This window comes from Nuphar pumila, chromosome 2 (assembly GCF_984573655.1).
Source record: "Nuphar pumila chromosome 2, dmNupPumi1.hap1.1, whole genome shotgun sequence".
NCBI classification, from domain to species: Eukaryota; Viridiplantae; Streptophyta; class Magnoliopsida; order Nymphaeales; family Nymphaeaceae; genus Nuphar; species Nuphar pumila.
In genome coordinates, this window is record NC_143250.1 from 29,027,029 (window position 1) to 29,099,117 (window position 72,089).

Genomic DNA, 72,089 nt, shown 5'->3' on the forward strand with positions numbered 1-72,089 from the left:
TACACTGACAATTCAAGGTTTCAGAATGGCATTTTGAAACACTGTCCGACAATGTCAAAAGAGAGAAAATCGTCATCATTTTATCTCTAGGTTCAGGACTTATCTTCCATAAAACAGACACAAAGGTAGAATTGATAATATGATTATAAAAACAATTCACATTCCCCACAGACAATATGTATACCTTAAGAATTCAATGACGATTTGTGACACCCACTTGGCGGCATCTTTTTGTCACTGAACAACATAAGTAACATGAGTCATGACCTAGAAGCAGCAAAGTTATCTAAATCCAAAACAGGAATACAAGGGAAAAAAATAACAAAAAGATGAAACCCCACTAACCGCTCAGCTAAAATTCCATTGCAAGAATTGTGAGCATATCCACTGGCAAAAAAACATCACAAGTATGCCAAGAGTATCATCAACTATGGTTCACACACGAATCTGTTGCATATACGCCAAAATGAAAGTTTTGCATTACATAGAAGCAGAACACAAACACAGACAAATCTGAATTAATAGAAGTAATAAATCATTAACCAAGATTTGGTCATCAGTCATGGCACTATGTCATGATTAAGTTACCCTAGGTGACAAAACCATATTGGTATGCAATGCCTCGGGAAACTCAGCACTCTGATGATGTTGGCCAAGTCCATGAGATGCATCATCAGCTTGACTTGGTCATAATCAGATAAATGAAACCCAGATTTGGACATCAGTTTTGATATTATGTTACGACCAAGTCACCCAAGGTGGAATACAGCAATCTTTCCATGAAATTCAATACAATGAAAGTGTTGTCTGAGTCCATGAGACACATTGACACCATCACAACCACAATCAGATTGAAGAGTACTGAGATATCATCAAGATTTAAATCACACACACACACACTTTAAAGCTGTCACAGACACCTCACTTAGCATGTGTATCCTGTATCAAGACGATACGACACTCGGACACTTCATCTAGATGATACAACACTTCATCGTCACAGTCAAACCAGTTTCACACAGCCAACAGTGTCATTGACCTTATCTATTTTCTTTAATAATCTTCTTTACTTGTTTCAGATTCACTTGAATTCCATTTCTTTTAAAATGTCATCAATTACATTACACTTCAATTTACTTTCATTATTTGATGACCCTAATTATAGCAATTTAGAATTGTTGTTTTATGTGTATATAGAGGTGTCCCCTTTTCCTCATTATTGAAAATTATCAAATCGCACCAAGCAAATCCTCATTTTGTCCTGCATCCGTATCCATGCGACATAGCTTAAAAGATTTCTTCTGCCAGTAGAGAAAGGTATAATAAATTCAAGACAACCAGGAAAATTATCAGCCTCTCAAATTGCCCATCATCATACTGGCAAGCTCCAATTTCTACAGCAAAGTTTCTGACTCCTAACAAGTAGCATTTGCACACTATATAGCAAGGACATAACATCATCAAAAACATGAGGAAAGATGCTGAGTTTGACATTTTTTTTCCATTCTTTTGACTTTGATATTAACAAATACTCACCTTAAGCAGCCTTCACAATGGGGTGGCCCTCCTCTGTGTCATATCTGGCCATGGAGCTTTGCCCATCCAGATTTTGTACCTCCAAAGAAAATAATCTCTTGAAAAACTCATAGGACACGAAAAATATTGCGCCTTGTGACATGTACATAATCATTCTTGGTGTCAAACCTCTGGAATGAAAGATGACACAGTTAACCAATAATCCAAACCACAGGCCTAGTAATCACAGCACACATACAAGAACCAAGATACAGTGGCAAAAACCTTAAAACTTAAAAGCCTTTACTGACCTTTTTCAAATTTGAACGAACACACATATGCACATGGACACCCTCCCCCCAACCTAAACACATATAAATGTACACACATGCACATGCACATGCACACAGACAACCACCCCACTCTTCACACACATGAACATGGAGACACACACGCCACACCCAACCCCCCCACCACACACAGCATCTTCGTGTATGAACGCATACATAAAGTATAACAATCCTATATGCTTGAGTACATCCCTCTTGCATATTTTGGCTCCATCTCACACTCTCCTGGAGAAGAACCAAACTAAGTGAGACTAAGTGATGCATAGCCGAATGAACTGTGACAAAATATGTAGTGTGAGAGACAAAGCAATGGTAAGTATTTCGTCCTTAGATCACTTGTTCAACTGGCTTGTATATATTTTCCATACAAAGTGTACATTTAAAAGGATTATTGTCTTAACATATCATTTATGGTAAACACTTTGGCACATTTGCAACTGCAAACACCTTTAACTTAAGATCATTAGATCCAACTCCAGGTTTTGAAGAATTTGATTTTTGTTTCTTTTACTTTTTTTGCAAAGACTAGCTTAACTGTTTAATTCTAGCCCTTTTAATTATTTGTTTAAACCACAGTTGTTTCATGCTAATTTGCACCATAATTTCTTAGACTTTAGATGTGACCTATGACTTTGAATTAATGGAACCATGATTTGCTACAGTTTTACAATTGTAACACTTCATTCTGAATTATTTATTTTTGAAGAATAAAAAAATTGAAGAACACCTCATTTTGAATTATGTGAAGCCAGTTGCAATTGATCATTTATTTAATTTATCTTTTGTGTTTATTTTCTTTTTATCAGCAAAAATCTAGTCTTTTTCACTATTTTGTGTTGAAATTTTTCAAGTAATTTATTTTGGATCCTTTTTCACTTTTAGTAACAACTTTTTACATAAATAAGAATTTCATAAAGACTTATTCATATATTTAATACTTAGAAATGACATATTACTTTTTTTTTACTTTCTAATGTTTAATTTTTTTTAATATATGTAATGGATACATTGTTATAACATCATAATTACAGCTTTTATATTTGATAATTATTACATATTTATTCATCCTCAAATTTCATAATTAAGTTTACTTAGTATTGTAGTTTGACCACTTAAATGTGTTTTAATTCTCTTTATGGTCATATTTTTAATTTTTTATAGATATTTTAAATTTTATTTTAGTTTTGTATTATGTAATTGTTATAATTTGTTTACTCAGTACTTTTTCTTTTGTTTGTCATCTAATGTGACTCTTTAATAGTAAACCTTTTGTTTTGTTGGTTGTTAGATTATTACAATATCATTTCACATGTTATAGTAGTACATGTGTTACATGTATATGTTTAATTGTTCATACTGCTTAAATTTGATTTTTTCTACTTTATTCTATGATTTTTTTCTGATTTTTTTTTATGTTTTGTGATTTTTAAAATGAGGATTTTTTGTATCTTACGATACGGTGCGATACACCCGTCTCACCATCCCTTCTGATATGGGTTCTGATACGATGGTTACAACATTGATAGCCATGGCAAGGGTGTAAACCAATTCATCTTTTGTTAAGGCACCAAGCATGACTAGAGTGTGGTGGCGCGTTTTGGTTATCCTCGACACCAAAATGTGCACTCATGCATGTGCGGTTGTTGTTGAGCCACAATGTGGACTGGATCCAAGATCCATGGATTCATTTAAATCTGTTCCAGGACCATGTTGTGTACATTGTATTTCAGTTTACTTTCATGTTTCCTATTCTGTCCCTTATTAATAAATTTGCTTTTATATAGACATCAAGGGAAATATTAACATTTTCCAGCCCCATCAAGCATTGTAATTAAAGCTGAATATAAATAGGAATAAATATCCTCACGTCCCACATTAGGAATAATCATGATTCTTCAGCCCAAACTTCTTCTCATGTTCTCCTTACCTGTGGGTGCTTTGACACATTTGAGATACCAAAAATCTACGATGGTACCAAAGCACAGGCTCAAGAGTCGATCAGCCCCAGGTATACAAACTAGGGTTAGCATGCACAAGAAGCAAGAGAAAGGGAGAAGAACTCGACTTTCATTAAGAGAAAACAAAAGCAATACAACAATAAAGAGTGAAAACCCTAATGGCACTACAGGACAAAATCCTTTGACCATGCCCCCTATCCTTATGTTACAGAAATAGCCTTAAGAATAGATGCATTTACATAAAAAGGGGTTAGCACCAATAGATGCACAACAACCATACTCTCAACACTTCCCCTCAAGCTTGAGATGATGAGAACACAATCATCCCAAGCTTGGAAAGGAATGTCTGAAATGCTTTAAAAGGCAAACTCTTTGTGAAACAATTTGTGACTTGTTGAGTTGTCCCAATATACTTCAAAGAGATAACTCCATCTTGATAGTTTCTCCGAGTAAAGTGACAATCTCAATATGTTTCAGCCTTTTATAAAATTCTGGATTTTTGCCTATCTGGATTGCACTCGGATTGTCACAATGAATTGGGATTCCCTTGTCAACTCTGACCCCCATATCCTCACGTAACCACCTTAACCACATCACCTCTATAGTAACCTGGGTCATAGCCGTATAGTCAGCCTTAGAAGTAGAGACAGCAACTCCTTGTTGCTTTTTTATTTTCCATGATATCAAAGAGTTTATAAGAAAAACACAGAATTTTGTAGTGAAATGACGGTCTCGAGATGCTCCTCCAAAGTCTGCATCACAATAAACTCTCAACTCAAACTCTAATGATGAAGAGAAAAATAATGCATGGCTCATGGTACATCTAACATATCTAATGATTTGCAATGTTGCCACAAAATGAGTGGACCATGGAGCACTTATAAACTGACTCACCACACGAATCGCAAAGGTGATATCAGGTCTGCATATAGTCAAGTAGATCAAACTCCCAACCAATTGTTGATATATAGTAGGATCTTTAGAAGTTCACCATCTGAATGCTTCAATTTACAATTAGCCTCCATAGGAGTATCTACCTGCTTTTTATCTTAACCCAATCTGGCTTTGCTGATCAACTCAGCTGCATACATCAGAATGTATTAATTCAAGTGGCTTAGAAGTGAAGAAGGTTCTTTCTTGAAAGGTAGTGGCCTTCATTTTACCAAAAATACAATCACTACAGTCCTATGTCACATAGGTGCGGGTGCGGGTGCGGGTGCGGGTGCGGGTGCGGGTGCGGGTGCGGGTGCGGATGCGGGTGCGGGTACAGGTACAGATGCGACGATGCGGCACTTTAAAAAAACTTGGGTGCGGGGGTGCGGGGAGCATATATATATAATTTTTAACAGTTTTAAGTTAACACTGTGTATTTGTATGCATTTATGTATTTATATATATAATATAGATAAAAATGGACTTGATTAGGGTTAAATGAATATACTTTTGGATAGAAATGGACCTCAATGTGGTTGACTTTACCTAACACAAAGGAAGTTGTGTCCAAGTGTCGCACCCGCCTGGGTGCAGGTGCGACGCGGGTGCGGTGCCCTGTTAGAAGAGTCCGTGTGACATAGGTACAATCAAAATTTTCATTATAATTTTTTTTAAATGTGGTACATTGGATAATTTAGATATGCTAGGATGACCTAGCCTTTCATGCCACAAAACAATATTCAAATCTTGTACATTGCAACAAAAAGTATTTTGAGGAATGATCAACTGGTCTATGTAGTAAAGATCTTCTCTATGACCTTCACAAATCTGCAACACGGACGGGATATCTTGCACCAAATAATGGTTTGATGAGGAGATTTTACAACCATGATTGGCTATTTGAGAAACAAAAAAAATATTTAAATTGTATTTTAGAATAAATCTAATTTTGGGTATAGAAAACTTTGAAGAATTTTGCAAATTGCCAATTTCTTTAATATCAAGGGAATAACCATCCGCACTAAAGACATTACACCCACTTGAATTATTTTTATATTCGAAAAGCAAAGAGATATTCAAAGTCACGTGAAACGAAGCACCAAAATCCAAAATCCAAGAAACCTTACTTGGAGGAGAAGAAAAGGAAACCACGACACCCGAGATGAAAGAGGACGAACCCTTGAAAAGACATTGTAAGGTCTCCATTAGTTGGATCAAAGACATTTTTTCAACAGATTTTGAATCCCCATTGGTTTCATTCTTTTTCCCTTGATAAGCTTCCACTCTTCGCTCATCATTTCCTTTGAATTCAGGGCAATAAGGCTTAATTTGCCCCGACTTTCCACAATTGCGACAAATAATATTTTTTTCTCCCCTTGAGTTCCTTAGGCTCCGACGTAGCTTTCAATCTAGTTTCCTCCATGCAAACTCCATCTAATACTTCATGAAGGGGTGAAGGTTCATCCTTCTCACGATGGTTAATGTTGACCCTTACATTTTTTAATTTGGGTCAAAGTCCTTACATAAATTGGAAGAATTGCTCTTCTAAGACTTGTTTTTTTTTCTTTGGTAAGCATCATTATTGGTATCACAAATGGGCCCAAATTTGCCCATTTGGTCCCAAAGTCTCTTTAAAGCACTATAATATTCTTGCACACTTTTGTCACCTTTAGTACATTTGTGGATTTTGTTACAGATTTCCCATTTGTGAGCGGCATTATTTTGGGTATAGGTTTGCTTGATAAAAACCAAACTTCATCCACACATGCTCCCCATGAAAAGAGATAGAACTTTAGTATGGCATACTTCCCATGCTTCATAGGCTTTTTTGTACTCCAAGAGAGCATTTTCCCACTTTTTTCCTTTAAGAGTCTCCTCTTTAGTCGCACTATCCTCTCCCATGACAATTTTAGTAAAAATGGGTTGAGATTCCAAAGTAGAACCATCAACCAAGTGTCAAAACTCCTTCCCTACTAAGATTTTTTGATGAGAACAACACTAACAACTTCCTTGTCGGCATCCCATGTCTTCTAATAATTGTCTACCACGCAATCTTCAAACTCAAAAAACAAGAGATCACCAAGGCTCTAATACCACGTAATGAAATACAAGAAATTCAAAGAAATGCCTCTTAGGGGCTTGCAAAATACACAAGTAGGAACACCACCGAGGACCACTATGTTAAGATGATGTATTCTTTGGTGTATATATATATATATACTTATGTATATATTAATATAATATATATCTTCATGTAGCATGTATATATATAAATATTTATATATGTATATATATATATATTTTTTATTTATATATATATAATATATAGTTATATATATATAATATATAGTTATATATATTATATACTCAACCTAGGTTGACTAAGTTCTAGCCATTGGACTAGCTCCAACGGCTAGAAGACTTCTCCTTCTCTCCTTTAAACTCTCTCTCTCTCTTCTCCCTTGTGCCTATATATATGGTGAGTGTGTGTTCCTTTGTAAAGTGAGAGAGTGATAGGTAGTTTTTAGGGTTTTGAGTGATTGTAGTAAGGTTGTTTGTAATTTTGCATTTCTTTTTGTATTAATTAAATTTCATACCTAATAAAATTATTCATTTTAGAATTTTTGTGTTCCATTGTTACTTTTATAGTGAGTATATATTCAAATACATTGTATTTTTTGTTATTGGTATCCATTCCAGAGTGTATCGGGATTCGTGTCATTTTCATGACATGGTATTAGAGCAGGGCATCATGGTCTTGAAAAAAATTTGCATGGTATGGATTCAAGGTCCTCGCATTCTGGTATGTATCTTTGGCCATTTTGGTTTCATATGTAATGGTAGGTAATTTTAAAATATTATATTAAAATATCTTTTTTGAAATTAGGATTTGTTGTCTTTTGATATATAAAGTATATGTTTTAGATTATGGATATGTACGTTGAAAAATTATATTTTACAAAAGTATGCCCTTTTTTATATTCCTATAAGTGTCATGTTTTTCAAAATACTAAATTTTTATGTTGTATTTCTCCCTTGAATATCTCTTAACGCATGCATATGCTTGTTCTTATGCTCATATATGTGTATATATGGCTTATCTTTGAGATTTTTAGTATATCATGATGTTTCCTTAATAATTTTAATTATGTGACCAAGCATGAAGTTTTTTTTGTGAACTTAAGATTATGAATCTTAGAATGTTTTTGCATAGTAGTATCTTTAGAGATAACATGGATATTTTTCATGCGTTTATAAGGTTCTTCTATTATTATGTGAATGTATTATTCCATGTATATTTAAGTGATATTGCCTTCTTTTTTTAAATGTCTTATTGAGTAAAAATTATTCTCAAAGTTGATTGCCTATGTATAATTCTTGTATTATATTCCTAGGTATATACCACAAAGTAGTCTATATGATTACTATTGGATGGAATAATTATGATTTGTCATCATGCATGCATAAAATAATTTTTTAACGTATTATGCATTTTTGTGTGCATTCGTTAGTGAATAAAGATTATATATTTTTCATGTTGTGAGTGTTCTTATAAGCCCCTAAGTGGCTATTATGCTTATGCCCTATTTGTGGGTTTGTTTTTACCTCTTGTTTGAGGTGTGTGAGTGCTTGTTCACTTTTGCAACTCTTAGAAGATTCTTGTGCATTATGGTATTGTATTACATGCTCCTTATAAATATTATATTTGTTGCATTGTGATAAAATTTCTTGTGTGACATGTGTGGGTTCATGATTGGTGATAGTTATGAATGCTATTGAATCTCTAAATATATGGTGATTTATTTGTTCTTTGAGAATATCTATATATGTTTTGGCCCTCTTTAATGTTATATGCCTTTGTTGTATCATAAGTAGACTTGCTTGTATAGACCATGCATATGATTGTATCAATTCATATCTTGTTGTGCAAATGATTGCATCAATTTCATTTTAATTTACCTTTATTGGATTTGATTTGAATTTTTTTTTTTAAATTGGTTCCTATATATGAACTCACTTTTTGAAAATTGATTTTCGTGAGTATATTGCCTTTTTATGGCATTTGAATTGTTCTATCACTGAATTTTATATAATGCATCATTTGTTTCTTGCCTTATTTTATTGGATCGGTGTTAGCCATTGAGGTGAGTTATGCATAGTTGGCAAACCCAGTGAGTCGACTCGGGAATCGCTCCCAGATCCGACCCCAACTAGGTCACGATTCAGGACTGTCGATCCAACCCATTAAATAAATTTTTTTATCATGAATTTTATTATTCTAAGGCATAATTCTTATATAAAGTCACTTGTTATGAAGAATCTAATATTGTTCAATGAAAAAAGTTAATAATCATGTATAATTATATGCTTTTGCAACTTATCTATTGACATATTAGTTTAAAGTTTAGTTATTTTCATGTCTTATTTGTGTGCTTACACTATAAAATTAGAGTCTTGACTTGTCTGAGTCACAAGTTTGCCAACTGGGTTATGTGTGCACCTCAAATCATCTTATCAATCTAGATTCTCAAGTTTTTGACTGACGTGTTGTCATTTACCTTAGGTATGATTGATGGTTGATTGGCCTCTGAACTCATTATTGTTGGAAATCTAAGTTGGTCGTCGGGGTGAATTGTGTGTACACCTCATGTCATCTTGTCAGTATAAGTATGTGACTAACTGGTAGGTGATTGACCTCGGTTTCTATGAATGTGTTTTACCACTTATTTGTTTGTGTGGCCATTGCTATAGTATCAGATGCTTGATTGTTAAATTATGTAATCTAATCATGCAATGTAATATATATATATATATATATATATATATTTTATATATATAAGGTAATACATATACATATATTGATATATATGTATATGTATCTACTTATTATATATATAAAATATATATTTTTAACTGTTTAGCCGTAGGGGTAGTTTAGTCTTTTTACAACATATTCTTTTTAGAATATGTTTTTGTAATTTCCTTTTATTCTTTTTCTTTTGTCTCTTGGGTATGGGACGTGTGGGACGACTTAGAAGTGATTCACGATCCGTCTCGGAAGCGACCTAGGAAGCGAGGGGAAAGCGAAAAAAGAGAAAAATAAATTAAAATAAATTAAAAAAAATGAAAAAAGGGAGAAGTGTGGGGGAAGTGTGCTTCCCATAAAAGGGAAACGCTTCCCTGCATGTTTCAGAAGCGCGACGTTTCGCGCTTTCGAAACGCGATTCGGGGAAGCGCGCTTCCCCATACGCCTAGGCGCTTTCGGTAACTCTGGTTGATACACTTGATTTTTTTAGGATTGGAGATCTAGCGATGTGATTGATTGTGGTGATCAAACTAGTGTTAAGATTTGCAAATATCATTCATTGTGTTATATAGGATTTTAAAAGCTCTTTGTAATTTTTCTAAACTCATTTGCTCTTGTATGAATAATAGTTATTGAAATATTTTCATACATTTTGCATTAAATATGCTTTAGTTGCATGAACAAGGATATTTTAAAATTTGTTGCATCATCAAACTAGTATTAAGATTGTCTTCCATGTTTTGCATAAGTTGAATTAATGTTTTCTAAGCATTTGTTAATAAAAGATTATATTATTTTTACCTTGTGAGTTGTTATGTGTTTTCATTGTGTGCATTCCCGTGGTCCATAAGTAACCAATATCGCATTGATATCTCATTGTATCCTTTGTGGCATTTCTTTGAGATATTGTTGGTTTTATTAATTAGCTTTTTAAGCATGTGTTCTTGAAAGATTTTCATTGTTATTTCTTAAAATTGATCCATGAGTGACCTTTTTTAATTGTATGGCTAATATTGCTTCTAAAATAAAATTGATCTGTGTATTTGACTTTTCTTAAATCTTCATTGAGTGATTGAAATCATTTCTTATCTTCCATTGTGTAAAAATGATTTATTAGACTCCTTTGTGAGTTATTTCTTCATGGTATTGATAATGTTGAAAATTCATACTTGTTATGCATTAATGTGGCTTTTGTGATAGATATATGTGTGCATGATTTTCATGAATGATTAAAGTGATTAATGACTATCGTGTTTGAAATTAATGGTTTTTTAAAATTAATTCTGACTTTAAATAATTTTAAAAAATATTAAATTGACTTATTAAATATTTTCTATGTATTGTATGTTTGTATGCTTGGCCATCCTCTCTCCATAATATATAACTAATATAGTTATCCTTTGAAATCTTCTTATGATATATATGTGTATGGTTGGGATGTTTTATTAACTCTATTTACAAGTTTTCAAGAATTGATGATATTGAAGATCCTCTTAGTAACGGAGCACATGATTGAGCACCCCTCTAAAGAAGCACCAAATAGAAGAACTTGATAAAGTCTATGGAGACATTTTATGTAAGGAGTTTCTTCTTTTGTAATTTCAAACTTACGATGAGTCATTGTAAGTTTGAGGGGGGGGGGGGGGGGGGGGGGTATTAATATGAATGTATTCTTTGGTGTGTGTGTGTGTGTATATATATATATATATATTTATTTATAGTCAACCTAGGTTGACTAAGTTATTGCCATTAGAGGCTATTCCCACAGTTAGAATTCTAGTTGTTGGACTACCTCCAACGACTAGAAGGCTTCTCCTCCTCTCCTTTAAACTCTCTTCTCCTTTCTTGTGCCTATATTTAGGGGTGAGTGTGTACCAGTGTTGTGAAAAGCGTTGAGGCGTAGCGAGGCTCTCCACCAAAATCTGAGGCGAGGCATAAGCCTCGAGGCGCAAAGCGTAAGCCTCAAAAAAAAATTTAACTTAAAAAAAACTATAAAAATTATCTAAAATTATAAATAAATAAGAAATGCTTTATTGATGAAGCGCCAACCAACACGAAATAAAAAATCTCAAATAAATACGAAAAAAATATGAGATTAACATGTAAAAGTAACATTAATGCAACAACTTGATCTATATAAGTATCTAATTGCATAAATATGAGCATTCATTCAATAAAAAAACATTAACAACAAAATGCATATTTGCACTAATACATCATGTCATAATTAAAAAATGCAGGTTAACATTAGCAACCAAATGTTAATGTATTTGTCCAGAATTCTTCAAAATGAGAGTGTTAACATTCACAATTACAACTGAAAGTCCCAAAAAACATATAAATGGCCAATAGCTCTATGATATGAATTAGGGCCTAGGCTCTTATTGTGTCTCGTCATCATCAATATTTAAGTCTACAATATCATCATCTGAAGAATCCATATAAATAGGTTCTTCTTTATCTTCATTCTCAGACTCTTCATCATCTATGCTTTCTTCATTCACGTCCTCAATTACTTCTTTTGCTTTTCTTTTTCCTTCAATAAAAAATCATGTATTAAATATTTATGTTATGTAATTAAAAAAATACATTTATATTCATAGCTAGGTAAAAGGAATATAACTTTACCTCAATCTCTTGAAGACATGTCTTGCCTAGAACCACTTTGTGAAACATGAGGTGAAGTGACTTTTTCAATAGGCACATGCTCAATGGCATTTATGTCGAAGTTCGGATCCAACCATGAATCCTCCAACCAATTGGGATCACTTGGCAACACTGGATCTTCCTTCTCCACAATCCACTCATCATCAGAGTCTATATGATCAAGACATATAGGGTCTTTGGTAGCCCTCCTCTTCATATTTCTCTCTCTTAATTTCATATTGTACATTAAAAAAACCAATGCATTTATCTTCTCTTGTTCAAGTTTATTCCTTCGTTTTGTATGCACCTATAATTTCAAATCATTGATAATCAAATATAAGATAATTAAACTTATAAAAATGTATTTCAAAAATAAAATACAAAGTCACAAACTAATGAGAAAGTACTTCAATTCCTCTCACAGCCCGATGCACTGCATGTCAAACTTAAAATTCGAATTGCAAAATTCATCAACTCAGGATTTTCGTGCCCAAATGAACTCCACCAATCAGCTGCATTCAAATAAAATAATAAAAATTTGATAAAAACATTAAGAATGTCATAATTAACAAAAACATACAAAAAATATTGACAAATAACAACATAATTGCAAACTTACCAGGACTTTTTAATTTTCTTGTTGTAACAGTTGCCTCTCTGCCAAACAAGCCCTTTGAGAATACAAAGTCACAAACCAATGAGAAAGTACTTCAATTCCTCTCACAGCCCGATGCACTGCATGTCAAAATACAAAGTCACAAACCAATGAGAAAGTACTTCAATTCCTCTCACAGCCCGATGCACTGCATGTCAAACTTAAAATTCGAATTGCAAAATTCATCAACTCAGGATTTTCGTGCCCAAATGAACTCCACCAATCAGCTGCATTCAAATAAAATAATAAAAATTTGATAAAAACATTAAGAATGTCATAATTAACAAAAACATACAAAAAATATTGACAAATAACAACATAATTGCAAACTTACCAGGACTTTTTAATTTTCTTGTTGTAACAGTTGTCTCTCTGCCAAACAAGCCCTTTGCCTTTTTAAATGCATCGAATTGTGTTGTAATTTTCAATCGAATATTTGCATCAGAAACTAATTTTTCAATACAATCATAAAAGTCACTCATAACTTTTCTACCAGGGTTGAATTTGTCAGCATAATGAAAATGTGGATTTAAATAATAGGCAGTTGCATGCAAAGGCTTATGAAATTGCAAGTCCCATCGTCTATCAATGATATCCCAAATAGGTTTATATTTTCTTTCGACATTGTCAAGGTTTGAAGCAATTTCCTCCTTCGCTCTATACATTGCCTCATATAAAAATCCCATAGCAGGTTCGTCTGCATCAACAAGTCGCAACACTTTCACGAGAGGTAGTGTAGCTTTAATTGCATATGATATGGCAGCCCAAAACTTATGATCATTAAGAACAATATAAGAAATGTTCTTAGCATCAGATTTCTTATAGTAATTAGATGTTCTAAAATTTGAAGATAAGAACATCGACTTTAACTCTCTCTTGTAACATCCAATACTATGAAGTGTAAGATATGTTGTGGCAAAACGAGTGACGGTTGGACGCAGAAGTTCCTTTTTCTTTATGAATTTTCTCATTAAATTTAATACCCATGCATGACTATAAATGTATCTTGTAAATTTTTTTGCCTTTTCCACTGTATCTTTAAAAAATGATATTTTTCCAATATCTTCTAACATAAGATCCAAGCAGTGCGTTGCACATGGTGTCCAAAAACATGTTTTTCCTGTTATTAACATATTTTCAGCTGCCACATAATTTGGTGCATTATCCGTAATGAATTGCACCATATTACTTTCACCAACTTCTTTAACAACTTCTTCAAACAACTTACACAAATTTACACCAGTTTTTTCCATGTTGCTGATGTCAACGGACTTCAAAAATACTGTCCCAGATGAGTTGTTCATAAGAAAATTAATTAAGTTTTTTCCTTTTTCATCTGTCCAACCATCTGCCATAATACTACAATCAACCTTTGGCCATTCTTTTTTGAACTCTTTCAAAATTTCATGAGTACAATCTACCTCGTGATTTAAAATCCACGTTCTGATCTCATGATAAGAAGGCGGTTTGAACCCTCGCCCATAATTTGCAATAGCTTCTACCATTGCACCAAAATATAGACTGTTGCAAAGATTAAATGATAAGGCATTTGCATAAAAAAATCTACCAATGGCACGACATACATTTTTTCTTTCATCCCTTTTGAAAACAGTGTTTATTGTTGTTTATCGTGCTTCTTTGTTCACAAAAAGGTCCATAGGACCACCTGTACTTGTTTTTGCATCACTACATGATCCACTAGTTTCTTTATTCACATTATCGTTTGTTGATGATCCAAAATAGACACTTCTCCCGATATCCAACTTGTTTTGTTCTAACTCTTCTTTCTTTTGTTTTTGATCTTTTAGATGATTCTGAAAAAATCTTTTCAAATCAGGTGGAACCGCTTCGCACATGCTTACACCATGCTTTGTGCCAGCTAAGTGATGTTTTAGCCTGTAGATGCCTCTTGTAGTCTCTTTATGACAGTAATTGCAAATTACATGTCCTACGAGTTTGGAATCTTTAGTAGGATTTGGAACTTTAACTCCATGATCCCATCCTACATCTTTGGCCATTGTTCAACTGCAAAAATACATAACACAAAATATATATTAACATCATGCATTCTGTTGACCACATTACATGAAAACAAATGCAAAATAGACAATCCTGGTGTATAAGCTATATAGGAATCCTAGAAAAAAACATAATTGAGCAACAGGAGCTACGTTGCTCATGTGTGCCAAAGTAATAGAAACAAAACAATGACGGCATACATAACTCTTCTGTAATGTAACAGACTAATATGCAACATGCTAACGGAAGGCATAATAGTCAAGAAGTTGCAAATCTATCAAAATATAATGTGAGTTGAAAGGTCCTTTAAGTAATTTGTTCATCTTAACCAGGTTTGGTTCGTTGCAGGTTTTGTAAACCAAACCCATGATTGTGATCTCTTTAGTTCTTTTAGTTGAAAAAGTTATATGACGGTGAATTATGAGGGTGGGGTGTGTTACACGCACACAAGGGCTCTCAAAAGAAAAAAAAAAGACCAACCTTTCATCAGGATCCAAACCCAACCATGGAGGCCACAATGGCAAGGGTGAGGTATGAAACAGAGCCATTTCTCATGCACCCGACCATGGAGGCCACAATGACAATGACAAAAGCTCCAAAACAGAGCCATTTAGCCTATCAGCGCAGTTTGGGAAAAAGATCCCAAACAGTCACTCTCTGTAAATCCCCCGAGAGAATCCGATCAAGTTTCTCTAGCCGGTCATTCTGGCCAATGCAGAGAAGCAGCGAACATGTTCATCCCGGGCCTGCAATGCTTCCTTCTTGTTTAACCAACACTGGATATATACGTAGTATGTTTGGTTTTCATAAATAGGAAAGGATTGACTTTCATAAATTTACCTGAAGCATGCAGCATTTTTCATGGAATGCAAATGCTTCAACTCGCAAGCAAAATTCCCAACTTCACAAAGATCACACTTATCATAACTTGGAACAAGCTAACAGTCGAACAAAGATAATTTAAAACCAACCACAAATATTAAAAATACACCCCTATGCAATTTTTGCCGAACAATGTCAAAGCCTAACATGTGATGCTCACCGCAAGCACGCATCGATGGCTGATTGAACCAGGAGATGAGGTTTAACTACTACAAATCACAGGCAGGAGCACAGGTGGGCCAGTCACAACTTGTGGCAATCATACACGAATTCTAGGAATGACAAGCAAACGGGCATCTCGATCACGATTAAGCGGGAATATTGTGAATCATGTTAAGCAGAAGAATGAACAAGCAAGCAGGGGGTAACCCCCTGCCGAAGAGAGGTGACGATAGGGGGCTCTGCCCCCCTGTCGGTCGACCCCTCAAAAGAAAGGCAGGGGGTAACCCCCTGCCTGACGACAAGGTGAGCGACAGGGAGCGGAGCCCCCTACCGAAAAAGAAAGAGACAGGGGGCTTCGACCCCCTGTCGGTCGACCAAGAGAGAAAAGCAAAGGGGGGGAACCCCCTGCCCACGAAAGGCGATGACAGGGGCTCCGCCCCCCTGTCGGTCGACCAAGAGAGAAAAGCAGAGGGGGGGGGGGGGACCCCTGCCCACGAGAGGCGACGACAGGGGGCCCCGCCCCCTTGTCAGTCGACCCCAAAAGAAAGGCAGGGGGTAATCCCCTGCCAAAGAGAGGCGATGACAGGGGGCTCTGCCCCCCTGTCGGTCGACCCATCACGGAGAAGAAGAAGCAAAGAAGGTTTACCTGTCACCGGAAAACGCAAAGGAAAGGCGGCGTCGGGGATGTCGGTCGAGGTCGTCGGAACGAACGGCGGTGGCGGTGAGTCGCCGGCGCCAACGCAACAGAGAAAAGACGGTGGTGGCCGGCGGGTCGCCGATGCCTTCTCAGCATAGGAAAGAAGAAGGTGGAAGAGGCGATGACCGGCGGCAGGTGGTGGCCGGCGACAGCGGTCGCGGGGGACGAGAGGGGATGGACTCGAGAGAGAAGGGGCGAGGGCTTTTTCCCCTCGCCCTAAGGCGCCTGTATCTTTTTTAAATACACAGGTTCTTGATCCTTCGAGAATACGAGCCCGAGTTCGGGTCAGACTCGGGTCCGGGCCATCGGATTTTTTAATGCGCGCCTCACAGTGAGGCGCGCCTCGCCTCAAGGCATACGCCTCAAGGCGCTTGAGGCGTACGCTTTTACGGTATTGCGCTTTTTAAGTGCGCCTCAAGGCAAAATGCCCTCGCCTCAAGGCGAGGCGCGCTTTTTGCGCCTTGAGGCGCGTTTTTAACAACATTGGTGTGTACCTTTGTAAAGTGAGAGAGTGATGGGTAGTTTTTAGGGTTTTGAGTGTTTGAGTAACTGTAGTGAGTTTGTTTGTAATTTTGTATTTCTTTTTATATTATTTAAATTTTATATTTAGTAAAATTATTCATTTTATAATTGTTGTGTTTCATTGTTACTTCTATGGTGAGTCTGTATTCAAATACATTGGATTTTTGGTTCTTCGTATCCATTCTGGGTGCATCGAGATTTGTGCCATTTTCACGACACACTTAAGATACAAACACAAGCACAATGCCAATAATAGGCAACACAAGAGCATATAAAATATGTATTTGTATTCCAAAGAGTGATTGAAACAAGCATACAGCAAGAAGGGGATTACTCCCTTTTATATAGAGAAGAGAGGCCATATAGAGCCTTTGGGAATCACCCCAGTAGCTATAAATATAGTTGTTGGGGAGGTCCCAACAGCTCTAATGGCTAAGGACCATTATGTCCTTAGCTAAAAATAAAAAGACAAATAGAAAAAGAAAAAAGAGAAAAAAATAAAATACTAAAGTTTCCCTAATGGGCAAAGCCTATTACACAGTAAAATGACAACAGTATCCCTAATGGGTATTACCTATTACCAGCACAAGAAAAATATATATACATATTTATATGTATATATGCATATACAACCATATTATACACCTATATATGTACAATTTATGCTCTATAGCTTTAAGGCCTTTTGAATTAATTTAATTTGATGTATGGAGCCCAATTCCTAATGATTCTCCTTCTAGCAGAAAGTATTATGTCATGTTTATTGATGGCTACTCATGTTATTCTTATATTTTTTCATGAAATATAAATCTGGAGTCTTTAAAGTCTTCCGCAAATTCTACGTTACGATAAAAATGCAATTTTCTGCTTCTATTCTTACTTTCAAAGCAATAGTGGTGGCAAGTACATGTCAAAGGAATCTACTAACTTGGACAAGAGAATAAGATTAATCATAGATTATCTTGCCCATGAACACTTCAATTAAATGGAGTTGCTGAAACAAAGGCCTTTCTATGATATATATAAATGTGGGATCCATATTTCTTTGTGGACAAAAGCTTTTCATACAGCAATCTATGCCATAGATTATACGAAATGCATCTTGAATATAGTATTTTGAAGGACAACAAATACACTTTGTACGTACATGTTGAAAAAGCATTAGAAATAAGTTTGGTGATAATGTTGTGAGATGTAGGTTTGTTGGACATGCAGATAATTGTAACGACTATCACTGTTGTGATCCTGCAAATCATTGCATTCATATACCAAGTATTGCTTTTGATGAGTATTCCTTTTCATAATGTGCATTCAGATTTGATCCAGGAAAATGAAGTGACGGATGTTGTAGTACATCAGCCATGGTTAAATGCGAAATTATTTTATAGCATATCACACTCCTTGCCAAAATAAGAGGAAATGCCCGTTGATAGTAACCAATGTGATGAGAATGAACAGAAGCATAATGAAGATGTACACGAGAAGACTCAAGGAAGCTCTAGGTGGTCAGGTATATGTGAGGCATGACAGAAGACTATTGGTTGAAGCAGGTGTCTAATTAATCATCAGTATGAGTGGGTGGTCGAGTGAGGTAGCTGAGACAAGGTTTATGGGAATCAAGATTCTGAGATCTATATTGTTTTGTGAAAATCAAAGTTGTATTAAGATCTCATTAAATCCTATACATCCTGATTCTATTGATATAGGAATTCAGTTTCCCTCAGGCATCCTAATTCTTATGTTCACACGATCTCACATATTGCTTCCTACATGATCCCATATACTACTTCCTACTCGCTTCCTGCTTCAAATCCTCTAAAAGATTGAAATAACCTCTTTCTAATTTTGATTCTCGTATTGCTTCCCACTATGGCAACTATGGAATGACTATTTAAAATATTACTATAATGTATCACAACATTATCATGATAGTTTTATTTTTTTTGTTCTTTAATAATTTAAATATGCCTTTTATTATTCCATAGTTTTTTATTTTTCTAACCTTTTGTACACTTTTGCAATAAAATATATGAACAAAATCTATTCTTTCCTACCTTTTCTGTTATTTTTATATTTTTCAAAAATGCCAACATTTTTCTGATATTTCTGAGATTTATAGAAAATCCTTTATTATCCCAAAACATTGCCTTAAAATATTGCAAGACCAATTTTGTGGCTATGTTCCGAAGGTATTTAAACTCTGGAAAATACAGATACCACCACCCCTTTCACGAGCCCCAAAGGGGTTTGGCGCAATGGGATGGGGCCTAGGTCGCTAGGCAGGTGGTCTAGGTTCAAATCCCATGGGCATCACCCCTTGCACAAGCCGAAGTGTGGCAACTCCCTGGGGGCAACGGGTAAGCCCACGGAATTTTACGCTGCCAGGACAGTGATCGCAAGAACGGCAGGCAGAGCCAGCACGGTTAAGTCCCTGATCCTGGGGGCAGTTTTTTCGTGTAAATATAAAAAAAAAACACCCCTTTTCACCGGGCAGACTCCCAAAAGGACATAAGCATTTCCACTTCCAGATCCTATCAATAAAGCCCCATAAAACCCATGGAATCCCATTCCGACCAAATTTATACAACCTAAGCATTATACATTGATCTGACTCAGCCTATGACCCGTTCATAATGGGCCAAGCAACCATTATCATTTTAGGAAAGCAAATGCAAGCCTATAAAAATGCACCTGTAAAGGCCTCTAAGACCTTCTTGATTTGATATTTCTCTGAAGGCATGGAAAACACCATCATAAACTTTGAGCGACCCAGGCGTCTGCTTAATTACAAATTTGTTAGGAGCATAAATAGGAACCATGAATAAGAATTGGCATTGCAATCAATGCACCAAAGATAATTCATGCATCATTGCTAAACAATACTATGTCAAAGTGTGGAACAAAGAAGCATGTTCAGTCGTTGTCACATCATCAACAAAGCTTTCACAGAAATGCATTAGTACCATCAAGGAAAAAATTGGAGACTTGAATCGCTGGATCTTTAAGAGCTACATGGTACTCAAATCAAAAAACAATCTTTTAATACTTTTATTTGTTGAACATAGCATAACAAATATGGTAATCCCATGATCAGGTGACAATTCAAAGACCATCTCCATGATGTAACAATGGAGACAAATTTCCAATACAACAGAAACAACCAGTAGGTCACACAAATATCAATTTATCAGGCATTTTAAGAGGTTAAAAGTTGGACAACCTTCTGAATTCTTTTAATACTACATATGGCTTGGAATACAGTTCAGTTTTTAGTATTCAATTACAGTTGCAATGCTGACAGAAGATGAACATTAGGTTGAGGTCTAGACCTTCTAACCAACATGGTTGTAGCATGCATAGTTTTTTGACTCAGTATCCTGATCCTGATCCTTCTATCCATTTCCAACATGTGCATCACCTATGCCCACACTCCACAGGCAGAATCACCATTAGCACAGACTTGCATGTTCTAATTCCAACATAAGTGAGACTTGCAGGGACACTCCCTTCAGACAAGAGTTGGGATCTATCACGATAAACTTCAGGATGGCAAAGTGCACTAAATCTAAAATCCTATTGGAGAAACTTGAATTAAAATTTAAACTCACAGATAAGTATCCAGAAATTTAAGAGATCTACTTAGCTTAAAACGTATACATATTTTATTTAAAAAAAAAAAAACAGACTTTCAATCATGGCAACTTGACTTCAAAGTGATAGCATGGATGACAAGGTTTTATATTTATGATGGTTTTAGGTGGAAAAGAGAAGGGCATTGAAGATTATAATCATGCAAATTTGTATACACAATTGCAATTTTGGGCTTGTAGGTGGTTATATTCAAATTTAAACATATTACAGGACATTTTGATCAAATGTTTCTATAGGGCACATAATCATATCATATATCTTAACTCTGTCACTAGTGTGGTTTGTTCTACTAATCCAATCCCATGCCTAGATGAAGGAGAAAGGTTGTGTCAGTGGCAAAGGCCGTGAAACAACCTCAATGAGTTTTTGACATAACAAAAAAATTAGATATCATACCATTATATGATTTTAAAAAGATATGCATTGTCAGTAATGTGCAAAGGTACCTAACTTGAAATTTGTTAGTACCTTCCCCCTACACTTTACAAACAAATAACAAATCTTGGGCATGAAGGACGAATTGGTTTAACTAAATTTATTCCTTAAATGATAGAGATCTTATGCAATGTGGTTTCAAAGATCATAACACTCATAGAAATTATATGATACATTGAAATCAAGGCATACTAACCTGAGTTTGCAATCTTGTTTTAATAACATCAAAAGGAGTGGTAAATAATGCTGCAGTAGAACCAGCTAGGCCCCCAAAAATAAGCTGAAAGAGGACCAGTTCAAGTCACAATGACAATCATATGAAAGACGGATGAATATTAAAAATATTTTGTTGGAGAAGCCCGTGCATATTTATATTTTAATTGCCAAAGTTGCATACTTGATTAATCAGTTCAAGAATATCTAATGCAGTCATTGTCTTATAAAAAGGATCTAGAATCAACAAAGAATCACTTTCCAAGTAAATTCACAGGACAAGAGAAAGCTGCAAGAGGATCACTTCAAGTCACAAATCTAACCAGATGAAATATGAATATTGAAAAACCTCATAGAGGAATGTATTTTAAATTATGAAAGCAATCACGTTTTAAAAAGATCTAAGTCGTACATTCAGCTATAAGCAAAATGTAGAATTAGCATATCAATCAAGCTCTAGTAATTAGTTGAAATTGATAGGTAGGGGCTGAAACTTAACAAAGCAAGGTGGTATAAGGGTGCATAAGTCATCCTTATTTAAGTTGAAATTAACTATAAAAGATTGCCACCAACCCAAAAGCTTAAGAGAAAACAAAAGCAGACACAACTATAATTTGACAAGCATTGAGCTGCTTGTTTATGAAAAATATAATATATAAACATCACCAAGATTTTGTCTTTGTTATGCAAACTATGAACAGGGAGATAAAGAAGAAGACATAAGATTTTATGTGGTTCAGCACTCGGGCCTATGTCCATGGGCGAGGGAGGAGCGAAAATACACTTGCAAAATGTATGAGATACAATGGCAATACAAGAGAACTCTCAAAACCCTAATCCCCAATACTACCAAAACTCTCTCTATCTCAAAAAAAATAGAGGTGGCTCCTCATAAAAGAAAGAAATCCCAAAGTAACATATGAGAAAATCATGAAAATAGGTCAAGTACAGGATTCTCATTGTACAGTCTTCAAAATATTATTCGGATCAGGTCATGGAACGATAGGTCCAGAATTCAAGACATTCACAACAAATCTCCCCCTTTGATGCAGCGGCAATGCGTAAACAAGAACAAAAAGCCGGAAAAACACAATCGCGCAAAGAAAACTTTAAAGTGAATGAAACTCAGAATCTCACTTAGGGCAAAAAAACAGAAAGCCTCAAAGAAATTGGTTTCTCCTCTCCAAAAACAAAACCCCCCCTCACGTAACCCTATTCTACTATATTTATAGAAGTTTTTGGATACGGACCCGGATCCATTACAATTGATCCAAAAGGATCCAAATGATAATACGTAAAAAGAAACAAATAACCACACGGAATAAGTATCCAACTGGACTTAAGTACTATGCCACTGCCATCCACAATCCGAATGTAATCTCGCCTCTATCGAACCTTCGCCCGTCCTCTTGTCTCGGGACCGTTCTCGACGTTGCATCCATCGCATCCATCTGCTCGTCTACCCCGGAGGGGCGTGGGACCCGCAGTGCCAACCCTGGGTGCGGTATAGTCTGGGCTTCCTGCACTGCATCATTCTCCCCGGGTTGGGAAGAAGTCGCCTCTGACGACTTATTGTCACCACAGTAGGCGTATAGATCAGACACATTGAAGATAGGCGAGATGTGTCAATCTTCCGGCAAGTCAAGCAAATATGCATTCGTACCCAAACGCTGGAGGATCTTAAAAGGACCATGCTTCTTGGGACTCAACTTATTGTAGGTTCCAACTGGGAAATGCTCAGGACGAAGGTAAACCCACACTAATTGACCGACTTCAAACTGGACATCACGACGACCTTGGTCTACAAAGGCCTTGTAAGCTTCGTAACTTTCAGTCAGTTAGTTTGAACCTGCTGGTGAATATCACGCATATATTCAACATCAATGGCATCAGGGGTTGGGTCAAGAACATTCGACACAGGGGCTAGGTCTACCACATGAGTAGGGGAACAACCATACACTACTTGAAAAGGGGTTTTGCCCATCGACCTGTTAATAGAGCTATTATATGCAAACTTAGCTTGGGGCAATACCAAGTCCCAAGTTTTGATGTTTTCCTCGACAACACTCTTAAGCAAATTCCCTAAAGTACGATTCACAATTTCAGTTTGACCATCAGTTTGTGGGTGATATGCACTATTGAATTGAAGCTTGGTTTTCAATAAAGCCCATAGGGATTTCCAAAAGTGACTCAGAAAACGCGTATCACGATCTGACGTGATAGAATGTGGTAACCCATGGAAACGTGCAATATCCTTAAAATAGTAAGAAACTACAAGAGAGGCATCTGTGGTACGCTTGCAAGAGACAAAAATAGCCATTTTGGAAAACCGGTCAACCCTAACTAAAATAGTCAAACCCACACACGGTTTTAGGAAGACCCAAAATGAAATCCGTAGAGACATGCTCCCAAGGACGCTCAGGAATAGGCAACGGTGTGTACAAACCACTATTCTGGCGATGACCTTTAGACACTTGACACACACGACAACACTGAACAAATTTAACATCCTTACGCATTTTGGGCCAAAAATAGCGCTCATCCAACAATGCAAAAGTCTTGTCATGTCCAAAATGCCCAGCTAATCCTCCTTCATGCAATTCTGAAATCAACTGTAGCCTAAGAGAGAATGCCGGAATACACAACTTATTGCCACGAAAAAGGTAACCATCATGTATCGAAAATTGCGAATTTGATAATCCTTTTGAAGAGAGGCATTCTTCCCAGACTTGTTGAAAATCAGGATCAGTCGGATACAATTCTTTACATTGTTCAAAACCAATCACTTGCACCGACATAGTCATCAAAAGACTGCTTTTCTGACTAAGGGCGTTAGCTACCTTGTTGAGAGTACCAGACTGATGACGAAGAGTAAAAGTGTACTCTTGCAAGAAACTGACCCACTTAGCATGTCTAGCACTTAACTTCTTTTGATTGTTTAAATATTTTAGTGCCTCGTGATCCGTGTACAAAACAAATTCTTTATAAATAAAATAATGCCTCAAGTAACGAAGGGCTTGTACAACGGCATAAAATTCAACATCATAAGTAGAATATTGTTGATTTGCCAGAGTCAATTTTTCACTAAAAAAAACAACAGGCTTACAATTTTGACTCAGGACCACGGCTGTCACGGGCCTATTTCCTTCAATGGGCCAGCGCGGCGCGACGGTCCTTCCTTACCGCCGCAAGCCTACTCGTCAGCTCGCTTGCCGGTCAAGAAAGCTTGTAATCAGAGTGCAAGAGAGCAAGAGAGAATAGAGGGAGAGAAATTGCAATCACAAGAAGCAATCACAACGAGGGTGAACAAAAGAAAGCTCAACGCATTTACTTCATTCACAATTTTGCCCGCAGGCTATTACAGTTCAAGTATACGGGCTACCCCTTCGGGGTATTGATTCACCTGAACCGGGCAGCTTACATCAGACTCAACAAAAGCAAAACAGACTCTAAGCGCAACTGTACACTGTAAGTCGCAAGGGAACATGCTCCCCCCTTCAAATCATGCGCCGTCCTCGGCGCCATCTGTTTCGTGGTAAGCCCTGACTTCTGCCGGGTAGCGGCTGTTCATTCGAAATGCAGGCTCCCACGTTGGTTCCGTTGTTTCCTCCCACTGCACCAAGTATTTCTTCGCTTGCCCCAAGTAGTTGACCTTGTGGCGAAGGATCTGACTGAGGTGCTTCTCGGCCCGTTGTGCTGCCGGGGCCCTCTGCATGATGGGAGCGCGTTGCGGCACATTGCGTTCCGGGTCTCCATCATCTGGATGGAACTGCTTGAGGTTGCACACGTGGAACACCGGGTGCACCTTGAAGTCTGGGGGCAACTCCAGCTTGTATGCCAGCTTGCCCACCTTCCTTGTGATGGTGAAGGGTCCCTCATACTTTCTGAGTAGTCCGCGGTGCCGCCCGCGGAAGATGCCTGTGCGACCAGGATATAACTTCACCAATACTTGGTCCCCAACTTGGAACCCTGCGGGCCGACGGTGCTTGTCCGCCCACTTCTTCATTCTCTTGGCCGCTTTGTGTAAGAATGCCTTCGCCAACTCATTTTGCTCGTGCCAGTCACGAACAAACTGATAGGCGAATGATGGCCTTTTCTTTTCTTGTGTAGCAAGAGTGTGCGGGGTCAGTGGCTGCTGCCCCGTGGCTATCTCGAACGGACTGTGGCCTGAAGACTCGCTCTTCTGCAGATTATAACAAAACTGTGCCACATCAAGGAGCTTCACCCAATTTTTCTGATTGGCACTAACAAAATGCCTCAGGTACTGCTCCAGTATCCCGTTGATACGTTCTGTCTGCCCATCTGTCTGCGGATGGAAGCTAGTTGAAAACAGCAACTCTGAGCCAAGTAGCTGAAATACTTCACACCAGAACTTGCCCGTGAAGCGAGCATCGCGATCACTCACAATGCTCTTTGGTATGCCCCAGTGCTTCACCACATGCTTTACGAACAACTCTGCAGTCTTCTCTGCAGGGCACTCCTTAGAAGCTGGGATGAAGGTGGCATACTTTGAGAAACGATCCACCACAACCAAAATAGAACTGAGGCCCTCTACCTTCGGCAGACTAACAATAAAGTCCATGGAGATGCTATCCCAAGGACGTTCTGGAATTGGTAGAGGCTCAAGGAGACCGACAGCCTTCTGGTTTGTCCCCTTATCTTGCTGGCAGATGAGGCATGTCCGCACATACCCCTCAACGTCGTCTCTCATTTGCGGCCAATAGTAGCCGCGCTCAAGGAGTGCTAAGGTCCGCTCCTGGCCAGGATGGCCGGCCCATAGTGTATCATGGCACTCCTTGAGTAGCTCTCGGCGAAGGCTTCCCCACCGTGGTACAAAGATGCGTCCCTCTTTTGTTACGAGGAGGCCATCCTGTAGCCAAAATCGCCGAGTCTTCCCTGCCTGCGCCAGAGAAACAAGGTGTTGTGCGGTCGGATTCTGCTGCGTACCCTCGCGGATGCGGCTCAGCAATGCGCCCTCCAAATGCACTTCAGAAGGCTCTGCGCGCGCAGCAGCTAATTCAGCCCTACGGCTCAGGGCATCCGCTACAACATTGGTTTTTCCAACCTTGTACTCTAAGGCAAAGTCGAACTCAGCCAAAAACATCTGCCATCGAGCTTGCTTGGGCGTCAACTTCTTTTGCGTCTGAAAATAGCTCGTGGCCACATTGTCCGTCTTGACGACGAACTCGGTACCCAAAAGGTAGTGCCGCCAGGTCCTGAGGCAATACACAATGGCGGTCATCTCACGTTCGTGCACTGTGTAACGCCTCTCTGCATCCTTCAGCTTGCGACTCTCATATGCGATCGGATGACCATCTTGCATAATAACTCCGCCAATGGCAAAGTCTGAGGCATCAGTGTGGACTTCGAAGGGTCTCGAATGATCAGGCAGTCGCAGCACTGACTCCCTCACTAGGGCTTTCTTCAAGCCATCGAAGGCATCTTGGCACGCTCCTGTCCAGAGCCATACCCGATTCTTCTTTAACAAATCTGTGAGGGGCGCAGCAATGAGGGAATAACCTTCGATGAAACGCCGATAATAGTTTGCCAAACCAAGGAATGACCGCAATTCTGGCACTTTGCTTGGCGGAACCCATTCCTGGATGGCCCTTATCTTTTGCCCATCCATACGCAGCACACCACGCCCCACAACGTGGCCAAGGAAGCTGATCTCCTCCTGCCCGAAGAGACACTTCTCTCGTTTGACACAGAGGTCATTATCCTTCAGCACCTGAAACACTGTTCGCAGGTGCCCGACATGTTCCTCCATGTTGCTGTTGTAGATCACGATATCATCCAGGTAGACTACCACAAACTTGTCTAAGTAAGGGTAGAAGATCTGGTTCATTAAAGTCGTGAAAGTGGCTGGAGCATTTGTCAACCCGAATGGCATTACTAGAAATTCGTAAGCACCATAGCGGGTGACGCAAGTTGTTTTCGGCTCATCACCTTCGGCAATCCTCACCTGCCAGTAACCCGATCGCAGATCTAGCTTGGAAAAGATACGGGCACTGCCTAGCTGATCGAACAAGTCTGCTATCAATGGCAATGGGTACTTGTTCTTCACCGTGACCTTGTTCAAGGCACGGTAATCCACACATAACCGTTTAGAGCCATCATGTTTCATCTGGAAAAGGACCGGGGCACCAAATGGGGCTTTTGATGGACGAACAATGCCTGCGTCCAACATCTCGTCTAACTGCCTGCGCAGTTCCTTCAGCTCAGCTGGCCCCATGCGGTATGGAACCATTGCAGGAGGCTTCGCTCCCGGGGTCAACTCAATCTTTTGGTCGACCTCGCGTCTTGGCGGAAGACGCTTTGGCAATTCTGGGGGCATCACCCCCCGAAACTCCTCCAATAGTGGGGCTAGGGTCGATGGCACTGCTGCTTCCACCTTCCCTTCCTCTGCGCGCACTGCCACTAAGAATGTCTGCTCCCCATGCTTGACACCCTTCTTTAATTGCATTGCCGACAACACTGAAGACTTGCTTTTCTGCGTAAGGCACTGCACTGTGTGGGACAGGTCTGACTCCATGATCGTCAGCGTGTTGAATTTTGGCAACATCATAACATTCTGGCTTCGCAGAAACTCCATACCCAAAATCATTTTGAAATCGTCCAGGGGCACTACAGAGAAGTTGGCTTTACCGACCCAACTTCCCACTTGAATAGCCACATCCCTTGCTTCACCAAGGATGGGCTTGGCCTCAGAGTTTACCGTTTTAATGGTCCTCTGCTTTGGCCCATGCTTCAAGCTCAACCGCTCTGCCTCTTCCCGCGAGACAAAGTTGTGTGTGGCCCCAGAGTCTATCATTGCTGAAGTAGACTTTTCATTCATAATAACTTCAGCGTACATGAGTTCCTTACTGACCTGCATGTTTTTAGCTGCACAACTTCTGGCTGCGTTGATCGATCGCATGGCGCCCATCCTCGGTTGCATGGTCTCAGTGTCGCTGCATTCAGTATCGCTGCATTCTTCCTGTGCAGCATTGGCTTGCCCGTCGTCCTTTACAAGGCGCTTTGGGCATTGCCGGGCGATATGTCTATCACCACAGAACCAACATGTCACAACCGCACCCTTGTTGCTGTTGTTATGCTTTGTGTAGTTCTGTTTCTTTTCGAATTGATGGCGTGTCGACGCCTCACCTTTATCGTTGCGCTGCTCATCCTTCTTGCCTCCGTGGTCAGGCTTCTTCCCAACTTTGGTTGATGGGGTGAAAGGCTTGCGCTGAGTGTCAACTAAGCGCTCAGCCGCCACATATGCATCTTCCAAAATACGGGGGTTGCTCCTTTCCACTTCAGACTGTGCCCATGGTTGAAGTCCCACAATGAACCAGTTGAGTATGTCGTCTTCTGGCATGTTAGGTATCTCCAGCATAAGCTTCTGGAACGTTCTGACATAGTCTTACAACGAACCAGTATGTTTGAGCTCACGAACCATCCGGTAATCCTGACTCTGCGCATTTCTTGGCATGAAGTAGTTGGGCAACTCTACTTTGAAGTCGTCAAAGGTGTCTATCACACATTGACCCCTCTCCATGTCATTGCGCTTCCGCCTCCACCAAGCGATAGCATCACCATCAAGTAAGGCCGCTGCAGCCTTGATCCTCATATCTTTGAGGGTCATATTCTGGATATCCAAATAGTCTTCTACTTGGAACAAGAAGTTCTCAATGGCCTTGCTGTCACGAGAACCATTGAATTTTGCGGGTCTAGGTACATCAATCCTTGATGGTCTCTCACCATTTCCGCCATTTAGGGTCACCGTCCGCTGCAACGTACGGTTCCTCAACTCAAGATCGGTCACTGTAGTCGTCAATGAAGTGACCTGCCCCATTAGTAAGTTCACCTGCTCATGCAGGCTCGCCACCACATCATTCAATCCATTGAATGATTCACATGCGTGTGAAATCGCTTCATCATGCGAAGTCACATCTTCCACCAGCTTGTTAACAGTTGCAGCCAACTCTTCTTGGCCCCGAGGTGAACCCATCTCCTCATCTTCGGCAACTGCCTTGCCTTTGGTGTTGCGTAAGTGTTGATAAGGCGCCACGATGTCTTGCTCACAAATCGCAGCCTGTCGGCGTATCTATCGACACCGACTCCGGAGTCCCTTCCCCAGCACGAGAACGGGCTCTGGTACCACTTGTCACGGGCCTATTTCCTTCAATGGGCCAGCGCAGCGCGACGGTCCTTCCTTACCGCCACAAGCCTACTCGTCAGCTCGCTTGCCGGTCGCGGAAGCTTGTAATCAGAGTGCAAGAGAGCAATAGAGAATAGAGGGAGAGAAATTGCAATCACAAGAAGCAATCACAATGAGGGTGAACAAAAGAAAGCTCAACGCATTTACTTCATTCACAATTTTGCCCGCAGGCTATTACAGTTCAAGTATACGGGCTGCCCCTTCGGGGTATTGATTCACCTGAACCGGGCAGCTTACATCAGACAAAACAAAAGCAAAACAGACTCTAAGCGCAACTGTACACTGTAAGTCGCAAGGGAACAACGGCAATCCCTACTTTAGAGGCATCACATTTCACTTCAAAAACCAAGTTAAAATCTGGAAGTGCTAGAATAGGGGCACTAGTTATCTTTTGCTTAATGAGAATGAAAGCCTTATCGACCACCGAGGTCCACTGGAATTTAGCTCCCTTAAGGCACTCCGTGATGGGGGCCATAATGGTGCTAAAATTCCTAATAAAGCGACGATAGAAGGTAGCCAACCCATGGAAACTACAAATCTCACCCATAGTCTGTGGGGTCGGCCACCCTACAATCGCTTGGATTTTGGCAGGATCGGCTTTAACACCATCAAATGATACTATAAAGCCCAAGAAAACCACACTAGAAGAAAAAATTCACACTTTTGGCATTTATAAAAAGCTTTTTTCTTCTAAAAATTTCCAAAACTCGATGCAAATGCACTAAATGGTCAGACAAAGAAGAACCGTAAATCAAAATATCATCAAAGTACACAACTACAAATTGTCCTAAACAAGGGCGTAACACTTGGGTCATCATGTTCATAAAGGTACTAGGAGCATTCGACAAACCAAAAGGCATAACTAACAACTCATACAACCCATCACGTGTCTTTAATGCCATTTTTCATTCATCCCCTTCTCGAATACGAATTCGATGGTACCCACTTTTTAAATCAATTTTTGAAAAGACAGAGGCACCCGCCAACATGTCATCCAACCGGGGAATAGGGAAATGGTATTTAACAGTGATGTGATTGATGGCTGTACTATCAACACACATTCGCATGGCCCCATCCTTTTTTGGAGTGAGTAGAGCAGGCACTGCGCAAGGACTAACACTCTCACAAATGAATCCCTTTTGCAGTAACTCCCCTACTTGTTTCTGCAATTCGGCATGCTCAGACGAATTCATGCGATAAGCTGGCAAGTTAGGCAGACTGGACCCAGGAATAAAATCTATTGCATGTTGCACAACCCTCATTGGAGGTAACCCATCAAGAAGGTCTTCAGGCATGATATCCTTAAACTCTTCCACAAGAGGGGCAACCTCAGCAGGGATGGACAACAAAGTACTCAAAACAGGTTTGGCCACCAGGGCATAGCAATAACCCTCATCCCTACATTGATTCAAAAAGGTTTTATAGGATAGGCCTGCAAGTCTAGGGACTCGCTCAGGTTTATCTAAAGTAGGAAAACTTGTTTCTTTTATAAGGAGTAGGATTATTTTATGTCCCTTGAATATAAAAGAGTACGTGTTTTTACGACCATCATGCGTAGTCTTACGATCGAATTGCCAAGGTCGCCCTAAAAGAATATGGCATGCACTCATAGGAGCCACATCACACCAAACATCATCTTGGTAATGCTCCCCCATTGAAAACTTGACTAGACAACACTGGGTGATGGGAACTTCATTGCCCTTTTTAAACCAAACCATCTTGTAGGGATGAACAAGTTTTTCCGTTTTTAAATTGAAGGTTGACACAACACTTTCAGAAATCATATTTTCACAAGCTCCAGTATCAATAATGACATCACACACATGACCCTCACAATTACACCTAGTTCTAAAAATATTATTTCGCAGCTACTTGGATGTAGTTTACTCACGAGGGGTAGTCAAAACATGATGAATGGACAACAGGTTTTCAATGTCACCATCAAACTCTATGACCTCATCTTCGTCCTCTCCCTCAACAGGTGACTCACTCCCACTCTCACTAGATGACTCAAACTCAGTTGCAGTCTCGGCTAAATGGGTTTTCTTAGTCATGGTAGGACACTTTGATGCCACATGTCCTAACTCTTGGCACCTAAAACAACGAATGGTGGAATCAGCAGGTTTAGTTTTAGAACTAGTGTTGTAGGCTGGTCGTGGTCATGACTTGTCACACTTGTTGGAACTAACTTTGGTGGGAAATTTTGAGTCTTCCTTCTTTGAGGAGCTTGCTCCCCTGGTTGGAAAACTCGGCTTAGAGTCTTAGACCAACCAGACTGGTCATTCCTAGAGGCCCTGAACTCTTGTTTTCTTTTCAATTTTTCCTCCACATTCATGGCATAACTGCTTGCCTGATCTATTGACCCTACTGTAATGCAACTAAATTCATCAAAAATAACAAGGTAAAGGCCAGAAATATACCTGGTAACCTGTTGTCGTGCGGTCTCCACAATCTGCACTCGTAGGGATAGACGGTGGAATTCTGTAGTGTACTCTGTCACGGTATGGGTCCCTTGACACAGATTCAGGTACTCCTTGTAGGCTCTCTCTGCATGGTCTGAAGGCATGAACTTGGTCTGCATCAGCCTCTGTATCTCATCCCAGGTCTGCACTCGTCCCTGTCCATGTCCCTGTCCCTGTCTCTCCCTCGATCTCTGAAACTCGACCCACCACGTTTGTGCTAGGCCCCTCAGTCGTGTGGACGCCAAGGAGACGCATCGATGCTCTGCCACGGAGTGATAGTCGAAAAAGAACTGTACTGCGTAGGCCCAATCAAAAAACTGCTCCGCGTCAAATTTGCCCACGAACTCCGGAAGGTCCAACTTCACTCTATAAGTGGTGGAGTGCTCCTATGCTGACGACGATTTACAATCCTTGGAGGGTGCTCATGCCAGAAGGTGTCATCTTCCAAGTCAAGAAAACCCTCTTCATCGTTGTCTCGATCGATGCACTGTTGAGGGCGTCGATCTTTGTCACCTTGTGGCAGGCGCTCAGGGAGCGCTTGCACATGTTGTACTTGTGCTGGTGCTGTTGGAGGCGATCTCAGTCGGTCCCGAACAGGAGGAGGAACTGGCTAAAATCGTGGTTGAGGATCTGGTGGAGGAGGTGGTCCCAACAAAGGTGGAGGGACTGGGTGTGTAATAGAGTTAGGGTTTGGATTTGGATAATGGGTTTGGTTTGGGTTAGGATTCGGGTTTGGATAATAGTTTTGGGTTGGATTTGGATAAGGTATTTGCGTTGGATTTTGGGTCGGATAAGGGGTCTGGATTTGGGTAGAATAATGGGTTCGGATTTGAGTTGGATTTGGATTTGGTTTTGATTGTAATTTGAATTTGAACCCGATTGGATTTGGATCGGGTTTGAACCTAAATTAATCATTGGACCCAGATTTGGATAGGTTGGATCTTTGATCGAGTTGTGGGGGTAAAAGGCTCGGTTTGAACTTGATCCACGATCCATATTATTATGGGTCTGGTTCTAACCTGGCCCAAAATGAAACGGAGGTTCCGTCCGGGTCCGATTTAGGTCTGGGTTGGTTTCGGATCGCGAATTCGGACCAAAAACACTTTGTTGGACCTGATTCAGGTATGGCCCCAAATCAAATCCAACTGGGTTAGTTGAGAAAAGGGTCTCGGACCCCGTCCCAGGGACCCAAAAATTGGTCCTTGGGGTCCGAATCCGGCCCCATAAGCCCCATGGACCAGTTCGGATCCAATTGGATCCGGGTCAGCCCAAGGGGGTGTGGGTTCTCCTGCCTGCTGACCCGCGGTGGGGAACCTTGCCTGGACGGGTTCAAGAAAGGGGGAGGGGCCGATGCCGCTATCCCGTACGAGGATGATGGTGGGAGTTTGGCCCACCATCTGGAGCAGTTCCCGTCGGCCATCTCTGGCCGGTGGGACCTTCCCTGACTGTTGGAGACCCGCGGGTGGCCCTTCAGAGAACTGAGCCCCCCACATGACTTGGCCCGTCAGAAAACCCCGGCCGACGATGGAAATTCCATCGTCGGTCGTTCATTGCGGTTGGCGGCCACCACCGGAAAGATCCAGTGCCAGAAAGTGGAGCTGACCGCTCGACATGGAGGCTACCGGTTTTGGAAGGACAGGCTGGCCGGTGTCCCTGCGCAAGCCCACTCCGGCGTGTTCAGCATGTATGATTGGGGATAGCTCTTTGGTTGGCTGACCACTCATCGCATCCAGTCCAGTTCGTCTTGGCATTGTTTGGAGGGCGTCGACCACCACCGTAGCCATGTAGCTGACGGCATCCGGTGATGGCACGAATCCCGTGTGGTTGAAGGCTGCCGAACTTGAATTGGGGGTGTCGCCCAAATTAATTTTTTTGTGATGCATCGTCGCCTCATGCGCTTCCACCGACGATTCAAGGTTCGATATTATGTCATCTATTCCATCTAGCCATTTTGACATACCTTCCATGTCTTGGATCATGCGCAACATATTCTCTTGGATTTTAATTATAATGTCGAACATGCGCATCATATGATCTTCGTTGTTTGCTTCTGATCTGTCTTTTTCTTTTTCTCTTTCGCCCATAGGATCGTCTCTTGCTTCTTGTGCCATGACAACGAACAAGAGGACAGACCTATGCTTTGATACCACTTTGATGCAGCGACAGTGCGTAAACAAAAACAAAAAGTCGGAAAAACGCAATCACGCAAAGAAAACTTTAAAATTGAATGAAACTCAGAATCTCACTTAGGGAAAGGAACAGAAAGCCGCAAAGAAATTGGTTTCTCCTGTCCAAAAACAAAACCCCCCCTCACGTAACCCTATTATACTATATTTATATAAGTTTCTGGATACGGACCCGGATCTGTTACAATTGATCCAAAAGGATCCAAATGATAATACGTAAAAAGAAACAAATAACCACACAGAATAAGTATCCAACTGGAATTAAGTATTATGCCACTACCATCCACAATCTGAATGTAATCTCGCCTCCATCGAACCTTCGCCCGCCTCGAGTACTTACGCAAAGGCACTCCTCTTGTCTTGGGACCGTTCTCGACGTCGCATCCATCCGCTCGTCTACCCCGGAGGGGCGTGGGACCTGCAGTGCCGACCCCGGGTCCGGTATAGTCTAGGCTTCCCGCTCCTGCACTGCATCACCCTTGGTATGATTTCTTCCAAAACCTTGCACAAACAACAAACTTTCTCCACCTTCTCCACAAGAGCCCAGAAGGACTCAACTCAAAGATCAACAAATACCAATCAATGCTTGAACCTGGCAACTAGGAGAGACTTTGTTAACATGTCTATTGGATTCAGTGCCAAACTTCTTCACAAGAATATTACCCTATAGCCTATACAATAACATTTCAAATGAAATGGTATTTAACATCAACACACTTCCTCTTTTCGTGGTACATTTGGTCTTTAATCAAGTGAATAGCATTCTAACTATTGCAGTAAACAACAGTAAACTCTTCATCCCAAGCTAAGTTCATCAAATAGATCTCTCAACCAAACAACTTCTTTAACTGCCTCAGTTACTGTCATGTATTCAACCTCTATAGTAGATGAAGAAATTGTAGGCTGTAAAGTAGCTTCCAACTAACTGCACAACAACTTAGAGAGAACATGTGACCAATAAGTGTCCTATCAAGATCACATGCATAGTTTGGAATTTGGATCAACATAGCAAACTAAACCACTACCGGTCCTCCCAAACTTCAAACAACCATCAGATATACCCTTCAAGTACCTGAAAATTCATTTTCACTACCTGCCACTGAGCTTTTCCAAAACATGGCATGCCTCTTCTCACCACCCTAATTGCATGTAAAATATTAGGATGTGTGCAAACCATAGCATACATAACACTACCAACTGCACTACAATAGGGCACATGTAACATATATTCTACTTCTGCATCTATATAAGGTGATAAAGCAGCTAAAAGTTTAAAATTAAAAGAAATAGTACTTACAAGCTTGGCACCTTTCATGCCAAAACATTCTAAAACTTTGTTGGCATACTTCTTTTGAGATAAGTACAACTTTCTTGCCTTCGACCCCTTCTAATTTGCATGCCAAGAATCTCATCTAACTTGATACAATCATTATATGTCATGGTAAGACCTTTGCCTTTTTGAGTAATGTCTTCTTCAATCTGGTCTAAGTTAGAACAGCAAGCATCCTCACTTTCCATAAGTTCAAGCTCATGAATGCTGCCAAACTTCTTCTCAATATCATACTTTGCTATTGACATCGTGGAAACCCCAATCGGTAAAACCGCTCCAATACCAGTGTGTTATGAAAACTACAAACAAAAATGAAGCAAACCACAAAGAGATAGAGAAGAAGAGACGAGATTTACGTGGTTCGGCACTCATACATCCACAGTCAAGAGGAGCAAAAAATCTACTAGGAAAATGTGTGTGACACAATGGTCATACAAGAACTCCCAAAACCCTATTTTCCAATACAACCAAAAGTCTCCCTATCTCACAAGAAAAGATGTGGCTCCCCATAAAAGAATGAAACACTAAAGTAACATATGAAAATATTACGAAAATATGGCAGGTGCAGCCCAAGCACTCCGCTACCACCACAAACCTTACTGAAAATTCCCATTATACAGTCTTCAAAATATTGTTCAAAGTGGGTCATGGATCGAAACAGGTCCAAAAATTTAAGACACTCACAACAGTCTTTAACCATAAATCAACATGAAAAGGCAAAAATAAGCAGCATGTATGATGAAATAAATGTATCATAGCATGTATGATGAAATACATAAATCACCATATGATAATAACTTCCTTATAAAACCAAGCAAATAAAGTCTCTCTTAGCAAAGAAAATCAATCTAACAGGGATAAGGGAAAAGGAATATAGGCTGAACATGAAATCAAGAGACAAGAAAATCAAGAAGGGAAACCGTCAAAATTAAATATGACAGTTGTAATTTAAACAGCTAGTGTCATCACAAAGCAAAAGAAAGAGGCAAAGTCCTCAAGTCCCTTTGTATATGGATATAAATACGACACCCGGTACCAAAGTCACCTATATCATTCAAGGCAATTTCTCACTGAGTGCTTTTCTTATAGTTTTTTTTTTTCAAAATGTGGTTTTCCTCAAAAAAATTTAAAGTTTTAAAATTTGAAAAAACATAAAAATTAATAACAAAAAACATAAGAAAATAATAAGTTTTTCATTATGTCTCTTGCAAACATATAAAGAAACAAGTTTTAAAAGGTTTTAAAGTATAAAAAAAAATCAAAACAAATAGAATTAAATATTAAAAAAATGATTTTTTTCAAAAAATTGCAAAAATATCATGATAAAATTGAAATATTATTGCAATATTTTACATTCTAACGATATTTTGTAAATATCGCAATATATTACCCAATATTATCAGCATACCTTCAAATGCCTAATTAATGATATATTTTCAAAATATCAGTGACTATGACCAATACAGTAAATTCCATCACACTTGAATGTGGAAAATCTTCTCAAACAAAGGCCACAGTGTGTTAATCATACTTCACCCAGCATTGGTTTGTATGAATGAAAAAAAACATGCAACAGCTGGTTGGGAATTTTAATGTGTATGAATTATACAATAAGCATTAAAATGTATAAAAGACACTTGATATGAACTATGAGCATCCACACTTCATTGCAAACTCTTAGATATACCTTTTTCATATCAAAGTTGGGGACATGACAACTTTCGATATGACAAAACACCAAAGTGAACACGATATACTATCAGATAAAAATCATACAGGAAACCAACCGTTTGCAATGTACTGTGATGTAGATAATTTTGCCTCGATGAGAAGGCCCACTGCTTCAGACTTTCGTATGTGTAGAACTGTCAAGAACAAGAACAGTATTTGTTTGCAAAATAACCCAATAAGAACAAACAGAAAAGAATAAATTCAATTATCTTAAATCCCCAAAAAAAAATTAAGTTGTTTTTCAATCATCTTATGCAAACTAAAATTACAAGGCACCACAGTTGGCAGTTGAGCAAAGAGAAAAAAAAATGAAGCAAAAGTAATAGTAAGCGGAAAACCTGAAAAATGGACCATGATGCATTGATATCTTCTAGCAATGTTTCAGTGATAACACCCTAACAAATATGCTAGAAAAATCAACTATGCCCATATCATATAGCCTTGCCCATGAAGCAGAGTAACCCTTTAAGATCAGAATAAAGAAAAGTATACAACTGAGTAAAAAGTAGCACCTTGATGATAGAATGAGGAATATTCCTGCAAAGAACTGCACCCCAACCAGCATATAATGAAGATAAACCACCCTTCTCGAGAATTCCAACTAATGCATTCCTGAGAGGAATCAAACAAGTGCTATTAGCAGGTAATGAGGTTAGAAATCGGAAATTTTGGCATAAGTTGTAGTTAGAATAATCGACTGTCTGATACATTAACCCAGAGACAATACTGAGAACAATAGTAAACAGATAAGAGAAACTATTTAACAAAACGGAAATGCAGCTATAAAGAGGAACGGCAGGTCAATATCTCTTACTGTCTTACACTATTGTAAAGCATGGTACAAATCAAACAAATTTAAAAGTCAGTATTTCAACAGAACTCATGTTGTATCCCATATCTAATTAGCAATTTAGCATGCATCTTTCAAAATTCCAAAATCCACGTGATGGCATTGATAGATTACATGTATCTCAAAAACTTATTAAACCAGAAAGTTGCAAAGCCATAGAGTTGAGCTAAAGTACAATGCCTAGGGATCAAAATGGATGAGGCAGACCCAGTACAACCCAACCCATTTATACCATACATAGACTTGTTTAATTTCTAACATTGTCCAAAGCGGCTCATAGATGGTCATAGCTACGACATCCCCCTCCCACCTCTCTTTTGTATTATACAGTTCTCTCTCCTCTCCAATATCCCACCTTGCTACCACCTCTCCTCCCCCCTCCAACACTCACCCATCACTCCAAAAACCAATTTCCAGTGAGAAAGGTGGCCAGAAATGTCAGGGGTCATGTCATCCTTGACTGTCACACCCAAGGTTGCCAGACTAGGAGGCAAATGTGGAAAACGATAAGGGAAGCGGAAGCGAGAAGCGATGCATTTTAAAATGTATAGGAAGTGGGAAGAGAGGAATAAAAAAACAATATAATAATTGTATGGGAATAGAAATGGAATGCAAATAAAAGTGACTATTCTTAAATTTCATGATATTTTAGTGTAAGAATTATATTTTTAATAAAATCTAAAAATGATGACTACCAATTTAGAGAAAGCACAATGAAGTGAGTGAGAAGCGCAAGAGGAAACTCATAAAAAACATGAAAAGTAGAGTGAGAAAACATATAAGAAGAATAGATGAAGCGTGTGGAAAGCATAGGGGAAGCGTGGGAGAATCGAGATTCCCATCAAGTTTCGGAAGCGAGGAGTTGTTAAAATGTAAATTGTAATATATATATATATATATATATTATTTAATATTATTATATTTTTTTTATTATTTTCTTTTTCTATTTTTCTTTATTTTCTTTTTTAGCATCTAGTTCAATAGAAACTAGATATTTGATCCAGTCAAGTTCCTGTTGGAACTTGACTGTGCAAATAGTTGTTGGACTGTAGTCCAACAGCTATAATAAATGTTGTTGGACTATAGTCCAACAGCTATAATAATAAATGTTGTTGGACTGTAGTCCAACAGCTATATTAAGAGACGTTGGAATCCAACGTCTCTTTTGGAGAGCTCAAAATGAGCTCTCCTCTCTCTCCCACTTTTTTGTATATATAGGGGTGAACCCCTTCAATGTAAATTACCATGCTTCTTAAGCATTTTGTTCATGAATAAAGTATTATTTATTTTTCAAGTGTTCTTCCTTTTATACCCTTTCAAGGGTCATGCTTGTAGTGTCTCCAATAGACACTTGTTTGTGAGTTATTTGTGCATTTGTTGAAGACCACCATTTCATTACATGGTATCAAAGCTACGAAATCCTTAGATCTTGAAGTGCTTCCGCCTCGATTTCCGTGCCACATTTACAAAAGGTGTTTCATCACCTTGTTCTTGGCTCAAGAAGATTTGTTTGAAAAAAGGCGAACTTGTGCTACAAAAAAATTTGGTTTTGTATCCTCTCTTATTCCTTTGTCTACTCTTTTTCTTTTTTTTTTCTTTTTCTCTCTCTCCTCCTATTTATTCCTCTCTTACCCTTGTAAAAGATGGATGACAATGATAAGATCACCATCATTCCTATGAAGCTAAATGATACTAACTATGTAATGTGGGCTTCGATTATGAAGCACCACATTTGGGGAAAAGGTTTATGGGGTATAGTGGATGGTTTCGATTTGGAACCTAAACTATCTCTTACTAAGAAAGAGGGTGATAAAGAGGTTCCTCTAACGGAAGAAGAGAAGAGTAAGGCATTAGCCACTTATGAAAAGAAATGGAAAGAATGGAGGATAGGGCATGCAAAAATTATGTCATGGCTCATCAATAGCATAGACATTAAAAAATGCTCTAGTCTAGCTAAGTTTGAGCATGCCGATAAGGCTTGGGAATACCTCAAAAACATGTATTCTCTTAAAGATATTGCACATGTATGCAATTTACAAGATAAAGTTCGAACAATGACTCAAAAAGATAAAACTATTCGAGAATATTATAATGAGTTGTCCGAACTTTGGGAAGAGTTGGCTCTTTTTGAGCCCAAATGGCATTGTGCCGAAGACATCGAGCTTCGCCAAAAGCAACTCGATATGGAACATTTCTATCAATTTGTGAATGGTCTAAGGCCGGAGTTTGAATCCACAAAATCGGCCCTTTTACATCGTGGAAAAATTCCTTCTATTGTTGATACTATAGAAGAGCTCACTATGGAGGAAAATAGACTTAGAAAAAGTACTCCAAAAGTTGATGATGACTCCGTTTTAGCTGTATCTAGACCGGGGAATCATACTCGTACTTACAAGCCGCCTCATTTTGGAAGGCAAAACAGCGACTTTGATAAAAGAAAAGTTATTTGTCATCATTGTCATGAACCGGGGCACTATAGGCCTCAATGTCCAAAGTTAAAAAGAAGAGAAGAAAAAAGAGTTGCATCTGTTGAATCTGAGTCAAAAGATCAAGATGCACCTGTGTCTATGGCTCAACTGATGGAAATCCTTCAACCTCTTCTCAAAGGGGTATCCTCCTCAACCGAAGCCTCAACTGGAGCGGCAGTTGCATCTTTCTCCAGTCCAGGTAACTTTCCTTGGCTTTTAGATTCTGGTGCTTCTTTTCATATGACCCTAAATGTTAATAGTCTATCTGAATGTCTTAAAAATAACTCAAGTGTGTCAAAGGTTTTTACAGCCGATGGCACATCTCTCGAAGTAAAAGGAATATGATGTTTTGAAAATCTTCAAAAATTCAAAAGATTTTTTATCCCAGAAGTTAGATATATCCCTAAACTTAATTTGAATCTCTTATCTGTCTCGCAAATATCTGATTATGGATGTAATATTTCTTTCTCTTCTCATGGTTGTTGGGTACAGGATCGCCAGTCAGGGAAGCTGATTGGGGAAGGCCATAGAGAAGGAGGACTTTATTACATGGATTTTTTGGAATTACCCAAGAATGCATTTTGTTATAATATTCAGAAATTAGAATTGGATTTATGGCACAAAAGGCTTGGCCATCCTCATGTTAAAATGTATCTTATATATATATATATATATATATATATATATATATATATATATCTGTATATTACATCAATACCCGATAGGGGTATTTTTGTAATTTCACTAGTTGTTTTAGAAAACAACTATTTTCAGATTTTGTTAAAATGTATTTTTTCTTTTTTATTTTTTTCATTTATTTTTTGTATTTTTTTTATCACAAAAGGGGCTCCAACCATAGAGTCGTTGGAGCCCCCAACGGTCACAAATGTGACCGTTGGGGGCTCCCAACGACTCCATGGGAGCCCCCTTTTGGGCTCTCCTTTTGAGGCATTTTGCCTCCCCTTCTCTCCTCTCCCTTTTGTATAAATAGGGGTGATCCCCTTGTATGTATTTCATTCTTGAGAGCTCTCTCTCTTCTCAATAAGAGGCTTTTTATATTGTTGCCTTCTTTAAGGCTTGTGCTTGTATTGTCCCTTTGTGGACTTGTGATATTGTCTCTTTTTCATTGTTGTAAGTGCTTGTATGCACTCTTTATATTTCCGCAATATCTCGTTACACCTCATATGTCTAAAATTCAATATTTTCCAAGTTTGGAAAAATTTTGTAATTCTGAAAATTTTTCTTGTGAAGACTGCATTCTTGGCAAAATGAAAAGGTTACCATTTCTTAGTAGAACTTTTGTTTCCTCACGACCACTTGAGTTAATACATTCGGATGTTTGGGGCCCCGCACCAGTTATTTCCAAAGGTGGTTATACATATTATGTCATTTTTGTTGATGACTTTTCTAGACATACTTGGATTTATTTTCTTAAACATAAATCTGATGTCTTTGCTAACTTCCAAATATTTCATAAAATGGTTAAAAATAAGTTTCAAAATGATATTTCTGTTTTTCGCACTGATTCAGGGGGAGAATTTATGTCCAACGAATTCAAAGACTATCTCAATCTACATGGTATTACACATCAAAGATCATGTCCACACACTCCACAACAGAATGGCCTAGCCGAACGCAAACATCGGCACATTATCGAAACTACTAGGACTGCTAATTGCAAATCAAGTTCCAAAAAGTTTTTGGGCTGAAGCGGTCCTAACTGCCACCTACCTCATTAATAGGATGCCATCTTCCTCATTAAAGAATACAACTCCAATAGAAAAACTTGTTAATTTAACTCCAGATTATTCTAGATTAAGAGTCTTTGGATGCAAATGTTTTGTTTTCACCAACAGAAATGACAAACTCTCTCCTCGTGCAATCCCATGTGCCTTTTTAGGATATGCTGATAATCAAAAAGGCTACAGGTGTTTCGATTTTCAAAATGACAAATTATATGTGTCAAGAAATGTATCTTTTTTGGAAAAAGAAAGCTTCTTTGAATTTGAAAAATCCAAGGATGTCACTGAATACTCGTTTTTAATTGATCCAACTTCAAAATCCAATGAATGTGATGTTGGATGTGACCTTGACAATGATCAAAGTCCTATTGTTGTTGAAAATGATGATAATGAAGAGCAAATCCATAGGGATGTTAGTCTACAATATTCAAGATGTAGAGAGCAAAATCTTCCATGTGCATTACAAAAATACTCTGAAGTCTCACCTAGAAGAACGTCTAGAATCTCTAAACCTCCAGAAAAATTTGTGTCTTATGAATCTTTTTCACCCACGTATAGGGCTGCCATTACATTAATACAATCATATGTTGAACCATCATCCTATTCTCAAGCAAAAAATCATATAGAATGGATAGAAGCCATGAAAATAGAATTGGATGCACTAGAAAAGGCCAATACTTGGACGATACAAGATATTCCTCCGGGTAAGAAACCTATAGGTTGTAGGTAGGTATACAAAGTCAAAACCAAAAGTGATGGGACCCTGGAAAGATATAAGGCCCGTTTAGTAGCAAAAGGATATGCCCAAGAGTATGGCATCGATTATGAAGAAACATTTGCTCTTGTGGCCCGTATGACCACTGTTAGAACTTTAATAGCCTTGGCCTCCATTAGAACATGGCCTATCTTTCAATTAGATGTCAAAAATGCTTTCCTGAATGGGAATCTCGTTGAAGAAGTATACATGGAAGCCCCACCTGGTATTAGTATCCCTAAGGGTAAAGCTCTTCGTCTAGAAAAAGCTCTTTATGGTCTTAAACAGGCTCCAAAAGCCTAGTATGACCAATTTAATCATGTTATGCTTTATATTGGTTTTCAACCTTGTTTAACTGACACTGCTTTGTTTGTTAAGAAATCTGATGCAGGCATCATTATTCTTCTTCTCTATGTGAACGATATGATCATCACCGGAGGCGACAAACAGGGAGTTGCAAATATCAAATCTCTTCTTAAAACTCACTTTGAAATGACTGACTTAGGTTTATTAAGATATTTTTTAGGCATTGAAGTTGCTTATTCCCCTCGGGGGTATTTGATATCTCAATCTAAATTTGCTCTTGATATCGTTTCCAGGTCTGGAATTACAGATGATAAGAAAGTAGACACTCCAGAAGTTGTCAATGTTAAAATGAAAATTGATGATGGAGAACTTCTTGATGATCCTACTCCTTATAGACAGTTTGTTGGAGCTCTTTCTTATCTTTCCATTACTAGGCCAGATATAACTCATGTGGTTCATACAGTCAGTCAGTTTCAGCATGCTCCCACCTCCGTGCACATGGGAGCGATTTTGCATATTATTAGATACTTAAAATCCTCTCTTTCACGAGGACTCTTCTTGTCTGCTTCATCTTCATTAAATTTAATTGCATATATTGATGCTGACTGGGGAGGTGATCCCAATAATAGACACTCAACTACTGCTTTTTGTGTGTTCCTAGGTGAAACCTTAATTTCGTGGAGGTGCAAGAAGCAGCAAAAAGTCTCTCTTTCCTCCACCGAAGCTGAATATAGAGCCATGGCAACCACCACTATGGAGATTGTTTGGCTCAGACGATTGCTAGCGGATATGGGAGCTAAAGCAACGCAAACTTCAAAGATGTGTTGTGACAACAAAAGTGCGATCTACATTGCAAGCAACCGGACATTCCATGAGCGCACTAAACACATTGAGATGGACTGTCACTATGTCAGAGAGGAATACTTACATGGAACCATTGATCTGCCATATGTTACATCAGAATATCAATTAGCAGACTTCTTCACCAAGCCTCTTGCTGCTCCAAGATTTCACTTCCTCTTAGACAAACTTTCGCTCATTGTACCGTAAGTTTGAGGGGGAGTGTTAAAATGTAAACTGTAATATATATATATATATATATATATATATATATTATTTAATATTATTATATTTTCTTTTATTATTTTCTTTTTCTATTTTTCTTTATTTTCTTTTTTAGCATCTAGTTCAATAGAAACTAGATATTTGATGGAACTTGACTGTGCAAATAGTTGTTGGATTGTAGTCCAACAGCTATAATAAATTTTGTTGGACTATAGTCCAACAGCTATAATAATAAATGTTGTTGGACTATAGTCCAACAGCTATATTAAGATACGTTGGAATCCAACGTCTCTTTTGAAGAGCTCAAAATGAGCTCTCCTCTCTCTCCCACTTTTTTGTATATATAGGGGTGAACCCCTTCAATGTAAATTACCATGCTTCTTAAGCATTTTGTTCATGAATAAAGTATTATTTATTTTTCAAGTGTTCTTCCTTTTATACCCTTTCAAGGGTCATGCTTGTAGTGTCTCCAATAGACACTTGTTTGTGAGTTATTTGTGCATTTGTTGAAGACCACCATTTCATTACAGGAGTATCATACTTCCGAAGCGAGTTTCCAGGAAGCAGGCTTCCCACCTATCTAAAAAGCTTTCGGCAACTCTGGTCACGCCACCCTGCTGCTTTCTAACCACCACATGGCCAGAAAACAACCAAAAATGCTGGGCTAGAAAACTGCTAGCTTTTGGCAATGCTTCCATAATGGTCTCGAGATATGTGTGTTTCTAGAGAGAGACAGGGTCACCTCACTGAGAAAGGCTGTGCTACCCAACAGATTCTTCACAAAGAATGGTTCTTATAATATGCTAGCAGAATGATAAAATAATAGCATGACAAACAGATGGAAAAGCAATCAGAATTAAGTATTATGGAAACCAAGAAAGTTGAACTCCAAGCACAAGGTAGGGATGGGAATACCAACAGTTCTGATAACGTGAACCAACTTGCATCTGCTGCTTGATACGCTCACTAGGAGTAAAAATAAATGAAGTTGCAATACTTGCACAACCACCTGCAGTGCAATGTGCAAAAGAATGGTACTCCTGTATGAGAAAAGAGGTTACAGCTCATGAGGAACCCAAATTCCATTAAAGTATCAAATCTGTATGTTTACTATTATAGAAACAATCACGACACAAAAAGACAAAAAGAATCAGCTTATGAAAATGAACAGGTAGCAAGTATTCATAAAGCTTCAAATGTACAAGATATACATTTAAAAAAAAATACAAAAAAAGAATTGACAGGAAGAAAAGTAAATTCATTAACAAAGAAAAGAGACAAACAGGCCTGAAAAAAGCAACAACCTATAAGGCCATTAATCACAATGATGATGCATTATGTAAATTCATACACAAAGTAATGAAAGTGTCCCTTCAAGATGTCTATATGTATATGTGTATGCACATACCTATGTATGTAGTATGCATTGTTAAAATTTATTCCAAAATGTTAGTGCTACATCTAATGTGTGTCACACAGAGAGAGAGAGAAAGAGAGAGAGAGAGAGAGAGAGAGATTTCTTCTATGGGTATTGTTTTGTATCCAACTCCAAAAAGACAGTGATACTTGACCAGAAACCATTGCAATGATGCCTTCTTTACTATCAATTAAATTATAAAAATAAATGCTTTAAAGATGTTTCAAAATGAAAAACATAGTTTAGTGCAAAGATGTAATTTGAATAAGAAGGCTCTCTCTCTCTCTCTCTCTCTCTCTCTCTCTCTCTCTCTCTCTCTCTCTCTCTCTCTCTCTCTCTCTCTCTCTCTATATATATATATATATATATATATATAGAGAGAGAGAGAGAGAAAGAGAGCAAATCTGTCATGGTATCACCTTCGTTTGAGTAGATCTAATCATTGGAACCTATACCTAACCCTGAGGATATATTCGACATTGTCTATTTACTATTGGTACTGGTCAAGTCAAATATGATGATTTTAGGCATGTACCAGTCATTGCTGCCTTAGAAAATTTTGGAAAAGGAGAACACAAATTTTGCTATACCCAAGCCTATTGGAATAATCAATAAACCATAACAGGCACGTCAAAAATTAGATCTAATTTCAGTGATCAAATCTATCAAAACAAGTAGTACTATGATGCTGTTAACATGTGTGGCTCGGATGCTAATAAAATTCACCAACTTTTGTGTCCATAAAAATCATCAAAGTTCCGTGGTGGTGCTCTCTCACTGATACCACGACCACGGGTGTTTTGGTGAATTTATAAAGCATACAATTACCTTGTCAAAAAATACTCACTGGCTTCGGAAATGTACAAATTAATGATGCAAGTGTTCTTCAGATAATTTTTTGAAAAAATGCTTGGTGGTGTTATCCAGATAAAGCACTAAAATGCAATTTGCAATTTTTTTAGGACAAGTACCACAAAACGTGTACAGTATGGAATTGACTGGCAAGAGCATTCCTCTTGCATAAAACCAGTTTTGAATGGGTATCAAGTACCATAATCAGTTAAATATACAGACAGTAGCATAACTGCTCCTTGTTTTGTCAGAAGCTATCAAACTGCAATAAGACAGAATACGGACCACATACTAGTTACTTATGCAGCTAATCTTACAGCCTGTATTACTACTATTGCTTGATTAAAGAAGCACTGTCTAATCTGAAGCAAAAGATCTTAAAGGCCGGTTTTATGAAAATACCTTTGGCAGTAGAGGAAGAAGAGCGCCCTTTACTGATTCATATGTAAAGGTGTAAACTGCAGAAATGGGAGCTGAAGACACAAGATTGCTCCCAATCCCTCTATAAAGTCCTGCTATACCTATAAACAATTGTTTTTTCAGTTTTTTGTTAATTTTTAACTCTAAAATATTTGACAAATGTTAGAAGAGTGAAGCAACATACTATACCTTTTTCTGATAGAATTCTGCCCAAAATATGACAAATGGACCTTTGATCCATCCTACGAGACTGAACAACAGTTTTAACAGTGTCAACAGGATGGAGCCATAGGCTAACAAAAATTCCAGCCAGTGCCCCAGCAAGAGCATGCCTTTCATTTGCAAAAGAATGTTTATCCCTCTTGTACATTGATAAATGAAGATATTTTGATGAATCATTTGTCATGACCTCGCCACTTAAATGTTCTCGGGCATTCACATGCACATTATCTTTCTTCTCAGAACAATGCAAAACATCTGGATTTTCTACAATCTTTTGGCAGGATTTGCATGATTGTTCACACCTCCTTTGGTCAAAATCTATGCTGCCTAGCTTGATGTAGTAATCTGAAACAAGACCAGAACTTGAGGATTCTGAAACAGAACTCAGCCCTTCTGTGTTTTCTGTTTCTCCAACCAAATAAGCTGTGTACAAAGATCTCTTAGATTGTGTTACATTTTTATTTAATTCTATGGTCTGACTACCAGATGAATATTGCAAGCACTTGGGAAGATTAGGAACGCGGTCATGTTCAACGCCAGCATTTCCTCCTTCAGGTACTTCAGACAAGGCCTTCTCAGTTTCATGACTTCTTGCTTCACACTTGACCAGTGTTTCCTCAGTAATATGCTTTGAACCAAAGAAAGGGAAGTTACTCACACATCCATACATTCTCACCAAGTCACAAGAAAATCCAGGGGTTGTTAATCCATAATCTTTTGAAGATTGTACCAGAAGAGGAGAGTCAGGCATGACTTTCCGGCAAATAAAATTACTATTATATCCACCACCAGCAGTTGACAACATAATGTCCTGAGTTTCCCTTAGATAATTAAATCCTGAACCAATTTTATTCGGGAAAGTGCTGGCAAGAGCTACACTTGGACTACAAAGAACAAATTGAGCTGTGGTTGTGGATGGTTTGGGGTCTATTACATTATTAGAATTTTGCTGGAACTCACTGCCATTGGTATATGATTCAACCAGCAATTTCTCCACAATACTTGAATGTGTCACATTGATATCATGATTGTACCTCTCATTCCTGGATTGGAAAATAGATAATGGCTGAGAAATAGTTTCCCAAAAACCTGAGATTGATGATATGATCTTGTTAGTACTTATAATCTGATCATAAGGTTTACTCTCAGAGTGGCAACCAAGCCCTTGTGTATGTAAACCAGACACCCTAGGTGTGTCTTCTTCTCCAATAATTTCTATAACATCAAAATATGCTATGTCACGAGGAACCCACTTATATTTAACTAAAGGTTGTTTACTTCCAGTTGATTTACTTGCACCAACCATTTTTCTAAATCTTTTGAGTTTCACCTTCTTGAATCAGAAGCTGCTGCAGAGGTATCCCACATATATTTCTGTGTGTCAATAAAAGAATTAATAAATCAACTTGGAAAATCAAAATGTCTATGCAAATTTAAATGATCGACAGATTTGCAAATTTTCATAAAGTACTCAAGAGTAAAAAATGTATAATATGTTTATATAAATAAAACATGACAAGAAGAACGCTACTTGAATTGAAGGATAAAGATGATCCTTACGTACTTGAATTCATAATGAGACCAATACTGTTAGCTGATCTGGACATTTTTTACTGCATAAAAGTGAATCAAACGTATATTGACAAAAGGTTTGATAAAACATTTAGGCCTCGTTTGTTTCACTCCTACCAATGAGAAAAGATTATCATGGGAAAGGCATCACATCATGAGAAGGCCACACAGGTGAAAGAATTTTCATATGACGGTTTTCTTTTTCAGTTTTAGAAGATGTTTGTTTCATGTTGGAAAGGTGGGTGGGAGTTGTGTGTTCATGTTTGTTTCATGTGAAAAAGAGAGGTGAGAAATATGGAAGTGGGTATAAAATAAGGTACATGCCCCATTTCAAATACCCACACAAGAATCATGTGAGAAACGATTCACACACGAACCCATTCGCAGGGGAGGGAGGGCTGTGATTGGATTTTCGTATCAACTGCATGGTCAATGGTAAAAGGAGCTTGTGTTGATGATGGGCCCCACAGGAAAGTGATACGGGCATGTTTGTTTCACCTAAGTACGAAAATGGGGGGTTTCATATGTAAACCACCCATTTTCATGTGAAAGAAGGGTGAAATAAGCATGCCTTTAAATTCTAAACACTTTCAGAATCTCGGGAAATTTTCATGAGAAGTGAGAACTTGTAAAATAAGAAATATATATTTTACATAAAACCATAATGTCTAGAGACTCCATGGATATTATGATTGAGAATTTGTAAAATAAGAAATATATATTTTATATAAGACCATAATGTCTAGGGACCTAAGGATATTTTGATGCATTCAGTATGATCAAAAGTTAATCATCTAATTAACACAACAAATAACCTTTTCAGACAACAACATGCCCATTTCTCTGATTCAACATATAGCATATTTCAGAGATCTCCCACGATACTCTACACGGTATCTAACAGCTGGTAAACAAAGTCATGCCCATCATAGTAAATTACATGGAACCATCACCACGAATGTTAGGTCAAGGGGTTGGTGTCACCATCTCACTTATATTTCCCTAATACGTTTTCCTCATATAATCTAATATCCTACCAATCCTATGTGAAATAATGTTCTTACAATTAAACAAAAGGAAACCAAAAGTCTGTCTATGGACATCCATATTGATGCATAGCAAGTTTAAAGATACGATGTGGATTATAAGGTGCAGAACGGAAGATTTGTAATTTCGCTACACTGCATTGGCAGTCATCCAAGGTGGAGATAGAGGGTGAATTGCAGGGTGCAAGGCGGTTTACTTTTACATCTCAAGATGGATGTCAAAATGTATTAAGAGCAATGCAGCTTTCATCACCGATAGCACAGAAAGTATTAGGAGCATTGCAGTTTCCACCACCAATAGCACAGAAAGTATTAGGAGCATTGCAGTTTCCACCACCAATAGCACAGAAAGTATTAGGAGCATTGCAGTTTCCACCACCAATAGCACAGAAAGTATTAGGAGCATTGCACTTTCAACAAAGGAACAGTTTATCCAAACTAACGGCAAATGAATTTCTAAAAAAAAAAATATTTTCCGACCACCAGAAGACAATTCCAGGAAAAGCAAACGTCTTCACAAGAATCAAAGTCATAAAGCTCGCATATTATATCTAAAAAGTTCCCCACCACACCCCATTCGTAATTCAGAACACTACAACCACGAACCGAAAACCATTGAGAAACTTCGAATGGCAAAACAGTTCCAAGTAAAACCAATTTTTAGCTCAACAGTTTCCGTCAAATTCCCTGCACCAATAAACTCGAAACTTCAACATAAACAGGACGCCAAACCACACAAAACTAAATGAATTTGATTTCTTCCAAAGCCGAACGAAACCAATAACACGACAACGGAATCAAATTCTTTGTTCCAGCCCCCACATTAACCCAATTTTAACAAAAGAAACACAGAATTACATGGAAAATAAAGAAAATCGGGCACGAACGTTCCTACCAAAAAGAAACTATAAAAAGGAGCAACAAGATAAGCTCTAAACAGAAAATGGCGAATGGTTTAATGGAAAAAAAAAATCACCGAATCGTATTGCTCAAAAGGCAAAAGAAAGAAAGAAAGAAGAACGTAAGATAAAGAGATCTACGATATCCATTCGAGAGAGAACGAAAATCCGCAAACTAAAGCAGATAAACGGGAAATTAACCAGTGAAATCTGGGAGGCGAAAAACCTTGATTTCTTCCTTGGGAGCGTGGGATTCCCAGCATTAGTGTTTTCCCTCGTCTTAATTTGATTTTGAAGGATTTCTAGGGTTTCCTGGTTTTCTAAAATCCCTTTCTTTTTTTTTAACAATGTTGTCAGAATCGGTTTCTGAACTAAAAGCAATCTGCAAAATGGTTTAGAGAATCGTCCGATTCATAATCGAATCGAATCCGTTTGAGCCGGCCTTTTTAAACTTTTATTTTTAAAAAAACGTTCAAAATTATAAAAATCAAACACTTCGAAAAAATAGAAAAATTATGAAAATACAGAAAGAAAGTAAATGATGACCTGTTTGTAGGCTCCAATCAAATTTTTAAAAATGCATCCAATGCCTAATTAACAAATAAAATGCCCAATAAATATTATGTTTACCGAAAAATATTATGTCCAGAGTACTTGGTAAAGTAGTCTCACCCATGCTTCCCTAGGACCACTGTCATCTAGGACAACCCAGATTAACGGAGTTGCCTTTGGACATAAGGGTGTCAACGTGTCGGGTATGACCCCCATCAGATCCGGTAGGGTCAGGATTTGGTATGGGGTCCGATTAACTATTCAGGTCATGAGGTCCAGATTATTAAACAAGCTAAGTATGGTTTATAAAGTTCTACACCAAATTCGAATCCAATTTGAGGCCAGATTAAGATATGCAATTTTTCAAATTAAAAAAAACTTAAAAAAATATTATTTTATTTTGTATGGACATAGTCTAGCTTAGAAATCTTTATTGGATCTAGGTATGGCTTTTCTTATGAATGATCCGGTCAGATATGGATCCAATACCACACTTCCTAATTGAATCCGAGTCTGGAATCGGTCATTTTGGCAAAGGTCCGACCCGTTGACACCCCTACTTTGGCGTACCGTTAACCCAATATCTTGATCATTTGTTTCATTAGCACACAATCTTTACTATCAATTTTTTGAGTTGTTTCACCGAATTGGTCACACTGTTACAATGGCATGCCATTTTGGGGGCGTGTCATAGATGACACAATTTGGACACGGCATGACATGAGCATGACACATAATTTAATATTTTTAAATATTAGTTTATTATTTTTAATAATATTTTAATAAAAATGTATTTTCATATGTTGAAATGTCAAAAAAAAGTTTTATACTTATTAAGATTCAAAAAAAATGTGTCATCGTATCAAACTCAAGTCACATATGTATCTTTGTGACATAGGTACGTGGCACAGGATCTATAGTGTTTTCTAAACCCAATAACAAAGTCTACTTCTCTGTCTGGATATTGGGCCAGTGAAGCCAAACTCGACCCAAAGCCCATTAAGGCCCAACCAACACTATGGCCCTCTAAATGCCTAACCCAGACTTTTCAAGTTCGGGCTCACCCTAGGTAGGACTTACCTGGAGGCATTCGGGTCATACTGGGTCTGGCCACTTGCCCACCCTGACCTGAAAATCCCCCAGTAGGGGATTATCGGGGCAGGGTGGGAAGTGTGCACCCTCACTTAGAATTCCTATGAGGGTCGGGTCAGTGTGGGCACCACCTAAGCCCGATCCAAAATACAATGTGAAGACTTTGTGTTGTTCCCTCCTCCCCTTGACCCCAATCCAGCCTCTCTCTCTCTCTCTCAACCCAAGCTTTTTGCTTCTCTATTGCTTTGCTGCTGCTGCCGGCCTCCTGCCCCCGGCCAGTTACTGTGCATTTGTGTCCACCCTAGTTTCGATTCTTGGCTTTGCTCCGGGGTCAGTTCTAGTCAACCCAGGACAAACATCATTGATTTATATTAAGCACCCTTAAGCTCTCTTTGGGTACAACCTCACCGAGGACATGGCATTGGATAGAAATGAATGGAGGAGAAGGATTCATGTGGAAGACCCAGAATGATTTTCTTTGTTGGTTCATATCGCCGACCCCAATTGTTTTGGGATGAAGGCGTAGTTGTTGTTGTACCCTTAAGCTCTCTTTGGGAGCCTGTGCTAAAGAGAAGAGGGGTGAAAGGGTGAGGCTGGAGTTGTCAACTACATCTTGAAAAAAAAATAACATCGCTCCACCCTCGACACCGATATCTCTAGAATTGGGGTTCCCAAACACCTACTCCCCTCCCTCTCCAACACCCAAGCATAGTCTTGTTGTCACTGTGCTTGTTCATTTCCAACCAACCAAATTCTAAAAATAAATAAATAAAAGAAACAGTTCAATCGTTTATTTTTTTTTAATTCTTGGATAGCTAAGCTGTGGCTTGCCCCCAAAAAGATTTGAATAGGGATGGGAACGAGTCAGAGGTAGGCTGTATGGTGATTGCCTCGGCACTGTATCAAGCTTGAAGGGGTGATTCAGGTTATGGATCTAAATTGTTCTCTCTCACAATATAATGTGAAGTCAAGTTATTAGTTCCTATCTATGGCACTCTAGTATCTGACTAGGTTGTTAAATGAGTCGAACAAACTGCACAGAGGGTGATTTGGCCCATTCTTGTGGCGAGCTGACCAAGCTTGAGCTTGTGACGAGCTGGAGTTAAAAGGAGTTGAGCTCAAGCTGGTCTGCTGACAAAAACATACATTTTCAAAATAAAAAAATAATCGGCATTTGATTATAAACCTGTTGTGCCAAATCCAAGCCGGCGCATTTACAAAATAAATACGGAAAATAACTGTACCGGGTATATAATTTGCCATGATTTTCTAAAAAAAACTATAGTTTTTTTATATTTTTTTGATGTCCAAAATCATAAATAGCAGACATCATTAGGACCCTTTTACCATTCGCAACTACGAATTTAAGCATTTTTGCGATAAACTTTTATCGCCCGTCAAATATGTCTAACAACCACTTAAGTCTAGAATTGCATGTTTTTTATGTGAATTTAGACCTCACAAACTCGCATAAATTTATTTGTGAAATCTCAGTGAAACTGAAACCACCAAAATTACAAATATCCTACCTTTTTGCATATAATAAAATTTTTTGCATAAGCATATTTGCGAAACATCTCTCGCAAATAACATTTTTTTTTTCATATATCTTAAAATCGCATAAATTTATGTGTGAAACTTCACTTAAAGGGAACCAACAAAAATGCAAATATGCTACTTACATATTTGCAATTTTTTTATTATATGCAATTTTTCTTGATAGTTGTGATTTTGTCGAATTACATATATATATATATATATATATATATATATATATATATATATATATTCATTTTTGTTCTAGGGTTTCTTCTTAAGAACTTCTCTTTAGAATCCTTTCAGTGATTCTTGCATTTTGAAGAGGTTGTGGTATCATCCTTGTGATTGACTTCCCCATTTACAGGTTTGAAAGTTGAGTTTCATACAATATATACCTGTATATCCCCATGCGTATTTTCTAGGAGGTTGCGGTATCATTTTTGTGATCGACTTTTGTTTAGGATTTACTATGTTAATGGTTTTTTTATAAAAATATATATTATTGTAAATGATTTATGATTATTTTTTTGTCCTTTAATTAATATTTGTTGTTTTTGTATTGGTGTAATGTGGCTAAAGTTCACTATGCTCAAGCATTAAAAGAGCTAAAGTACACTATTGTGGTTGTCGTGGGCAGTCAATGATAGTGCTTGAAAGGGCTAAAGTACACCATCATATGTTTATTATACTAATTAAAATTTTATAATGGTCTCCAAAAATATTACTTTTAAGGAATTTACGTCTTTGATGTCTCATAAAACCGGATATGTGGCTTTGACCCTCCTGTATAGTAATTTTTCAAACAACTAAGAAATGTAGATAGAGGTTGAGGAAGAGAATGTTGTAGAATCAATGTTATTTAGTGGTGATGTTTACTTGAAAGTATGCAAAGTTAATGGAGCAGTTAAACAAAGAATAGTTGATCAATAGAATGATGTGAATCCCGTGAAGAATGTGCATATGTCTCAAGCACCATCTATTGATATGGGTCATTTGCCGACTATCCAACTATCTCAATCAGTGGATGATTTTGATGTTGTACATGATCAATGGATCACCGCAAATGATATGAAACCATGTAGACAAAGAAATATTAGTGATTTTCATCACAATAATTTGAATAACATGTAGCCTTTTCAGGCATATGACAATGCTAGGTACAAGTTATAATTTTGATATAATTTATACTTGAAATATAAGTGTAATGCTGAATGTGATATTTTGATGGTTAATCTTAAATATTAAAAATATAGGAATGATGCATATATGGAAACAAATGAAACAATAGATATAATGAATTTTGATATAGTTGGTGCAATCAAACAATCAATTAGTGATAGTAGTGATTATGTTGATAGTGTAGAATCAGATGATATCGATAATGATAAGTATACCATGTCGATAGGAGAGGGTGAAAGTTATGCACCAATGACATTGGAGAATATAAACCCTCGATTCTTGTTCAATGAATTCTTATACAATGAAGAACAATTAAAAATCAGTTATGTAGAGATATCTAATTTGTATAAGCAGTTGCATAATAAAAGAGTTAATGATTGTGAACAATTCTAATGGCTATCAACACACTCAAATGATCGAGAAATTGCTTTAGGCAAAAGATTTAATGATCTTTAGCACTGTTGAGAGTTTTTGAAAGATCATATTATTAGGAATAACTATAAAGCAAAATTCTTAAAGAGTTGCAATAACAGAGTCATTGTCATATGCACGAGAAATAATGCTCGTATGACGGTTGATTGCCCCTAGAAGATCTATTTCACAAAGGTGCGCAGAGCATGTTTCTTTTAAGTAAAGAGGTATGATAGCAAGCATGCATGTGGTGGATCAGTGCACAATCTTGTAGTGGAGAAAGTAAATTCTAAGTATATTTCAAGTGTTATTTACAAATGCATACACGCTAACCCAAAGATAACTCTAAGAAAAATCATGAATGACATCAGTCACGATGAAGGTGTGGAGGTTACTTATAAACAAGCATGCCACGGATGAGAACACACTAAGGTTGCATTATATGGTTCATTCGAACAGTTCTTCAAAATGTTTCATACCTATTTGGATCGTCTGATGAATGTTGACCAAGAATCACCAGGATATATTAAGACCGATTGGAAAAATTATTTTAAGTACATATTTTTATCATTTCGGTCAAGCATCAATGCATTTTTGAAATGATGTTCTCCAGTTCTTATTGTAGATGACACATTTCTAAAAAGAAAATACACAAGTATATTATTGTCAGCTCATAATATTAATCATTGTGATGAGATATTTTCAGTAGCATTTGTAGTTATTGATAAGGAGTCCAAAGATTCATAATCATGATTTTTAAAAGTATTAAAGCATGAATTCATACACTTCAATGAATTTAGATAGAGAGAAGTATTGTTAGTTATCTCAGATAGGCATCCATATTTAAATTATGTTGTCCTGCACACATGACCTACATGTCATGTTGGATTTTGCATGAAGCATTTGATGTAGAACTTTTTGAAAAAATTTAGTTCACCACTCAGTGCACTTTAGTGGAATGTAACTCGAGCAGTTACGAAACAACAATGTAATTATTTTCTTGACAAAGTTAATGAACAAACCACAAATGCGTACAATTATATTGCCACTGACATTGATTCAAAACATTGGCCTAACTGTCACTTTCAAGCGAAAAAATATGGTTGCTGCTTAACATCTAATATAGCAGAGAGCTTCAATTCATAGATTCTCGCTATATGTGAGAAGCCCCTAATTCTACTTATTGAAAATATCTGTCTCATGTTGATCAAACTTTTTAAGAAAAGAAAGATTATGGGGCAATGTATGATAGGCGTTGTAGTGTTGAAGGTCAAAGAAAAGCTAGAGGAACTGAAAAAAAAGGCACAACAAATACTTGTGCAAGTAATGCATTGCCTCCGACAACAGTACAAAACTTACGATCGGTCTCACGGTTACAATGTCGATCTTCAGAGGTGCTTGTGCTTTTGTGAAAAGTGGCGGGTTAGCAGGATTCCTTATGAACATGAGATCATATGCATTTTGTATGAGGGCAACCTACCAGAGAATTACTGTGATAAGTGGTTCAAAGTTGAATTGTATCAAGCTGCATATAATTAATATTCATTCTTCACGATGATAAATAAAGTCTCATAAATCGCTTCACCTACTCTTATAGTTGTCTATCCACCAAAAGTTGTTCATAAGGAAAGGCGACCTAAGGTTAATAGATGGAGAATAGAACACTGGAATGTTGTGCTATACAAGTGCAGTGTGTCGTGAAGTTGGACACAACAGGCGGCACTACGAATAACAATATGCATATATATATATATATATATATATATATAGTGTTATTTAATTAATCGCTTCTTTGTGTGCATATCCAATGTTTTTTAATTAATTACTTCTTTATATGTATATTCAGGTAGTTTGAGATATATGGTCATATACGTTCTTACAAAAGAAATATTCAAAAAGCATCGAGTTTCAAAAAGCAAGGAACAACCAATCATACATGAGGTATAAACAATATCCTGAATTATGTGTGTATATTTAACATTAATCATATATAATTTATTTTGTTGTTAAGAATGAGTTAATGAGAAAGGAAAAGCTATAGAAGAGAATACCCCAAAGCCGAAAGAATATGAGTTTGGCAAAGAAACTCTCTTGGCAAGTGACGTAAGTGTCAGTTTTATACGTTAATTTGTTTATTTTTCTGTTACATTTGCACATAATTTTGTTTATTCTTTTGTTACCACACTGGATTTACTATGTAGCATCTAACAAGATTCGTAAAAAGAATCCAAGTGACTCATAACGATGATAGAAAAATAGACAACTTGCCAAAGATCCTTTACCTTGCCTCATATTTCTCTGAGTTGTAAAAGTGATGTTTATATTATTTTACTACTAATTAATAAAAACTAACTCATAAACCCTATCTATTTATAGCAAATGGTCACAACTATAGGGCAACAAGGTGGGGGCAACTAACTGCTTTGAGGGCAACAACTTGCCCTATCATTTTCTTAATAATGACAAGGTATGTTTTTGCATAACTTTGTATACTTATAAATAAATTTTCACGTGCACAATGACGTTACACTAGATTTATGTTGCAGCTCTTAATTAGTTTCAACTGGGCAACGAGCACTAAGTTCTTTAAAAAAATGATATGAAGAAAAAAGGACTTCAAGCTATATAATTTTACATCAAACACATATTTAGCAGATAAAAACCTCAAACAAATAGTACGATAACATAACTTACTCAATAATATACTTTTTTGTATGTTTGTTATCTATTTTTTTTTGTATGTTTGTTATCTCATTTTTGTGCACATGTGTTGCAAGTTTATTTTTTAGCGCAATTTGGGTTTGACTGTTATAAAGATTGGACAACATAGAGGATGGATGATATTCCTCAATAAGAGAATGAGTAATTACTTTGCATTTGTTTGTTAACTCATTTCATATATGTACATGTTTAGTACTTTGTATTTCCTCATTTTACATGTATGACTTAGGTATATTTGCCATACAATATATGTAGTACTTGCATAAAAACTAGAGTTTGAACTTCACACGGGTATGTGTTTATATGTCAATTGTTTACTAGTTTGAAATGCTCATTGCAATTAGTTATTTGCTAATAAAGGGTTATTTTTCAGCAACATGCTACAGATATAAAGAATCGTATGATCAAGTTCTATAAGAACACGAAGGAAAAGGCTTCCAAGGGTGTGAAAGACAATGAAAAGGCAGAGACATCGGTTAGAGAGGTGCCAAAAAAGTTTGTTCAACTAGGTGAGTTGTGGACAATTATACACCTTTATAATAGATCAAGTTATACTTATTGTAACACCCAAAATTTTGTATCCCGAAAATTATAAAAAAAAAAACTTTTGAAATACTTTTATAAAATTACAGTAAAAAATTCAAACAAAATAAAAATTTGGTGTGTTACTTTTCGATCACATTCATATTCATACATGCATTTAATTCAGAAAATTAAATATTCATAAATCAATTAAAAGTCCATTACATCTCCAATATTTAATAATAATAGTCTACTTAAAAATTTAAATTGAATGATTAGAGACTTGAGCATTTTAAGATGCTCGCAATCCAAAAATACTCAAAAGTTGGGAAAAGCTTGGCTTGGTCCCGTCACAACCTCCCACCATCACATGTGAATTCACTCACTACCTGAAAACATTTAAAATCAATAAGGTAAGATAAACATGTTTCAATAGGGTAGAACTATTCAGAACACACAAATTAGAATGAGTAAGTAGGAATTACTTTCAATTTTTCATACATTCAACAAAATTAAATACAACACAAATTTAACCATGCATTTCTAATATATCATTCAAGCATTAATTCACTAACTTGCTTTCAATCAAACACCATTAAATGTTTGATTGAAAAGAATGAAACATATGCAATGATATCAAACTAAATGTTTCAAATGTCCATCCATAGGCCCGAAGTGGCCGAATTCTTTGAATTGGACTGTTATATGAATGTTGCATGTAAAATAAATAATTAAAATTTTTAACATGTAACATTAAAAGATTGATACTTACTAAGAGAATGTAAGTGGTACCAGTCTCGCTTCGTGGGTATCGAATTGAGCACGGAAGGTTGCTTTTCTCCAACCACGAAGATAGGAGAACCCTTCACATTAGACAACAACGTGGAGGCACAGAATCTCACGAATAAAGTTTAATGCATCAGAATGGTAGTGTGAGAACTTCTCTTGCTCTTGGCATCCCTCATCTGATACTGGCGAATGGTGTCCGACCAGACCAAAGCCACCCTTTGATTGAAAACATTGCCTGTGTTGTGCCCCTAACCCAGGACTTCTGCCTGTGTTTATACCCACAAGGATAAGAAATTATAACTTAATTTGATTGCGCATTAGATAAGCATGACATACACCATATAAGAAAAAAAAATTAATTAAAGATAATAAATGGATCATGCATAAAATCAGCTTTTGTAATGGTAAGTGCATGTATTTTAAACTGTTCATGCATCTTTACTTGTTCAAATTTAATGGGTGTTTGATTGAAAGTTAGTTAGTGAATTAATGCTTGAATGATATATTAGAAATGCATGGTTAAATTTGTGTTGTATTTAATCTTGTTGAATGTATGAAAAATTATAAGTAATTCTTGCTTACTCATTCTAATTTCTGTGTTCTGAATAGTTCTACCCTACTAAGACATGTTTGTCTGACCCTATTGATTTTAAATGTTTTTAGGTAGTGAGTGAATTCACGTGCAATGGAGGGAGGCTGCAACGGGGGCCGAGTCAATCCTTTCCCAATCTTCGAGTGTTTTTGGACTATAAGCATCTTAAAATGCTCAAGACCGTGATAATTTGATTTAAATTTTTAAATAAACTATTATTATTAAATATTGGAGATGTAATAGAGTTTTAATTGATTTATGAATGCTTAATTTTTTGAATTAAATACATGTATGGATATGAATGTGATCAAGAAGTAACACGCCAATTTTTTGTCTTGTTTCAATTTTTTCGTTGTAATTTTATAAAAGTATTTCAAAAAAAAATCCATGATTTTCAGAATACAAAATTTGGGGTGTTACAACTTGGTATCATAGCAGAAGGAAAAGATTGGCTCAAATCCTGTCCAACTAATCGACATCACTATGAGTATGTTCCACTTTCTATGTTTTTATGCATTGCTATGAAATATATATTCTTAATTTCTTACATTGTATGAATTGTTGCAAATTTAGAACATAGCACATAAGAATAAACCTTTTTTATTTATACAAAACGTAGAGGTTTAGATATTTCACGTTATGAAATACATGTGTTTTAAATTATGAGACATAATTGATTTAATAAATCATAGAAGGTTTAAACTGAGCTATTGCATATTAGGAGTATAATGATTTCTATTTTGAATTTATCAGGTTTGATTATTTAATAGTGAATTTCGAGGACAAAATTCTTTTTTTGGAAAAAATAATGTAATACCCATAAATTTTCTTTAGTTATTAAATAAATGAATAATAAAAACAAAATATCCAAAATGGTGTCGATAAATAACCCAACTTAAATTTCAAGGATGAAATTTCTTTAAGTAGGGAAGGATGTTAAACCCATAAATTTTTGATATTTTATGAGATATAACAGTAAATTTAAGACTAAAATATTATTTAAAATTAAGATAAAAATTAAATCATAATTCAAGCATTAATTAGGATTTAGAATAAATTTTAAGTTAAGAATTTATTTTGAATCAAGGTTTTGACTTCAATCAGATTTAATTTGAGTTTAAGCTGAACTTAACTGAAATTTAATTCGAGTTTTAATATTAGTCAGGATTTGAATTGAGTGTATATTTCAATTCAGAGTCTTATTGAATTTTGATTTCAATTTATGGAGTTTAGCGAATTTGGATTTCGATTTGGGAAATTAAATTAAGACCGGATTTGGATTTAAATTTGGATTTCATAAATATGTCTTGAATATTATAATTAGAATTTGAGTTTGATTCAGATCTAAATTATGACTTAATTGAATGATTAATTCAAATTTGAAATATACAATAATTTATATTTTTGTTGAAATTGAATTTGGAATTATAATTGAATTTAGAGGTAATACTTGTGAATCCTTCAGGATAGTTTTAACAAAAAAAAATAATATTAATGATGGATTTTACAAAAAAGAAGTGTAAAAAATGTAAATTTGCCTAAGATGAAATATAAGAAACATCTTATAAAAAACAAAGTTTATTCGAGTTGATTTTAGTAAAATTCGCATTCAGAATCGAATTTATGAGACATATAGAATTTAATAAAAATAACTAATAATTTTCATCGAAATAAAGTCAAATAGGATTTCAAATGAATTTAGGATAATTCGATATGTATATAATATAAATTTAATAAATTTGAATTCTTAGTTTTATAAAGTTGAAATCTAATTTATAAAATAATAAAATAAAACACTCAAAATAACAACGGGTCTTGCCGACCCTAGTGAAAATCACTTTTGAGGTTTATTTTTGAGAAAATCATAATTTTAGAAAAAGATTAAATAATTTAAATAAATTGATAATGCTAATATGTGCTAAGTGTTAATCTATGTATTACAAAATACTTAGAAAAAAATGAATATAGGAAATACACTCACTTCATAGGGATTCGATTGATCCTGGTGAAGTTTCCTTTTTGAAATTTATTTATAAAGAATCCAAATTAGGTTAGAAAAAAATTAAAGGTGTAAATAAAAATTTGAATTAGTAAAAAATCTTGATTTAGAGACACATACAAACATTTAAAAATAATTTGAATGTCATTTAGAGTTATTTCACTTAATTCTAAAAACTAGTTTTGAAAGAATTGAATTCCAAATTACCAATTTAATTAATTAGAAATTATTTAGTGGAATAAATTTTTTAACTAAACAAAGTTTTATACATGTATAGGAGTCCATAGGTGGGGCCATCCCATCCTATGTGGAAACTCCTTTTCAACTTTAAAAATATAAAATGAAATTAAAACTTGAAAATTATAAGGTTTATAAAACATATTAAAAACCAAGGCATAAAATAAAAAGTCAAACCTTCCATTTTGGTTAGGTAAGCCTCCCAAAAGGGAGGGGCATCCCATCCTAGAGATTTCTAGGATGGAAAGGTTGGAACAATGAGATGAGAGGAAGGTGGCTTGGAAAAAAAGGAAAGAAAGAAAGGAAGAAGAAAAAAAATAAAAAAAATAAAAAAATTATTAGAACTAGTCAAACTTGCTTGCTTGCAAGCAAGTTTGAAAGTTTGGAAAATGAAAATGATGAACCCATGGGGGTTGATCAGCCCATTCCCCTCCTTATTTAATATAATGTATCCTATATGATATGAAACATATATATATATATATGTATGTATAGTATGTATAACCTAAGTTAGATAAAACATTAATGAAAACAAAAAATAAGAAAGGAAAATTAAAAGAGAGAAAAAGGTGAAAGTAGAAGTATTAGAAGAATGGAAAGAAAAGTACAGATTAGATCAAGGGCTGAGATTAGCCCAGCCCTTGACCTAACCCTCAAGGCCCTATATGTGCATGGGAGGGGCCCACCCTCCCCCCTATTTGCTCCTTTTGAGATCTTTCTCTGTTGCCCTTTTCCCTCTTATTCCCTCTTATCCTCCTCCTTTCTCCTCTCTTCTTCCCCACATATCTCTTATGCATCCTCTCTTAGCCCAACAAGGAGGTCATCCATATACATGTGACGAGCATAAGGAGTTCGTTAGTGTGGTCACCGTATGTGGTGGTTGGTTGGTTCGCATTTGAAGTTCATTTCTGCAACCTAAGGACACGATTTCGCAAAAGAGGCAGGGGGTTCTATTCTCTACACATAAATTGAAACTCATAGGCACAAGTTCTTCCTATTTTCATAAGAACATACCCTATACCATGTTCCCCACATGTGGGTTTGGCATAGGGTTTGTTGAAATATAAAATAGAGAGTTTTCGAAAGAAACCCCCCTCTCAAAACCGATTTCTCTATAATCGGGTTTGAGGACCTGATTCAAACTTTTGATAAAAGAAGTTAAAAAAGAGATTTATGTAAAAATTTATGTTGGACTTAATAACAAGGTGTTGATTTTGATTTCTCTTAGAAGAAATTGATTAACCCTCAAAAGCAACTAAATTATTAAATTAAAAATAAAAAAGAACTATCTATGCATGCTATCAATTTTATTAAAAATAAAATTTGTAATTTTTAAAAAATACATGTAAAAATCTATTTGTTTTCCTACTAATTTTAGTTAAAAATTATAGTTAATATCCATGTAAATGTACTGTAATGATTAGCATGATTTTTTTTATTTTTATCATAAAAAAATTTCATGTTTTATATGCTTTATTGCAAAATTTACCAAAACTATTTCTATGGAAACATATTTCAGGGAGACGGATTTGTTTTCCTACCTAAAAACTATGAAAATGAAATTTGTCATTGGTAGATTAGTTGAAAGTAGTATAGTTATGTTTTACAATTTTACCTAAGATGTTTATGTAAAAAAATTTGGAAAATATAAATTCGGGTGGTCTATTTTGGGCCCACCTGAATGCATATACCCATTAATACCTATTTTGGGACTGACACCAGACCGGTAAATCGCTCGTATCTCCCTCGTCCGATGGAGTTTTTATAAGCAGTTTATTACGTTGAAAAGCTAACAAAATTTCATAGCTTTTATGAAATTTTGAGCTCTGTTCATAGAATGAGTACTATTCTGTGTTAGTCAGAACAAAAAAGTATAGGTCTTCACTAAATTGTTTGTAACTCTCTCGTCCGGATGAAGTTTTATGAACAGTTTGTGGCATCGGAAAGTTGACAAAACTAACTACAAACTGTGAAAAATTTAGCTCTGATTGATAGCCATAAAAAATTTTGTAACCTCTATAACAGTCAGACAAAGTTGAGTTATTGTTAGTTTGGAACCGGTTTTGGACCCGATTATTGATTATTTGTGAATCTTGTGCATTTTGGTGTATGCTCTTGTAAATTTTTATTGTACTATTATGGACTATTGAAAATAAGTTTGTTGCAGGGAATTTAATTGCCCACTTGAGAGTCATGATTTGATTGATGTGCTAAGGCACAAGCATATGCCTTTAGGGCCTCTAGCAAATAAATGGACCGAGGTGTCCATCTTGCAAATTGATGCAAATGTTAAGGGATTTTGCATGCTGTCTTTTGCAGATATAATACTGACTTATACTTGTTGTTAACGATTGAAATATTGGATGCGTTTAGCTGCAAAAGAAATTCATTGTTTCATTAATACATGTGGGCTAAAAATTATAAGGAATTAAGCATGTGCAGTAATACTGAGCCCAATGCTAAATGTGAAATTTTAATGAACTGATCATGTTATAATTTCTTTCATATAACTGCCATGTACATGATAATAACAATGTGAATGAATGGATGCATCTATTGTTTAAGAAAATTCATTGCCTTGTTTATAAATATATGCATGATTTTGAAAAGAATGAAGCATATGCAATAATATCAAACTAAATGCTTCAAATATACATCCATAGGCCCGAAGTGGCCGAATTCTTTGAATGAGACTGTTATATGAATGTTGCATGTAAAACAAATAAATAAAAGTTTTAACATGTAACATTAAAAGATTGACACTTACTAAGAGAAGATAAGTGGTACTAGTCTGACTTCGTGAGTATTGAATTGAGCACAGAAGGTTGTTCTTCCCCAACCATGAAGATAAAAGAACCCTCCACATTAGACAGTAGCGCGAAGACACAAAATCTCACGAGTAAAGTCTAATGCATCAGAATGGTAGTATGGAAACTTCTTTTTCTCTTGGTGTCCCTCACCCAACACTGGTGAATGGTGCTCGGCCAGGCCAAAGCCATCATTTGATTAAAAACACTGCATGCGCAATGGTCCTGCGCCATGGCCCTGACCCATGACTTCTGCCTGTGTTTATACCCATAGGGATAAGAAATTGCAACTTAATTTGATTATGCATTAGGTAGGCATGTCATGCATCATACAAGAAAGAAAATTTAATTAAAGATAATAAATATCTCATGTATAAAATTGACTGCTACAATGGTAAGTGCATCATTTTTAACTATTCATGCATCTTTACTTATTCAAATTTATTTTATTTATATTATATACATATCAAATTATCCTAAATTTGTCTAAAATCCTATTCAACTTTATTTCGATAAAAATTACCAGTTATTTTATTAAATTCTATCTATTTCATAAATTTGATTTTGAATACGAATTTCATTAAAATCAACTTGAATTAACTTTATTTTTTATAAGATATTTCTTATAATTCATCTTAGGCAAATTTATATTTTTATACTTCTTTTTTTTTATAAAATCCATCATTAATATTATTTTATTCATTAAAGTTATCCTAAAAGATTTGTAGGTATTACCTCTAAATTTAATTTATAATTCTAAATTCAATTTCAACAAAAATATAAATTATTGTATATTTTAAACTTGAATTAATCATTCAATCAAGTCTTAATTTAGATCTGAATCAAACTCAAATTTTAATTATAATATTTGAGATATATTTATTAAATCCAAATTTAAATCCAAATTTGATTTGGATTCAATTTTCCAAATTGAAATCTAAATTTGATAAACTTCATAAATTAAAATCAAAATTCAATAAGACTCCAAATTAAAATATACGCTCAATTCGAATCTTGTCTAATATTAAAACTCAAATTAAATTCCAGTTAAGTTCAACTTAAACCTAGATTAAATCCTATTGAAGTCAAAACCTAATTCATAATAAATTCTCAACTTGAAATTTATTCTAAATCCTAATTATTGCTTGAATTATAATTTAATTTTTATCTTAATTTTAAATAATATTTTAGCCTTAAATTCACTGTTATATCTCGTAAAATGTCAAAAAATCGCAGGTTTAATACATACATTTGTAATGAGATGGATCAAGTTAAACTTTGTAATTGAATTGATCAAGTTAAACTTTGACTATAACTTTGTAATGAAACACATGTATTGAATGTAACTTTATAATTGTTAAACTTTAAGTTATTTGATTTCGTGCAAACCAACTATGTTTAGTTCTATGTTAATCATATTGACTTGTCTATACATGGAGAAATAGTTTTGCAAAATTATCCAAGTTTTAGCCGATGATTAGGATTTTCGCAAATGTAGTTCACCAGATTTCAAAACATATATACAAACAAGTATGATTCATGTAAACAAGTTGTTAATAGTTGTCATAATTAGTAGCTGAAAGGCAAGCAGGTTGTGAACCACTGATTAGGGAGAAAAGACAAAAAAAACTTAGATTATGCGAAAATAATTAGGTTAGGGACCACATCAGGTTTATATGATTCAAGAAATTTGCAAAAAATAAGAAATATTGCATATTTGTCATAGTTTTGCAAATATTTAAGTACGATATTTGTGATATCTGGAGATTCACAAATAACTTCATGTGAGAGCATGCAATATATGCATAAATATAAGATATTTGCAAAATTAGTGGTAAATGTTTTGCACATAAATTTATGCAATTTTAGGATATATGCGAAAACATATTTGCAAGAGTTGTTTCACAAATATGTTTGTGCAGAATTTTTTATTATATGTGAAAGAGTAGGATATTTGCAATTTGGTGGTTTCAGTTTCATCGATATTTTGCAAATAAATTTATGTGAGTTCGTGAGGTATAAATGAAAAACCTGCAATTCTAGATTTAAGTGGGTATTGGACATATTCGACATGCGGTGTAATTTTTATCGCAAAAAGTGCCTAAATTTGTTATTATAAAGGGTAAAATGGTCCTAACAATGTCAGATATTTATGATTTTGGACCTCGAGAGAATATAAAAAATGTAGGGTTTTAAAGAATCACAACAAATTACCCATACAGTATGGTCATTTTTCAAAATAAATACATTATCTCAAAGTTGCAAGCAATAAGATTTTTAACTCAATTTTTAACTCTAAACTTATTTCATGCAACCCAAACACATCAACCGTTTGCACTCAATGGTATAAGAATATATGTAAAATATATTTATAGGTAGTTAATGAGCGTGTACAAGGCGAACCAAGCATAAGATTTGTTATTTGTTTTTTTGGCTTGCTTATTTCACAAGTTTGAACGAGTACTTTATAAGCCAAGTCACAAATAGTTTGTCTCGTTTCCCAGACCTACAACTGATAATGGGCATAATCTATATGTTTTTCATGTGAAAAATAGAAAATAGGAAGGGTTACGCAACCTAACCCAACTGAAATCTGACCATTGTTCACTCTATTCTGATTCTAATCCAACTACTGTTGTCCATGTTTTTTTTTCAAATCCCAATTTGACAACTACTCAAATTAGAAGCCTGACCCGTTTGCATCCCAAATTTGTACTCAATATCTCTTCATTATGGTAGTGTGCTTATGTTCCATAGAGCTATTTTATTCAACCTCGATTGGACCCACAATGTTTGGCATAGTGTGGGATGAGAGACCAAATCTAGACCACTGGATCTTCCTGAGCAATAGTTGACATTGGATGGCATATTTTGGTTGACCAAGGTGAATCATCTAGTCTACCCACTTAACCAGGCTTGTTGAGTTCATGGTTCACATACTATGAGTGTGTTTGGATGTCACCTAAAACCTGGTTTTAAACTAAGTTTTAGGTACTAACTTGGTTTGAAAGCGAGTTAACAAACTTATACAACAAAGAGCAAAAACAAATATTGAATAAGTATTGTTATCGTACCAGTTGTTTCACATTCTTATCTACAAATTCTATTGATTTCGTGAAATTGTACAACTTGAACACCTTCTCATGCATGTTCATTCCTTAAAGAACCTAGTGGTAGTTGCCTCAATTGACAAGAATTAAGACCTGCAATATAAATCAAGATTAAGGTTGAGTGTAAATGAAATTTTAAGTTTTCTAAGTATACAAAGTTGTCCAACGGATACCTTGTCAGTATCAAAGAATTGATATTGCATGTCGTTTCTCTCTAAACATGAAGTTGCCCCATCTTTCTGCTCTTTAGTTGCGATCATTTGATATGAAAGGAATGTTGTTTACTAGTTAGTTTGTATAACAGAAAGCTCGCTTTTTCAGACATAAAGAAATATGGGTAAGGAACAAAGTCTTTGGCAGTTTCATTCCTTTTGCAGGTTACTTGGAGTCTTTCTACGAATCTTGCTAGATGTCACATAGTAAAAAAATATGGTATATTCATGTTGTATTCAAATGAGTCGGCATACAAATGTAACAAAAGAACAACTATACAAACGAGCAAACCTATCATTTACATCACTTGCCAATAAAGTTTCTTTTCCAAAATTATACTCTTTCATAAGCACAACTACTCCTTCCTCATTACACTGTTCTCATCACCAATTAAAATTATATACAAACACATATCCTCATAGTAGGACACATATATACACATGACTCAAGACATTGATTATACCTGAGGCACCACAATTGGTTCCTTGCTCTAAGATGATCTCAATAAAGATTTTTTTTCTACCACGTTTCACTTTACATTTATACATTCTTTCTCTACCTAACATATAAATAGAAGGCATAAGATATTAGAACAATTCATTAAAAAATACTAGATAAATACAAAAGAGCAATTCATTAAACAACTTTTAATAAATCCTATATTGTTATTCGTGCTTCCACCGATTGCGGTTAACCTCACCACACACACAACACTTGTATAACACAATATCCTTGTGTTCTGCTCTTCGTCTCTTCAGATCACCTTGCTTTACAAATCACTTTTGGTAGATAGACAAATATAAGAGTCAATGGATCGATGTTCGGGATATTGTTCACCATCGAGAAGAATGAAAATGTATTATACGCAACTCAATACAATTCAACTGTGAAAAACTTGTCGCAATAATCCTCTGGTAGGTTCTCCTCATAAAAAATGCATGTAATCGCATGTTTGCATGAAATCCCTCTAACATGCCACTCTTGACAAGAGCACAAGTATTTTTGAAGATCAACACCGTAACTATGACATCGGTCACGTGCTTCATACTATTGTCGGTGGCAATACACTACTTACACATGTACTTGTTGTGTAATAACCTTGATTATTTGCTTAAATTTATCTTAAAATAAAATACATTTTTTTCTGAATTGGGCCTGGGATCTGCGTTTCAGATCCAGGATCCATAAAGGGTCCATATACATGTATAATATATATATATATATAGGAGAAAAAAAACTAACTCAAGGACCCACAGTTGGATCCATTTGGATCCAACTTGCGAATCCACATTGCAAGGAAAAGACGCGGACCCAACTCGAGGTTGGATCCCAAGTCTCAGATCTGGACCCGGGTCGTGCCCCATGTAACGAACCAGGTTAAAATGAAGGGTTCATTTCTGAACCCTAACACAATGTAGAGGTGAGGAGGTTGAGGAAGTGGAATGCGCAACCACCAGGTGAAGAGGAGGATAACAGATCCCCTTCCGATTTTCGTGGCTCCCTTCTATATCTCGCTTCCTTTCCTTCCCATTTAGTCAAACTCTCTCTCTCTTCCTCGCTCTCTTTCTCGAACCCCTTGCAAGGCGGTGGTGCAGTCGGGGCCGACGAACCTCCCTCTCACGGTAGCATCAACCATCAAGCTTCGAAAGAGGTTGGGTTTACTGTCCTTTTTCTCTGCATGAATTATTGTGGGTTTGAGTATACTGAGTGAGTTACCGGGAACCCCAATGGGTTTCAACAGGCGGTAGGTGACACAGTGAACCCTTAGTCAAAGGATTAAGGATTTAGGGCCTGCAAATGGCCAAACGAAAGTGAAAATAGGGGGGGGGGGATTGCAGGGTTGCCGAAAACCCTAAATCGATAGATTTGGGGATTCTGTCTGCTGCGAAAGGAAATCCCCAAACCTCGCTTTCTTTTCATGGACAAAAGAAATATATTTACTGTGTTTTTGGAGATATCGTGTTTAAGAATGTAAGTCTGCCTTTTTATTTGATTGATACTCGTTTTTTTTTCTTAATTGGAGTTTGTGGGTGTCTTCAGTTTTTGTTTTTCATGGGCAAAATGTTGTGAGGGAAATGGTATTATGGTGTTTAGGGTTGCCAAGTTTATTTTGGGTTCGGTTCTATAGTCATGATTGCTACTGGGAGAGTTATGACACACATTTGCCACATAAATAATTGCCTTGAGGGTGTAGCCAGTCAGAATGGGAGCTGATGCATGTCGTTTGGTAGGAAAACTATGCATGGTTTCTATCATATTAAAGACTCAGTGGTTCATTGGCTAGTAGATAGCCTGGTTGAGCTTATGTATTGAATTGTTGAGCCAGATTCCCTATGATTCCTAAATTGAACTTATGTGTTTATTACTCTCATTTTCACTTCTTTTGTTCCTCTATCTTTTTGTTTTCTTTTTATCAGACTGTGAGTGTTATTGAACTTTTAGTTGGCCACCTTTTGTCTGGCTTCTTGCAATTTTCTTAGAAATGTTGGTACAAAGGTACCTTAGGGGTACAGAGCAGAAATCAGAATTTATTTATTGTCGGTCTCTGCTTGGTGGTTTTCTGTTGGCTATTGGCACTCATTGATGAAAAAAAAATCCACCCAAGAATTCTTATTGTTTAATAATTTTAATTCCCCATTTCAGTTCCAATAACACCACTTGGAAACTGTTGAGAAATTATGTTATTGAATGTTATAATGCTCGGCCTTGAGGTTGGTCCACTCATATTTTGTGATGATTTATCATGCCAACAACCTGAGACTGATCAGTTCGATGAATTGGTGCTACTTTTCTTGCCTGTATCTAACTCAGACACCTGCATCTTCACATTGTGACAGTTGTTGGCTGCACGCATAACTGAACATGCACCGAAACATTTATGTATCATACTTAATGAAAACTACGTTCTAATCTTCTCGACTGTTATAAAGTTTCAATCCGTGTTGAATCCGCATATGACCAGGTTGCTTATAACTAAAAAAGGTGTGACGAATATACTTACAAAAGATTATTAAGGCGGCATCCAAGATGCCAAGGCAAAGTAATTGAGGGTTCAATAATAACCCTTGAGTTTAAAATGAAGACACAAATACAGGAAAATATGATACTTTTTGCCTGACTGGTTTAAAGGTACGAGGCTTGTGTGCTTGACGGTTTAAAGGTATCGAGGCTTGTGTACTTGACGATTTAAAGGTACCGAGGCTTGTGTGCTTGACAGTTTAAAGGTACCAAAGCACTCTAAGTGGGTCTGCACAATCAAATAGAAAAAAAAATTTGCATTATAGACCTTTGTAAGGTAGTAAAGGTTGGGGATCTGCTACTATAGTAGTAGAAAATAAATTTTGGGAAAATACCCT

The 72,089-nt window shown here is 36.7% G+C and overlaps 2 protein-coding genes across 2 annotated transcripts; both read right to left on the minus strand.

Moving 5' to 3' along the window:
- Positions 1–1,378: 1,378 nt before the first annotated feature.
- Positions 1,379–51,276, minus strand: LOC149845119 (Mitochondrial substrate carrier family protein). The gene is made up of 9 exons (XM_089995524.1): positions 51,197–51,276; positions 47,421–48,827; positions 47,214–47,332; positions 45,458–45,582; positions 37,870–37,969; positions 37,414–37,491; positions 21,429–21,512; positions 19,838–19,923; positions 1,379–1,706 (listed from the first exon to the last, which is right to left on the minus strand). The coding sequence occupies exons 2-9, from the start codon at positions 48,757–48,759 to the stop codon at positions 1,538–1,540; spliced, it is 2,100 nt and encodes a 699-aa protein (XP_089851650.1). The 5' UTR covers positions 48,760–48,827; positions 51,197–51,276; the 3' UTR covers positions 1,379–1,537.
- LOC149845120 (uncharacterized) lies at positions 12,969–14,219 on the minus strand. The gene is made up of 3 exons (XM_089997124.1): positions 14,103–14,219; positions 13,350–13,415; positions 12,969–13,149 (listed from the first exon to the last, which is right to left on the minus strand). Exons 1-3 carry the CDS (start codon positions 14,217–14,219, stop codon positions 12,988–12,990), a joined length of 345 nt encoding a protein of 114 aa, XP_089853250.1. The 3' UTR covers positions 12,969–12,987.
- Positions 51,277–72,089: the final 20,813 nt, after the last annotated feature.

Bases quoted from the DNA above. Each gene is read 5' to 3' on its own strand.
- LOC149845120 (XM_089997124.1), bottom strand. From the start codon at position 14,219: ATGGCAGATGGTTGGACAGATGAAAAAGGAAAAAACTTAATTAATTTT. The intron at 13,416-14,102 runs GTAAATTTGTGT...CATAAGCCTTTG, and splicing joins GCAACATGGAAAAAACTGGT to CATGCAACTGCCTATTATTT. The intron at 13,150-13,349 runs GTTATGAGTGAC...TTGTATGTTTTT, and splicing joins AATTCAACCCTGGTAGAAAA to GTTAATTATGACATTCTTAA.
- LOC149845119 (XM_089995524.1), bottom strand. From the start codon at position 48,759: ATGGTTGGTGCAAGTAAATCAACTGGAAGTAAACAACCTTTAGTTAAA. The intron at 45,583-47,213 runs GTATTTTCATAA...TTTCTCATACAG, and splicing joins TTCTTCCTCTACTGCCAAAG to GAGTACCATTCTTTTGCACA. The intron at 21,513-37,413 runs GTTGGTTTCCTG...GTCCTCTTTCAG, and splicing joins ATCACAGTACATTGCAAACG to CTTATTTTTGGGGGCCTAGC.